At 39.2% G+C, this 72089-nt stretch overlaps 1 protein-coding gene across 2 annotated transcripts; it reads left to right on the top strand.

Moving 5' to 3' along the window:
* Positions 1 to 13373: 13373 nt before the first annotated feature.
* On the top strand, positions 13374 to 69834 carry mlip (muscular LMNA-interacting protein). 2 transcript variants are annotated; one of them, XM_052573128.1, is made up of 12 exons: positions 13382 to 13529; positions 16982 to 17108; positions 22240 to 22356; positions 26438 to 26569; positions 27350 to 29077; positions 29714 to 29785; positions 30273 to 30353; positions 30643 to 30777; positions 31267 to 31317; positions 32287 to 32328; positions 45959 to 46078; positions 69041 to 69834. In XM_052573128.1, exons 4-12 carry the CDS (start codon positions 26471 to 26473, stop codon positions 69236 to 69238), a joined length of 2526 nt encoding a protein of 841 aa, XP_052429088.1. In that variant the 5' UTR covers positions 13382 to 13529; positions 16982 to 17108; positions 22240 to 22356; positions 26438 to 26470; the 3' UTR covers positions 69239 to 69834. The 2 variants fall into 2 exon arrangements, with proteins under 2 accessions (XP_052429087.1, XP_052429088.1); XM_052573127.1 differs by lacking the exon at positions 16982 to 17108 and having other exon boundaries at positions 13374 to 13529.
* Positions 69835 to 72089: the final 2255 nt, after the last annotated feature.

The following is a 72089-nucleotide window of genomic DNA, read 5'->3' as shown; positions in this document are numbered from 1 at the left end:
TGAATTTGCTGCAGCCTGGAATTTAACCGATGGTTTCATCTGTGCAGAGGAGAACTGGCCCCTCGGCTGAGCCTGGTTTCTTCCAAGGTTTTTCCCTACCAACTGAGTTTTGGTTCCTTGCTGCTGTCGCCTCTGGCTTGCTTAATTGGGGACACTTAATATCCAGCAATATCATTAACTTGATTGCACAGATACTATTTAAACTGAACTGATGACATCACTGAATACAATAATGGAATGTCTTTAACTGAAAATTTAGTTTACTATTGTCATTTTGCATTATTGACACACTGTCTTCCTATTTAATACTATAAAGTGGTTTGCCACAATCTGTATGGTTAAAGCAATGTATAAATAAAGGTGAATTGACTACTGTTATTTATATAAAATATAATTAATTGAACAATAATATTTACAGCAATTGCCATCATAAAGATTAAGCATTTCAGTTAAATGTACAAAGACAGCACTTTGATACAGCATTAAAGTTATATAAAAATGTACATTTATGAAACTCTGCCAATACTATTTGCTCTGGAACACATAATATATTAATGAGACCAAACTGACCTATTAGATATCCCCAAAATACATTTGAGCTGATGTTTAACCGAAGACACCAAAGCACGAGTGTGTAAATATAAAAGAAACAACGGAGTATCTTTAAGTTTCCCCGCCATTGACAAGTTATCTCGCCTTTTAGAAGACAACGCTTCCCCTCAAAAGACAAATTTTTACGGCTTTTTGTGTTTACACTCGAGGGCGCTATTATACATCTTCTGAATGAGTACAAAACCTCCCGAAAAAAAAAAGAAAAACATGAACAGGACTGAGAAACAGATGCATATATATATATATATATAAAATAATATATATAATATATATAAAAATATGATCATCAGCAATAGACAGAATATAAATGAAAGAATGACCTTACCGAGTAAAATGTTTATCCAGGAAGTGGTATATGTTTTTATGAAACCTACCTATATTCAAGTGTTGATAAAAAATTTATGCTTTAAGCTTAGAATAGAACACTTTTTTTGTTTAAAAGTAGAGACTTTGATCTTTATTTTGGTGTGTTTCATATTAAAATATTAATACAGCAAAATATACTGGAGGCCATACAATTTTGGTGAAAATCATCAAAATCTCTGGTGGTGGCAACTTAAAAAAAAATAAAATAAAAATGCTGGTGGGGAAACCCTCTTTTGTAAGAACGATTTCCTTCTGCCATGAATTCAAATCTAAGTTTGACAGTTTGAGCCCATGTCTCCATTACACAGTGTCTACACCGTATGCGACAAAGCGACCACTGCAAATCATTTGAACTTTTTGTCAGTACTTAAAATAATACATAAATAGATAAACTGTAGGGAACAATTTGCTGTTGGGGATTTGTTGTGTCAGTGAAGACAACATCACTGATTATATGTAGTTTCATAACAAGGTTCGGGAGGAGCACGTCAGATACTTAGCCTAATTAGCACAGGTGGAGCCACTTAAGATAATCAACATTAGGCTATAAATACAGCTGAATTAGCCTACCTGTCTCCATTGACGGTTTATCAGCATCCCGGTTCGCTCTGTCTGCCATCTTATCACAGACCCAATTTTCCTTCCACCAAGGAGATCCATACCAGGGATTTTTCAGATCTGCTACTTTTGCTGATACCCATGATAATTAAACACGGCCGCTGAGCACCATCAAACGTCATCGCGACAGCTGCTCTTCTTGCCAAGCCACACGTCTTGGCCAATAGACCGTGCAAAGCCTGAGCTTGCCTCGGTCTACACCACAATTGATCCGATCAAGACTGGGCTATCCTCGAGTGCTGGAATCACACCTCAGTTCTTACCCGCCGCGGCTCAGCCGGTCACTGCGACTTTTCCGGCCGAGGCGCAGTTTGAGGCTGCCTCCTCTAGCGGCGCAGACCGCGCGTCTTAATCAATACATCTTCCGGTGAAGACGCTAAATACAGGTTCGCGGCTAGAAAGTAGTGCGTGGAGTTCCAATCACATACGTATACGGAAATTTCAGATCCGATTTGAGCCTCAGATGCGTTCTAATATTTGAACTTCTGCGACTAGACCGTATGCGAACGCCAACCTGATGTGACGTATTCTAATCAAATCTATCGGTGCGAGGTCAGAATTACCAATATTTTGTTAACTTTAACATTATTCTTCAAACACAATTTATGTAAAATGGTGGTTCATAATAATTATGGGAGAAATAATTATTAAACCATTATTTACTTGATTAGCCCCATAAAACCTACTGTTGTGCAGAGTCGTCATCCACAGAGTCGTCATCCACAATGTCCAAAGATATTATCTGCCTTACCGTGCATGTTTAAACCTCACACAGACATACGTTTCATGCAATTATTCTGGCAGGACCAATTTATTTAGGGACATATTTCACCATTTACTGGCGTGTTTTACAAGACTAAATGATATTCATTGTTTTCAGAAGCCTCTGTTTCCACAGTCTATACTACGATGTGAAACCAGTGTTTCAAATGTATCCGTTTTGGAGGCTGTTTAAAAAGGCCAGAAGGCCAAAACAAGAGGAATTATGCTTTTCCAACAGGAACGTACCAATGTGGACAAAGGCTTAAGGAATTGTCAAATTAGGCAACCAATCGCTAATCTGGCAACACCGTAGGCTACGCATTAATTTTTTAGGTTGCCCCATCAAATGTTACTAACCTGTCTACTCTTCCCACAGCCAAGGAGGGGGAAGATGGGCCTAGTGGTTAGAGAGTTTGACCCCTAACCATAGGGTTGTGGGTTCGAATCTCGGGCTGGCAATACCATGACTGTGGTGTCCTTGAGCAAGGCACCGAACCCCCAACTGCTCCCCGGGTGCTGCAGCATAAATGGTTGCCCACTGCTCCGGGGGTGTGTTCATGGTGTGTGTGTGTGTGTGTGTGTGTTCACTGCTTTGTGTGTGCACTTTAGATGGGTTAAATGCAGAGCATGAGTTATGAGTGTGGGTCACCATACTTGGCTGAATGTCATGTCACTTTCACTTTTTTTTTCACTTTCAACAACTACAGCAGTCGAAGCAAGCTCCGCAGGCGGCCAAAGCAGCTATGTCTCCTCTTCTCATGCTCCCCTTTACTTATCTGTTTTCCGTTGAAGTTATGCCTATTCATCCTAGGTGGTGGTGAAAGTATTACATATCGATTATAGTTAAGACGATATTAGATTCATTCTCCTATTATTGTATTTTATTATCATTATTAGGCGGCCTACTATAATTCAGCTACCAAACTGCTCCGTTATTCCATTTCACACTTGCCTGTGCTTGCAAGGATGATTCGAGCCTGTAGGCGGTGAAGAAGTCTCAATCCATAAACAGACGTACATCGTCTGCAGATACAAGCTATTTCATTGTAATTTAACAAATAATCTGGTATGCGCAATATTTTAAACAAGCCTCACTAACTAAGTTTAATGCCACCGTTATGTTAGAATGTATCTCATTCTTTTGTTTCTGTGGTGTTGTGTCGGTCTCATCATGAGGCGCATGGTCCGGAGTGCGTATGACCAATGAATCAGTTTCAACTAAACCTTACTCCAAATATATTTACCTGTTTTGAATACTATATTTAACATGTTCGTTTAGGGTTTAATTGTTGAACTTCAAATGAAATCCTCTATTGTTTCACCATTGACCGATTTCCAGATCATTTAGATAGATAACTTCCATGTGCAGATGCGGCAAATTTTTCACAAGACAAGCGAGATGACCGTAGTACCCGATTACATGAACTAGCTGCTTTAAATATAATAATTTTATATTTAACATCAGTTTATCAGTGCATCTGAAAGTATATATTCTTTTAGACTATCAGTGATTCCATAGGCTTTCTTTCTTTCACCTGCATGGTTTAAAACAGCAAAAAGTCATGCCATGACAAGAACAGAGTCTCTCTCTTCTTCCACCCAAGCACGATTACATCGTCAATGCGTATCGTCGATCTCACGTACCGCCAGATGGTGATTGACAATGGTCATATCGCTGATTCATGGCACTCATCTGGGGTACACTGGCACAGGAAATTCTATTTATTTTTTGTACACTTAATTTTTCAAATACAATGACTGCACCAAGATTTTCTGACTTGATATCGGAAGCATCTCATTGGATTCATTAAACAATTATGCAGTAATCCTCATAGCATCTACCCTTTAGACAACCAAATTGTTCTAAGTATTGAACCCCTGTCAGGCACTGCAAGAGTGCTCCTGGTTGATCCAACCTTTGCCTTTTCCGTAAAAAAAAAAAAAAAAACCTCCTTCACTGTCTGGCCAAATACTGGCCATACAACTTTACCTTTCCGTCTTACATTCGGAGAGGCTTTCCCGTTTGATGTCGTGAGTATTTACCTCCCATCAGACGTCGGTGAGAGTCTCCCGTCTAGACCACATTACTTTTTCCTTTCGACAGTCGGCGAGGCTTACCCATTAGACGGCGTGAGTATTGAGCTCTCGTCAGATGTTGGTAAGAGTCTCACGGCTAGACAACTTTTTTCATCCTTTGGTCAAAAAAGGCTTACCCATACGATGCCGTCAGTATTCAGCTCCCACGGGATGCTGGCGTGAGCCTCCAGGCCACACACCCTTACCTTTTCCTCCTACAGTCAGCGAGGCTTACCCATCTAAATGCCTTGAGTATTGAGCTCCCATCGGACGCCGGTGAGAGCCTCCTGGCAACACAACTTTACCCTTTCTGTCTTACGTCCGGAGAGGCTTACCCGTCCGATGCCTTGAGTATTGAGCTCCCATCGGACATCGGCGAGAACCTCCCGGCTAGACAACCTTACCTTTTCCTTTCTACGTTCGGTGAGGCTTACCCGTCCGATACCTTGAGTATTGAGCTCCCATCGGACGTCGGCGAGAGTATTGAGTATAATACATTGATTCATTTGCTATTTGATTTTATTTGGTTTATAATTTCATTTCATTACAGGTAGACTTGTTGCATCTGCGGGCGATTTTAACTTCTTACTATGGGGGCTTCGTGGGAAGTATCGTCCAGAGGCGCTGTTGCTTTGGCGGTCTTTTAATATTATTGTTGCGTTCCCTTGTGTTTTGTTCTTTTGTTATTTGAGTAATGTTTGTAAAATGGTTGTTTATTTTCTTTGTTTTGTTTAATGTTTTCTTTTGACTGATTTATTGTTTTGGTATTTTCTTCAACACTCTTTATTGTATTTCCAGTTATTTTGTGTATACAAGAGTGTTTTTAGTTTCCTCCTGTTTTTGTTGTTTTATGTGATAGCTAAGAGCAAAAGGTGCCCCAATATGTATTTGCTGTATGCATCGTTTGCGATTTATATCAGTGATTTGTCTACCCTCAAGTGTAACATACCATCTTGTTGTTACAGGAGCTGAGTGCCGAAGGTGGGGTGGATTTTGGTGGTGGTGCTACTTCACGAGTGCATTGTTTAGTGTGTGTGTATGTGTTTCCACACAGGTGTAACGAAAGTGTACGGTGCTTTGGAGGCCTATTAGTGCCCTTATTCCCAGCTGTTACGCCTCGGCTCCTGCATCCCCTTCATAGTTTTGTTGAGGGTACTGGCCACCCATATCACATTCATTGAGCTATTTATTCTTTTCTTCTTTTTTTTGTGATTTGATTTGTTGCATTAAATTTTATTTTTGATTTTATTTATTTTTGTCTTCTGCCAATTTATTGCACACGAACCTGTGTTGCCTACGGGCAAGGTATTATCTCTGGCACCGTGCCAGGTTGGCGTAGTCGCTCCATCTATTCTGACAACCCTCTGTGTCCTTCCACATGTGCATGCACTGAAATCCCTGGCAGGACAGTCTGACAGGTAGGATAAAATGTAAGGCACCTGGTGTAAATGGTTTAACTTATTCAAAATAGTTACTTTAGAACTAGTAATAGGGTTGGGAATCGTTAGAAATTTTCCGGTTCCACCAAACGGTTCTGGTTCCGATTCCGGTTCCTTTAAAATCATTAAACTGCTATTAAAAAAATAGTGGTAAGGAAAAATGCACAATACTCAACTACTCAATGCTCAGTACTGTTTATTACTTACTGTCAACTTGATTTAGAGGTTGCCAATGTCAAAATTCAAAATATATTACAGTATACAAATGTTCAGGTTCTCATTCCAGTTCCATTTTAAATAACTATTATTATGTTTATTTTACCTTCATTTAATATAGTGTTGCTGGAAGGTAGTAAGTAATGTTGAGTAATGCTAGTCCACCAATCAGTTCAATATTTTTTACCATATCAATAATATTTTGCTTTTCAAGCAGAAATAAGCTGGTTGGCCAAATAGTCCCTTGAGGTGTAAAATACTTGTTCATTTCCCTAAATTAATGAACTATAAAATGTTATACTTATTGTGACGAGTCAGCTGCCCCCTCCCTGATTATCATCGGCACCCCATCCTAAATCGCCGCCCTTCACCAGGCTCCCAACAGTGTGTGAGAGAGGAGGGGCGCTAGATGAGCCAGGCAGCGTGCGATGGCAAGTAGGTATAACTGCAGACCGGAGATCTCCAAAATGGGGTGTGAACTCCAAAATAGGGCAGAACCTCCAAAATGGAGGTTTGCCAAGACTTTCACCATTGGCTGTGGCTTCAGCCAATTGTTACTGACTGATTTCAAAATAAATATTTATAAATTATACATTGTTTCTAGTTCATCTAAAATAAAATATGCTATATAAATAAATGTTCTCCATGTGAGCAGAGCCCAAAAGCTTGTGGCCAGTGGTGTCTGGACCCAAATGTGAACCTCTGCCTCATGATGTAAAAGGGAAGATTTTACTCTACCGCTAAATCACCAAGCCACGGGCCATCCCAGGGCATGAAAGGTGCCATTGTGCGGTGAGTCGCATATCGCATAATTTTATTAACTATTTATCTCCTGAACTGCAACTTTTTTTTTACCACACTATTCAGCACCAATCCCGCCATTTTTAAAATTTCACTGGCCATGGATGCCGGGCCATCCATCCCCTGCAAGCACCGCGGCCAATGAAAAGGACTGTGTCTGTTGTTGGCTCCTCCTGCCACACTTATATACCCCGTGTATAATGGGCGAAGTCCTGAAGTGGGGCGATACCTGTTTCAAGAGCTGCATCTCTGGTTGTCCTGTCCCAGCCAAACCTTCCCCTGCACCTCTTCCAGTTTATTCTACCTCAATAGAGAGCCCAGTGGAAAACCAATCCATTTCCATCCCTACCTGCTACTCCCCCTTCAGTGACGTCTTCTGCCCCAAACGGGCTTCCAAGCTGCCTCCACACCGGCCATGAACTGTGCCATCGATCTGCTGCCGGGTGAACCCGTGCCTAAAGGAAGGATCTACCCCCTATCCATTCCGGTGGAGAAGGCCATGGAGGAATACATCAAGGAGGCGCTGGCCCAGGGTTACATTCGTCCATCTACCTCCTCTGCTGCTTCGAGCTTCTTCTTTGTGGAAAAGAATGACAGAGGCTTGAGACCCTGAATCGATTACCGGGCTCTCAACAACATAACAAATTCAGATACCCACTTTCCCTCATCCCAGCTGCCTTGGAACATCTCTGTGGTGCCACTGTCTTCACCAAGTTGGACCTCCGCAGCGCATATAACCTCATCCGGATACGAGAGGGGGACAAGTGGAAAACTGCCTTCTTAACCCCTAGTGGCCACTATGAGTATTGTGTGATGCCGTATGGACTTGTTAACGCCCCCTCTGTCTTCCAGGATTTTATTCATGAGGTCCTCCATAAGTTCGTCCTCGTCTACATTGATGACATCCTCATATACTTCCGGAGCCTAGTGGAACATCGACGCTACGTTGCGGAGGTCTTGCAACGCCTGAGTGCCTTTCAGCTCTGCCTCAAGGCCGATAAATGCTCTTTCCATCGGCCCTCAGTGCAGTTCCTTGGTTACAACATCAGCGGCAGTGGCATCTGGATGGACAAGGGGAAGGTTAATGTCATTAGAAATTGGCCCACTCCTACCACCATCAAAGAAATACAACGATTCCTTGGCTTTGCCAATTTCTATAGACGATTCATCCAAAACTACAGTACCATCATCAGCACTCTCACTTGTCTCCTCCAAAACAAACCAAAATCACTCTCTTGGACTCCTGCCGCCACAGAGGCCTTCAACACCCTCAAAGAGGCCTTTATGACCGCTCCACTCCTGGTCCATCCTGACCCCAACCGACCCATCGTTGTGGAAGTCGATACCTCAACTACCGGAGTAGAAGTGTCCTATCTTAGCAGCAGGGGAATCCCAGTCGCATCCACCCATGCACCTTCTTCTCCCGGAAGCTCAACCCGGCGGAGGTAAACTATGACATCGGCAACCGGGAGCTGTTGGCCATCAAGTTGGCCCTGGAAGAATGGAGGCATTGGCTGGAGGGAGCCAAACACCCCTTTCTGGTTCCCACAGATCACAAAAATCTGGAGTATCTTCGAGTTGCCAAGAGGTTAAACCTGAGACAAGCCCGCTGGGCGCTATTCTTCACCCACTTCCACTTTACCATCTCTTATCGCCCAGGGGTAAAGAACGCGAAGGCTAGTGCCCTGTCCCGGTGTCACGCCCCTGAAGAGAATCTCGTAGAACCCGAAATCATTCTCCATGAAAAGGTCATCATCTGACCCATTACCTGGTCCGCCGAGACCCTTCCTCCAACTGATCCTGCTACAAACAACCCGCCGGGTTGCCCACTGGGACATCAGTACATTCCCAGGACACGGCTCACTCCACTCATTCACTCAGCTCACACATCTCTTGGCACTGGTCACCTGGGGGTCAAAGAAACCCTCTCGTTGCTTAAAGAATGCTTCTGGTGGCCCAACATGACCTCGGATGTCGGAAGGTACGTGAACGGATGTACAGACTGCACCATATCCAAGAGCCCACGCCATCTTCCATCAGGCAAGCTCCATCCTCTGCCCATCCCCAATGGCCTGTGGTCACACGTAGGGGTGGGTAATAATACCTGCATTCTTGTCATAGTGGATAGATTTTCTAAATCATGTCGTCTTCTCCCCCTGAAAGGTCTGCCAACGGCCGAGTTATTATTTAACCATGTCTTAACCATCCCAGAGGCAGATGGAGATGAAGGTCCAGGAGATTGGAGGTTTCCTCCGTACCTTCTGTCACAGACACTCAGAACTCCTGGAACCAGTTCCTAGGGTGGGCCGAGTATGCACAACCTACCACCAGACTCACTCCATTCCAGTGCGTACTCGGCTACCAACCTCCACTATTCCCCTGGTCAGGTAAGCCCCAACTTACCAACCTGGTCAGAAGGTCTGGCTGTCCACCCGGGACATCCGCCTGCGCCTGCCCTGCCACAAGCTAAGTCCCAGATTCATTGCCCCATTCACCATCCTTCAGCAGATCAATCCGGTCACTTACAAACTGCAATTACTTCCTGAATAACGGATTCACCACACTTTCCATGTGTCTCTTCCGAAACCTCCCTCTGTCACTCCTTCCACAGAACCTAGCGAAACCGAAGCCCCCCTCCACTCCTCCTAGAAGACGGTGCGGCCTATGAAGTTAGAGACATCCTGGACTCCCGGCGGCATGGTGGACAACTTGAATATCTAGAGGACTGGGAAGGATATGGTCCAGAGGAACGTTCATGGGTCCCACGCAACGACATCCTGGATTCTTACTTACTTAACACCTTTCACTCCAATCATCCTAACCGACCAGCTCCCAGGGGAAGAGGACGTCCACCACGTTATCGGGGTTCCCGGCCCTCAGGAGCGGGCCGTGGGGAGGGGGGTACTGTTACAAACACGCCAGGTTCCACCTCCACTCACTCACAGCGCATGCCTTCACCGGAATACTTATCACTTCCATCTGACCCTCATCACGACCCAATCACTCCGCACTATAAATACCACACACACGCACTCAGTCAGCGTCCGGTCTCGTTCGAGACAAGGTCTTACCTGTATGTTAACTCTAAGGACTAACTCTACCTATGCTTACCTCTCTCCAGCAATCCCCTGAGGATCCAAGTCTCCATCGTGCGTGTGTGTGGTACACCTCCCTCCTCTGACGTCTGCACCCAGCTATCACGGATCCATTCATCACTACCATTCATCACTCTACTCAGCACTACCCGCTCCTCTGCTTGTGCCTTCAATAAAACTATCTTTCTATTACTCCTCAGCCTCCCGGGTATTCTGTAACAGAAATGACCTGTACACTTAATTATAATCTATCCCTCATACTTGCATAACAATAGCAGTCTATTGATTTAGTGGTCCTAGTTGAAGTCAGAATTTATGTAATTATGTAATTTAGTGGCTGCCAGTACATGTACAGTCAAACAAAACGGCATACAATGTTATCAAAGCCGTAAGTCCTATATTATATACTATATAATGTATAGTAGAGTATTATGAGAGAAAAAAAAACCTTCCTTGTTTACGAAAGCTTTTCTGTCTCTATCAATATAAATATTTTTACTGGTGACTTAAAAACTTATTTTTCTTGTTTCTTGTTTCTTGTTGCCATCTAAATGTGTAAATAAAATCACCATCAAAAACACACACTCTGTTTACCATTATGAAATAATATATTTAAATAATACTCATACTCATATTAATATTAAATATTATTTATTGGATAAAAATATTTAAGAAATAAAAATTCAACCATAAAAGTGTCAACCCTGTGTTTCCGTGTTTTGCGTTTTCCTCCCGTCACGTGCTCTATGACTCAGGTTTCCCTCATGTTAAATTATGATAATTTGTTCCAGGTGTGTCTAGGTAATTATACTCGTTTCCCGTTTCCCTGTGTACTTAAGTTTTAGTCTGTTCAGTCTGTCTCTGTTGAGTCTTAAATGTCATCTCCATGTGATACGTGTGTTCCCTTGTGTTGAAGAAAAAAAGTGGATTATGCTTCTGGATCTCCTGCGTCCCACGTTCCTTCATGACAGAAGACCCGACCATAAGGATGACTGCTGAGGACAAGCTGTGGGGTTTGTGGCAGGCCGGTCAGAGTGGTATGTGGAAGATTTCCTTGAGCTTGCTAACCAGCTGAACTGGGATGATGATGATGAGATGATCCACTGCGAAGCCACCCCCCCCCCCCCCCAGAATCGAACTGTATCTCATTCTTTAGTTGAAACAGTTCCAAATTTGGATTTTGAAGAAATGAAAGAAGTTTCAGTCTATTCAGTCTAGTGGGCCATCCCCCTCTGTAGCATGTCATGTCATGCCACCCCACCCAGGCCAGAAAGCCCCACATAACACATCAACGGCTTGGACTGCCTGCCCTACCCCGAATACCCCCATACCGTTCCACGGTATGCAGTTCCACTGTCAAGCCCACCGGCCATGCCTTTTACCCCTGACCAAATGAGGAATCTGAGCAGGAAAAGTCTGTTGGCTCTATCCCCTAGGTCCGCTCCAGTGTCAGCTCCAGCCCCAGAGCTCGCAAGGGAGTTGGCTCCAGCCCCAGAGCTCACTCCAGTGTTTGCTTCAGCCCCAGAGTTTAGCCCACATAAAGCTCCTGGTCCCGAGTTTAGCCCACAGAGGGGTCCTGTCCCTGAGTTTAGCTCTGAGAGAGCTCCAGTCCCAGAGTTTAGTTCAGCAAGCGCTCCAGTCCTAGAGTTTAGCCCAGATAGAGTTCCTGTACCCAAGTCTAGGCCAGACTCCCACGTTCAGCCCTAGGAGAGCTCCAGTCCCCAAGTCCAGTATAATGAGGTCCCCAGTTCCTGAGTTAGACCCATGGAGCACCTTAGTTGATGCAATTTTTCCCAAGTGTTTTTTTTTGGGTGGCGGGGGGTGGCTTGTGTTATAGGGCAGCCCTAGAGGCCGGACTGAGAGCCACTGCCTCAGGGGCTGCTCTGCCATGGCCTCCTGAACTATCTGCTTTGCCATGGCTCCCCAAGCTGCCTGCTCCACCATGGCATCCTGAACTGTATGCTCTGAAATGGACTCCCGAACTGTCTGATCCACCATGGCCACTTGAAATGTCTGCTCTGCCATGATCTCCTGAACTGTCTGCTCCGCCATGATTTCCTGAACTGTTGGCTCCGCCATGGCCTCCTGAACTGCCTGATCCACCATTGTTCCCCGAGCTGCCTGTTCCGTCATAGCTCTTTAGTCTGCCTGATCTGCCATGTGTCCTGGAACAGGTACCATCCTAGAGGCTGTCTGTCCCTGTAAGCCAGTCCTAAGAGACCTCCAGAGCACCCACCCCCTCTTTCCAGGAGAGGAGAGTAATGTCAGCCCTGTGTTTCTGTGTTTTGTGTTTTCCTCTCCTCATGTGCTCCATGACCCAGTTTTCCCTCATGTTAAATTATGATCATTTGTTCCAGGTGTGTCTAGTTAATTATCTTAATTTCCCTGTGTATTTAAGTTTTAGACGGTTCAGTATGACACTGTCGGGTCTTAAATGTCATCTCAATGTGATACGTGTGTTTGCCCTCATGTTGAAGAAAATAAAGTGTATTATGCTTCTGGATCTCCTGCATCTCTGCGCTCCTTTGTTTCATTACTACACAATAGTTGCTACTAAGTTGCTAAGAAAATCAGTCAAAAGTACAAAGGCAGCTTTCTGATATACAGCATTAAAGTTACATGAAATATAAAAGTTTACCCAAAACAAAATATTTAACATGTTTAACCACTATAGAGACATCAGAACCACTGGCAAATTTCAGAAAATTTTGTAAGGCAGTTCTTGGAGGGCTTTTGAGTGCTGAATGGCCACTGACCTCCTAGAACTCAAATCTCCAAAAAGTAAAAAAAAAAAATTAAATAGATGTTGTCTTTATTAACAAACAGCATATTTGAATTCTAAATAACCAAAATAACCACATTCTCACCTAAAAAAACCCTCTTAAAACTAAATTCTGTTTTACTATTTATAAAATAATAGTGGTTTTGGTCCTCCAAAATGACACACATTGTGAGAAATACAACAAGCAGAGTGATACAAACTCTGTTAGAGTTCTAATATCACTCAAATTATCACACTCTTGGAAAAGGCTGTCAGCCAATCAGATTCAAGGACCAGAAAGAACTGTATATATATATAACAATAAAAAAAATTGCCATGGCCAAATGTTTGTTAAATATTATAATAATTATAATACTAGTTTTAAAAAACCACTTTGACAAAACCTCAGTTACACATACTTACAACTAGCTGCACACATTAACATTTTATTAACTATAGTGAAAAAGCATCAGAGGTAAATGGTCCCATCTATGGTACCTCTAGTAAGACTGTCCAGTCATTATGAACAGCAATGTTTTGGCTGTAATTGTTGTCATGTGCTCCCTCCTGTCTGCAGTCTATTTGAGGCTTTCTTGGCTCTATAAATGGAAGCTTACAGCACTCAAGAGTTATCACGACACTACACACTCTCACTCATGTCAAGCTGAACACGGAGGGCATGTGAATGCCAGTATAGCAGTCTCTATACATCCATTCAAGCTTGAAGCTTTCAGCACAAGCACACACATGGCTTTGGAAAAACCACACAGGACCTTGGGAAAGGTAAGTAACCAAATGGCCGAAAAGCCCCAGGCTATAGAATGGAAACACGGTTGGCTACAGCAAGGGAATTAATGTGTGGGTTTCCTCCTTCAGCCCTGACAGTGACTTCATTTAACCTGAAAAGTTTTTCTTTTGCTGTATAAAGTTTGTAGCCAAGTTGAATTAGACTTTAATTTCAAATTCTGTTTGGGGGAAGAAAAGTGTCATTGTCAATGAAGATGGAAAAAAACAAATGTTGAAATATTTGCCGCTTAAAAGTTCATGGTTAGCAAGACAACAGGTTTATAGGAATGAAACAATATTTCAACACATAGTGTGTAATGGCTATATGTAAATATGTGAAATTAGTCATTACTTATTTCTCAGCACTAACCAAACCATTTATTTGAGTTTTGGGATCTTAATCTTATTTAAGATTATGCTTAATACAATCTAATATATAACACATATACTGTATTTTTTGAATATTTAAATTAATAAGGGCAGTGTCTGTATGTCTTCCCAATGGGACGTATAATATTTATCACAAAATAATTTAACTGTATAAATAATAATTTGCTTGACTGAGTCTTATTAGCAATACTCCCAGGGCCAGGGAGTGTTACGTGAGTGTTGTGTACCTAACGCCTTGTGTTGGCTCTGCCTCGCGTGTGTGGTGTTGCATAAGCTATATTTATCTATAAGGCATTATGCGGGATGCCTTTTACTGTATGTTTAGTGCCAATTTTAATTAGTAACAAATAACAGGACAGGTTGCAGTGAAACAAGTTTACAACCATACACAATCAATTATGTGTTAGTGTAATGGCAGCTGAGTTTTCAGCCAATTTTAATTAGTAACAAATAACAGGACAGGTTGCAGTGAAACAAGTTTACAACCATACACAATCAATTATGTGTTAGTGTAATGGCAGCTGAGTTTTCAGCCAATTTCTCGTTGCAAAGGGATGCATTTGAAAGGGTTACAGCAGTAGAATGCCAGGGACGATGCAGAACCGCCTCTCTGAGCATTGGAAATAGAATCCTGCTAGTGTTTCCCAGCTTTGATGCAGTCTCTTATCATATGGCAAAACCCACAGGCCCTTGACAGCCTTTGGACTCTTTGAGCTGCGGGCAAAGGCGAGCTGGAAGTGACAGGGGTGTACTCGCTAAAGTGGGAGGGATATGGGGTTTCTTCTAAAACCAAATGACACACCCACATGTGGATTTTAAACCCCAGCTGACACACTAGCATTTATGCAAACTTAACTCACTGGCATTCAAAACATGGCTTGAGTCTTCTGCCAAAGGCATTCTGTTTTTGTTTATCCTGCACTGACTGCAAAGCTCCTCTCAAGACAGCAACATCTGAATCAGACATTGGATAAGTACCTACTGCCTATGGTAATTCCAAAGTGAAATTCAGACCGCAGGGAATGAAAATAGATAGTTATTTACAGTGAAAACTGATAACAAGACAAGTTATTAGCTTCAAAAGGTCAGTGTAATCACAATAAATAGTTAAAATAAGACGTTAACTCTCTGCTGCACACATTTTTATATTTAGAACATGTAGTGTCCTGTTAACATATGAATGTGACTAGTAGGGTGACTTGTAAAACCTGCCCTGAGCTCAACAGATTTTAGTCTTTTAAGCATTCACAGGTTTTAGAAAGTGAAAGTGATGTGACATACAGCCAAGTATGTTGTGAATACAACATATTAGGAAATAAGCCAATAATGAACCCAGTGCCAACCTACCTGAGGCTCCTTTATGTTATTTTCTGTAACAAGAAAATAAAATAATTACTGGACTGGATTCTTGCCAGACTTTTCATTGTAAAAACATCCTCTACTTCAAGACTTTGTGCAAAAAACAACAACTAAATTTTGAAGATAATAAGCAGACAGTACACTGCTACTCTTATAACTGCTAGTTGACATGCTGTTGCAAAGTTACGTACTTTTAGTAGAAAGTCTAAAGTGGATTATCAAAATAAAGTGTAACTGAAATAACTTTCTGGGATATTGTGTTTACAGTATATGTAACTCGCCCTACTTGCACCACTCTGAATGATGTTTGAAAAAGACCCCCCTAAACCTCACTAATATCTGGGAGACAGCACCAACTCAAAATGCTCTAAAGTGCATTGTTAGTTACAATACATAGTGAATTAAGTGCAAAATCCATTGCCATACTTCTAATAAGTAACTTCTAACAAGTAGACAAGACAGAATGTTCCTATGCAACAAAAACAGTGAATGGCCATGGGTGCTTTACCATCATACAGTGCACATATGTTTTCCTGTATGGCTGTAACCACTGCCAAACTTCAACAAATCAAGTCAAATTCACAAAAACTAAGTCTGATACCAGGCAATATGCCTGAATTGCTAATATAAACACCAAAAATACACTGATAATGAAGGTTGGCTGTAAAAGAGGGATTAGACAGCACAAGACAACCTCCATTTGTTTGCTGTAAAGTTGAATCTGTGTATAGCTTGTGAAGGAAACCATTGAAAGATAAAGCTTAATATACTGATTCATGTTTCTCAGTGAAGTGAAGCTAAGTCTCGTTTTGCTGTAAACAACTCTGACTGAAGCGTCAGCTGCGTTTTATACTCAGATGTCAAATGTCTTGGAAAAAGAACTGGCCTGCATGTTTAAGTTTACAGGATTACTGTGGAAATACAACTGAAGGTCAATTCAGCATTATTGTTGTGACGGCCAAATTGTTACTTGCTAAACTAAAACTGGGCTGTAAACACAGTGCAAGTTGCATAAACATGACCACTATATTAGGCCTGTGACTTAAGAACTCATTTGACCAACAAACAGCAGTTAAACAAGTGGTAAACACTCTTACTTTTTACGGACATCAAAAAGACCAGTCTTGAAGAACAAATGAAAAGTTAACACTTTAGTTTAGGAACTAGTTCTCACTATTAACTAGTCACTTATTAGCATGCATATTACTAGCATATTGCATGTTCTTTAGTGCTTATAAAGCACATATTACTGTGTTATTCTGCATGACAATATTTTAGATTCCTTCATCCATCCAATACCTAAACTCAACAACTACCTTACAAGCACCAAATTAGAAAAACTAACTTATAAGCAGCAAATTAGGAGTTTATTGAGACAAAGGCGATAGTTAAGAGTGAGTTAATAGTGAAAATTGGATCCCAAACTAAAGTGTGACCAAATACAAAAATAAAAATTGATGACTACATTTTAAAACTAGTCTAAACACCTGATGCAACTGTTCACAGCTGTACAGCTCTAAAGCCACTGAGCTCAGAACAGGTTTTATCCCTTTTGATTATTATTATTATTATTTTTAGAAAACTTTAAGTTTAAGCAGTGAAAGTTGCCCAGTATTCAGTGCAATGGTCTTCATGTTTTGTTGCACTGCTAATCAAGGAGATGCTGGATTTGAGTTCTGTGTTCTGGAACACTATGCTAGGAAACAGCCTGGGACAAACACACCCCTTGCGTGGGTACGGACTGGAAATTTGAGCCGTAAGGAACGGTATGATCCGCATAACACTGTGGACTACTGAGAGCAAAAGAGAGCGAGTGAGATTTTATAGGTGAGTAGGAAATGCTTTCTGAGCCATTTGACTGCTTGTGTTTGTTTGTGGCTCTCACTGTCACTGTGGTTACACTACAGTGTATGTGTGCTAAGGGTGAATGTGTAAAAGGTTATATATAGTGGTTATAACAAATATATATCAATATAAATCTTTATTTAATGATCTCATGAAATGAGGCAAACGCAGTTAAGGTGATATACATGGGAGGCATAAGTTTTTTTTTTGCATTTGTAGGAGGTATAGGAGAAACATGGACTTTTAAGAGAACAGTAAACAGTCAAAACTAGTAAAATGGTAAAAGAATAATAAAATACTTTCATCTTCAAGAATCTGCTAAAAACACATCTCTTCTATCTCTAACTTTAGCACTTTATATTCTTATTCTATTCTTAAAAAAAATACTTGCCCCTTTTAGACTTGCACTTATTCATTTACTAACTTGTTTTCGAAAAAAAAAGTTAAAAATAAAAAACAACTTACTAACTAAACTGACACTAGCTTTCTGTTCCTTTTGTATTCTTACTATTTGTTTTCTTTTCATTTATCATGCAATTAACAAAGAGAAAAAAAAGGACTAACAAGTTTCTCTATTATTTTTCTATTCTATCCGTTTTCTTTTCATTTGCTATATATAGCTTCTTTAGGCTAACTGAGACTTGTTATAGCACTTGTGCATCGTTGCTTTTTTGTTGATTTTGATTGCTTCCATTGTCCTCACTTGTAAGTCGCTTTGGATAAAAGTGTCTGCTAAATTACTAAATGTAACATAAAGGGGTAAATTAAAATCTTCACTATGTATTGCTCACAAAAAAAAAAACAAAAAAAAAAACAGCAACTAACAAACATGGCTACTTTTGTCAGACTATTAATGGAGAAAAGTGTTTTGGCAAAAGAATGGTTTCAGTGCACCTACTGGCGAAACATTGACTCTTTTGGACAAAACCATGACTTTCTATGTGCTATTAATGTGCAGGTGGTATTAAAATACTTTCATTTTAATGATCATTTGATTGGACTACATTTTAATAATTTAGAATTTCTTTCGTGCTTTCAAAGTTATATACATCATATTGTTGTGCTGTATCATATATGTGATACTTACTCATTGTAATGGATTTTTGTTGGAAGTTAGAGATGGAAATAGGCAGCAGATGTGTTGGTCATATCCCCTTTTCGTCATGTATGTATCTGTATGATGTCATGTTATCTGAAATATTAAGCCAGCTGCTAAAAGTCATAAATGAGAATATTTTATTACATTGTGAGCATAGCTGCTGATTTGCATACAAAGAAATATTAAATCAATTCTAAACTCAAATTTCAAAATAACAAGAGAAGCAGCCTGAATCCATTTTTGGTGCCACTTTCTCTCTCTGTTTGAACGCAAAACACTTTGACAAGAAGCCCATGGCTGGTCTTTAAAGTCTATTTTTATCCGGCAGAAGAATGTCAAAGTTAAAATCAAAGCTGCTCACCTGAGGCTTAACACTACATACATTCGGAATAGAGAGTGCTTATTTGTTCTTATCACCAGTGTCATGAGCATATGCTCCTATTTTATCATCATCAGTAAATTAAAAAAATGGCAGTGTGAGAAGGCAGCAATTTATTATCAGTAAGGCACAGGAACTCAGTAAAAATGCCGTCCTGATTTGTAAAATCATTAATTGTTTAAGCATGAGATGACCCACAATGATCAAAAGTTCTATATTGCATCATGTTGATTCCTGTTATTTAGTTGATCCACTCTGACTAATTCCTGACTGGAGGGTTGAAAATCTCCAATTAAGCTTAATTAGCGATCTTCGTTATGAAGATACACAGGCCTATTGCCTTTAAATCGACGAGAGGCACTGCCAGGCAACCCACGGCTGCATCACTTTGCATTCATAGCTCTTTTTAAGCCTTCAGCTTGTATTGCAAATATTATATGCTAATTTAAGAGTTAATTCCATTATCTCGGTATGTTCGCAATATGATGTACCATGCATTTTAAGTGATAATTAATGGCTGTTTTTTAATAGGAGTACCTTTTTGACCTCGTTCTTTTGTTTTGGTTTAAAAAATAAATAAAAAAGATGAGTGCCATTGACTGCGCGACAGAAGATATGAATAAAGCACAAAAAAAAGAAGAAAAAAAAGAAAAATCACTTTTGTTATGATGAACAATAGGGAATCTGGCTTAAAACATGTTGTGTGGAACACTCTGCTGTGGCAACCCCTGATAACAAAGGGAGCAAGGCAAAAGAAGAGAGAGAGTTATCATGAACAATAGTATATATATATATATATATATATATATATATATATATATATATATATATATATTATTTAAATATTTATCCTGTCATACTTTATTCATTATAGCAGCAATAGAGGATGATGTGTTTCTGAAATTGCAGCCAGTAGTTAGTAAAATACTTTGTTTGTTTCCAAGCAGGAGAAGCCTCAGGTTTTATTTTCTACCACTCTCTCTCTATATATATATTTATTATTATATATTATTATTATTATTATTATTATTTTTTGAACAACAGTCATTTTAAATGCAATGATATTACATTTCATATCCAAAGGCTGTATTTGAACATTCCATCTACACAAGCGGGGAAGGTGACAGCTACTTTGATTATAATTGGAGGGTTTGTGGGAGTGCAGATCACTATGCAGAAACTCAGAGGAGAACTACAGGCTCAAAATGCCATGTGAAATTGCTCAAAGGACCCCACTCTGTGTCATTATAGGCAATGATTATAAAGGGAGCATTTTGGAGTCTGTCATGTTGAGTCATTACAAGCAAGCCAACAAATTAGACCTTGCCAGATCAAGAAAATGATTTGCAGTTATCTGCGCAATATGCATACGACAGTCAGTGAATGGATTTTGGGTGGTCTATAGACTGTGAGGTTAAGGCTGTATTCACACCAGGAAAGTCTGCTAGTTCACTTGCTTTGGTCCGGACCAATGTTGACTTTTTTTTTTTTTTTTTTTTTTTTGGTGCAGTTTGATTTCACACTTTTTTGCAAGTGAAACTGTTGGAAATAGTAAACAAAACCGCACGTGTGCCAAAATCATCCCTTCATTGGATAGAAATTCTCAAGCAGGAAAAAACAGGAAGTGCAAAAACAGGCTTTCATAATGCAATTTTTATTCTTTTACTGATTTGGTGTTATTAGATGATAACACAATATGAAGAATTTTATGAGCATCGTATGAGACAATGTCATAAGATGTTGTAATTACGAATTGCCAGAAATAAAATCTATAGATACTTAAAGCTATCACAATGCTAGTTTTAACATTTAATCTAGATAAATGTGTGCTATTAGACACATATTCAATTGTTTGTGTGAAGAGTTGAAGCTGAAGAGTTGATGCTTCAGGACATCAGTGGAATTCAATTCAATTCAATTCAAGCTTATTTGTATAGCGCTTTTTACAATACAAATCGTTACAAAGCAACTTTACAGAAAATTATGTTTGATAGATTTGATAGATAAATTATGAGTATAAATTAAATACAGTACAACGTCATTTTTGCTCATAAAGGTAAGAATAATGCATTGTTTGGAACTGTAAAGGGTCTATTTTTATTTGTGTGCACTTAGAATATCAAGAAAATGTTGTGTCTTTATAAAATAAAGAAAACAGATAGGATGCACTTGCCGTTTTGGTCTTTGAACAGGAGCGCTTCACAAAAATGCACCAAAACGTATTGGGTCCTGCTGACCCAAGACTGCACAACATCACACAACTCCAACCTCTTCATTAAGTTTGAGGATGACACGACTGTGGGTCTCATTAGCAACTGAACATTGAACTGACATCATTAAACTACCTCTTCTGAGAGTTTAAATAAAGAACTTATATTTCTGCACTATTTGTTTATTTCACTGGTTTGCACATGTGTCATGTGCTGGTTTATTTTCATATCTTCATATTTTATATTTAACTGTAATTATCTGTATTTTATGCTCTACTGTTAGTTTTATCTGTATGCACCTAGGGTCTGATAGTAACACAATTTACATTTTCTGTATATATGTGCTGCACATGTGAAAGAATTGACAATAAAGCAGACTGTGACTTTGACTTAGACTTTGATATGTTAGAATGGATGGTGAAGGAATAGCAGACAACAGCTATCCATACTTCCATTTGTGGTTTTACTTAGTTTTGGTGATTTCAATATTATTTGGTTTACAGTGAATTTATAACAGCTAAGGGGGTTTTAGGCACTCTGCTTCGCATCGTACCTAACAATGCCCCTTAGCTGTTATAAATTCAATGTAAACCACGGCTTCTTGGGGCTTATTGGTTTAGCAAGTGTATCTTAATTTGCTCAAATCAGGTAGGTATGACATCTGCTAGTAATCACAAACATAACACTTCTCTATCAAGAGAGCAAGCTAACAATTGTTAATTGTCAGCTTCAAAAATGTGAGCAGGAAAGGGCTGTCCCTAACTCCTACATTTATACACTGAATGGACCCTCTGTTTCTAGCACATTCCAATGAATATACAACAGCTTGAAAGCAATCTGGCAGAGCAGATATTTTCATTCTCAAACCGTTTCATGTCAACAGCAGTGCTAAAGTCAGCAGAAGGTAAAACATTTATTTTAAAGTTATACTCTATTCTGCCATTTTAGAATTTGGATGCACAGAACATGTATGCTACACAAGCATTCTTTAATTCCTCAAATGTTGTAGGAATTGAAGTGTCAAGGTCTCTTATGTCATTATTTTTAAGGTGGGAAACAATTCTAAAATGTTATTACTATTAGCAAGACAGGCACATATTTCATGTTTAGGAGCTCTGTTTACTAAATATATTAAACTGGAATCCAGATAAGGCGTGATTGCAAAATGAAGTGGTGTGAATTGCAGCTGCATGATTTTGTAATCACTGCTCTTGATTCATGACACCGCAGTTTATGTTACACTGAATGCTCCAATCAGACAGTGTGAGGATGAAACATTTCTGCTAATCTGTACACAGCACTCGTTTTGATTCTATCATTTTGTTGGCGCAGACAGAAGCTTGATGGCTCTTTGTTATTTTCGTTTGCTTCATGCTGTTCCTCTGTGTCCACAGAAATCACTTTAATAGTATGTCTATTTTACAGGTCACCACCGTATTTGCAACTAAGCTGAAGTCTTTCACCTTTGTGCCACTTCTAAAAAGACTGCCCGTTGAGAACAGGGCTTGGAAAAAGGTACTTCAGACAAGCAGACCAAACAAGGTAAGAACTATTCTTGAGACATCTCAGTATGGTTCCTTTTATGTGTGCCCTACTGTGTCACTCAAAAGCATGAGAGGAAAAAACATCACACTACTGGAGCCCATTCTTCATACATTGCTAACTCGATTAGCTGGATTTGATTGTTTACGATTTCGCTTGATCTTGGATGATTTGGTTCTTCGAAGCTCGTCCCGGAGTTGCTGTTATAGCAACAGGTCCATAAGGTCAGGAGTAGGCTTATTAACAGGGGCGGGTCGATTGGCCACCCCAGGTGCCCCCCCTATAAGATGTCTTGTGATTGGTGAAGTTCGCGATTCAAAGAAGTGCAGCGTCTTCAGAGAAACAACGCTCGTCGCGATCTTGGACTTAATTAATTAATTCTTGACCTGGGTCTTCAGTCTGTGATTAACTCACCTCATGTCTGACAAGTCTTCGGGTTCAAATCATTCCTTAATCACGTGACAGACCCATGCGCTATTTCTGACATTTCTGTCACTGTGTTTTTGTTACTGTTTCTTGAGGATCTGTGGTGTTATTATTTTATAAATAAATAAAACCTTTTTAGAAATAAAATATTGATTAATTTGTCTTTTTGACTGTCTATCAGTAAATAAACACTAGGCTATATAATAATATAATAATCCAAGTGTTTAAAGCCTAGTTAAATTTTTAATCCATTTTTAATAATATATGTATAAGATGCTTGCTCAAAAAGGACATAATGACATAAATTAAAAGCAAACAACATTTTGAATCCTAAACAAGTAACACTACAGTTCTATAGTCTACTCTGAAGGGTGAACTCAAAAGACATAAATCATACAACACGGTCATTTTTGAAGATTAGAATCCACTGTAAAAAAAAAAAAAAAAAAAAAAACAATCAGTGATGTCGCCGTCATAGAGACGACTCGTTCTTCCCTAGTCACATTAAAGATTCATCATTCAAGAACGACACATCACAAGACACCAAACAAAGAGCTGGTAGGTAACCTTTATGTATGGTTTAAAATGTTTGTATGGTTTTCTCAGATAAATGTTTTTACCCCGTCAGGCTCTGCTTGCGTTGGTCAAGGTTGATTTCAATCGAATGTTCAGTCAACGTTTAATAAAACACAATAAAAGTAAAATACGCTGGGGGCTATCAAACAATAAACAGTCATGTTGATTTGCATATTTTGTATCAGTTTATTTTGTGACAGTGACCACATATAGCAAGATTGCACCAAATGACAATATGCACAGAATGTTCCATAATAATAATTGTCTGGTGACACATTACTTGTTAATGCATGAGAGTAAGTCAGTTAGAGAGTCAGTTAAATTGTCAGGCCTAACTTAGCCATTTACACATGAAATGTTGTGGATGCATTCTGTGCATTTCATTTACAATTTGAATTTTTTTTTTTTTTTTGAGATTGAGAAAAACAGACACACATAAGTGTTTCTTTTGAAGGCAGGGAAGAGAGCAGTGGCAAGCCATGAAAAGAAGTAAAGATATAGGGAGTTGACAAAATGGGATGACAAAAACTAAATTAATCAAAAATGTGCTTTATTACTGCATTTGTTTACAAGTAACTTATTCAAGTTAATAATAATAATAAAATCAATAGGATATACTTAATACACGCTAGAACTTTATTTTTTTTTTGGCCACTGGCGGCCACCCCATTAGGAGGCAGTGCCCCAGCATGGCCCCCCCCCCCCCCACTGAAAATGCTCTAGACACGCCCCTGCTTATTAAATGTAAACAGAATTAGATTGCATCTTTTTAAGCAGAATCGATAATTAAAATCTGTCAATTATTTAATAATTTAAACAATAAACAATGTTTTGAATGATCCACAAATAACATAGAACTTTAGAGCAGCGGACTTTATTCAGACCAGTATAAGTGAAAGTGACATGAAATTCAGCCAAGTATGGTCACCCATACTCAGAAATTTGTGCTCTGCATTTACCCCATCCAAAGTGCACACACACAGAGCAGTGAACACACACACACACTGTGAACACACACCCGTAGCAGTGAGCATCATTTATGCTGCGGTGCCCAGGGAGCAGTTGGGGGATCAATACCTTCCTCAAGGGCACCTAAGTCGTGGTATTGTCAGCCGAGATTCGAACCCACAACTCTAGGGCTAGGAGTCAAACTCTCTAACCACTAGGCCACGGCTTCCCCAAATTACTTGTTTTCCTACCAATAATGGAAGGAAAACAAATGATAATGAGCAACTAGAAGAACTAAGGAGTGGAGCACATAATTGGCAAAAGTGGCATCATATGAAAAAAATCTATTTCAACATCAATGACAGGGTGGAAAGGTATGTGGCGAAATGGGGAAAATATGTACAATATATTGCAACCAGATAAGAGCTTGGTGCTTGTTGAAAATGACCTTTTTGCTTAATCATATTATTTAATTTTGTTCATTCAAAATGTATCATCACTATGGGATACATGTAAAGATGTCAATTTTAAGTTAAATAAAATTTTTGAATACAATGTATCAGTGATGTTCTAAAACTCAATCAAATACTAATTAAAAAAATAATAATATTTAAACAATAATTTGTACAATAATTTAAAATAATGCTAATTTACAAATTAAATTAAAATAATATAATAATGTTGTTTATTGCTGTCACGTAACAAATCCGCTTCAAAGACAACATTAAAATAATTGCTAATTACAACATTAAATACCAATGTAAAACCTGTACAAACACTAGAAATCGTGTATATGAATAATTGGGAATCATGCAAAAGATACAAATAAATTAAAAATACTGCACATTTAATTTATCTATTATAATATTTATGTAGTTTCGTTCACTTGGTTGTTTCCTTATACAGGTCCAGAAATTTGTCAAGTTTTCGTCAGGTGTCTTTTTTAATTATATGATTTTATTACATTGCTGTATTGCCTCCAGCCAATCGCTGCATTGCTGATTGTGGTTTCGAGTATCGATAAATCTGCCCTTTTTGAGGAACATGAGAATAAGCAGTGGTCTTACCCAGGGAACAGGTTAAATATTGACTTTGTGCTTCTCAAATCCCATATGCTGTTTTTCTTTTTTTTTTTTTTTTTTTTTTTTTTTATGGACATGAATGTTTTGAAAACTTGTAAAGAATCTTTATGCAGCTCTTGCCATATAATGACAGTTCATGTGAACAAGCTTACAAATACCACTATAGAAGTGCCATAATTCTCTCACATTCTAATCACATGTAGATTTTACTACTCTTTGATTTGCCTTAACCTGTGATAAATTCAATTGAATGTGTATGATTCGGAAAGGCACACACCCCTTAATAAAAGTTCTAACAGCTAAAAATGCATATTTGAGCAAAAACCCAGTCCTGAGGTCAAAATAACTGCATATAGAGCTCAGGAATGAATTATGCAATGTACTTATTCCACTTTTTCCTTTTTCATTTTTAAATGTGCTTAGTTGTCACATCAATTTTTTTTATTTTTTTTGCATTGTAATTATGGTGTATGTAATGTAGATTGATGTGGGAAAAAAGTTGTTTAAAGCAGTTTAATATAAGGCAGCAACATAACAAAATGTGAGAAAATGAAGGGGTGTAAATACTTTCACATGACACTTTAACAGCATCTGGGTTTAAAAAAAAATGGTGAGTAGGAAATACCAGAATGTTTATATTTTCATATATTTATTAAATATTTTATATTTATTACTTTATGGTGCAAATACTACACAAATATAGAGGGAGTGGTGTTTAGTTATTACAGGTCAAATTCTACCCAGAGTCCCTTAGCAGAGGATGACCTATGTGTGTGTATGAAAGTGAAAATGTGAAAGTTATTTTTTGAAGGGCTTATACACTCAGAGTGGGTCATGTGTACTTGTATGTGAGCAATACACGAGGGACATTGACTTCTGGTAAAAAGATGTTCAAGCTGGAAGGGGAAACACACGCACATATAAAAGCATTCTTATATTGTCAAGATGCTCGGGAGCTAGAAATAGCCATCTGTAGCAGAGGCCTGCTTTGGGACAGCTGCCGTTTCAGATTTGGTAGCACATAGTTTTTTTTCCTGTTCCAATGTCAGACTTCACAGGAGCCAGGGGACACTGAGACAAGCATGGCGGAAGAGGGTGTCTACAAAGCAGAGGCTGTTTATGTCCAAGATCCTGAAGAGGGCCAGCTTGAAGAAATGCTCCAAAACACCACTCAAAAAGAGGTGAGTGTTTTAGTACATTCTGTTCCAGGGCAAACACAACCTCCTGATGAAACTGTTTTACTCCCTGCTGTACCTTCGTAAAAATTGCATATTATAAATATGTAATTACAAAATGACTGACCAGGAAATAAGTTATTGAAGGAAGGACAGTAATTTAGAGATGAATTACTGTTTGTAGAGGACATCTTAATTATTTGAGTTGCTTTGGGATGATTTCTTAATATCTTTTAATGGGATACTATTCAATCATGATATTAAATATGCTGGTCACACACGGCTGTTTCCTGTGCTGATCAGAGGTACTTGCAATCCCCTGTTAATTAAAAACACACATTAGTGCACCTACACAGTAGATCAAGTTCTGTGAGAGCAACTGATGGATACGAATGTTTATTGAGTCTAATTAATCCGTGCCACTAATGTCTAACAGAAGCTTAAAAATAATGACTGTTTTTCTAAACAGGTTTTAAAGACTCCTTCGGCCAACGGCATGAAAAATTGGGTTGCAATTTTTAAACTTGATATTTAAGAATAGATTTCCACTTTGCATTGGTCAACAGGTGCCTACATAACAGTGTATTGCAACAAACGTTACAATTATTGGTTGCATGGCTAAGTGTCACTTTAAGCTGGGAAATGCTTCTGATGCAGGTTCAATAATAAACCCCATGTGGTCTCTGTGTTTTGTACAATTTGTAGTAAACAATAATCATACATCATTGCAATCATTGCTCAAATGAAGTCTGTTTATGGTTCTTTAATTTTTTCTTTCTTTCTCAGATTCTGTCAACTGACAATTTAACCCTTAAATCACTCACCACGCTAGCTGGTCCTCACACAGAATCTGGTAGCATAACCCCCGAGCCTAGCCTAGCCACCATGGAAACCAGTGATAACAAACACCCAGGCATTTCTCGGCTAGGCTTTCACAACACTTCACAGGCTGCTGAGGTCAGCTCAGGTCTGTTTTTAAATAGCTCATCTCAGAGAGAGGAGGCCCTTAGCCCTGCCAGCTCCATGGATTTTTTGACTTCCCCTGCTTCTTCTAAGGAGTCTATTCTCTCTGAGGGCTGGGACAAGGAGAGGAGCTGGTCAGCACTCCACATGTTCTCACGGGATGGTTCTCCTGGCCCCTTTAGTGGCACGGTTTCCCCATGTTCTTCCATAAGATCAGGGACCTTCACACCCTCTGTGGTGAGAATCAAACGACACTCCTTGGCTCCAGGCTCTAGTCTGCTGCAGATGTCATCCGCTTGTGAAACACCCTGCTGTGACAGTCGGGTAAGCTCACCCTTTCCTCTTACGCCCCGTGCCCGGCACAGACTGCCTCCAACCCAGCTCTCCCTGTTAACGGCCATCCTCAGGAAAGGTCGGCTGCCTGTCCTGTCCTCTGCTTTTCAAAGACCTTACACACCCTGCTGGCCCATCAGTCCAATTAATGTGTCCTCCTGTTCAGCATGCTCAGCTGCCTCTTCTGTTGCACCCATGACCGTCTCTAAAGCAAAGTCTTGTACCTCTATAGATAGACCCCATACTGAGCATTGCCAGGTTTCAAAGACACAACTACGGAAACCAGACCATAGTTCTCTTTCAGTATCATCAGTTGTCAAGACACCTTATGAAACCCCACTAATGAAACCACCAGAAAGACTAGACTCATGTCAACATTTCACTAGTACAAGTGGCATCGTCTCGCCTACAAAAAACATCCCTTCACCAAGCTTACCTGGACTCCAGCCAACCAATTCTCACTTGTTGAAATCAAGTCACAAAGGAAATCGTTTGCCGACAGTTCCTAGCTCTCTTTTGTGCAGCTCCCTATCCCGGATGAACTCCTCATCTCCTAAACCCACCTCTCTGTCTTGCTTCAGCCCTGAAAACCAGAAAAATCCATCAGTGTCAGTGGATCGCCCTGCATCTATAGAACCAAACAAACCTTTAGCATCCTTAATGCAGAACGAAGAAACAAAATCCCCTGATAGGTCAGAAAAATATGCACTAGCACTTAAACAGGGTCCGAAATCATCTGAGCTCTCCAGTGCACCATTTCTGAAAGATACAGCAAGTTCATCTGACAATTTAGACTCCTCGGTATCAAAACCCGCACAAAATTCATGTAAATCTTCCTCCTTTCCTACTCTGAAACACACAATTGAATTGCATAATAATTCCATATCTCCTGTTTTGAGTCACAAGGAGAGTAAACAAAATATTCTTTTCCAAAATTGTGGCAAAAGAGATGTCGAAAGAGTGCACCTATCATCTCCCACTCCCAGACAAGTGGGTCTCACCGGCCTGTCCTACACACCACCAGCCTCTCCTGCTTATACCCCAGTCCACCTGAGCTCCCGCTCTTCCACCCCAGACCGCTACACCCTCTCGCCCTCCCCAGCCATCCCAAGCCGTCAACTCTCCCCCTCACCCTCATACTCCTTCTGTTCATCACCCTCTCCGTCCCTATGGGGCAGCACACCAGACTGCACAGATGGGGACTGTAAAAATAGAAAGGTACAGTGCATGCCCTTTCGCCGTTACCTGCATGCAGCTTGCATGCTCTACTGCTGAGCATTGACATTCATTCAATGAGTGACATGCATTCTCAATAGCAGCCTCCCACATTGCTGGGAAACATGATATGCATCAAACCTGTGCAAGAACAGTACATCTTTGGAAAAGGGCATGTTTTGCATTTTGCATGTTTTGTGTTTGCTTGTGATCTTGGGTTATGCAATATTTGCATGATTTAGTGCAGAAGATATATTTGCACATCTCTCTGTTGGCAGAACAGCAGAAATTTCCACATAACATACAGACTGAGATAATGGTGAACTGATGGTGTGTCAGTTAATGGCAGTCACAGGCATGCACTGAAAAAGTGAAACAAATCCATGTCATTTATCATGGTTTTTAAACAGAAATTACTGTGGAATTTATTAATATTGGTTGTAACAAATTACAGTTTTATTTTAAGGTGTTTTTATGTTTTTATATCCATACATTCATTTTTTTTCCAGTAAAAAAAATTGGCCATTTAAAATAAAATTGATTAATCATGGCGCCCATCCTTAGGGCATAGCACAGCTGTGTTGTTTTAATTCTGCTTTTGACTTTCTTCGATTTCTAAATCATTCTTTCCTACTATAGACATACAAGATCAAATCCACCTACAAGGCACTCGCTGCTATTCCCACAAATACTCTGCTCTTGGAACAGCAGGTGAGCTGATTTATCTAACTGCTCTAAATGACAGCTATTCACTGTCGTCTATCATTCACTGTCAGTATAAGCCATTATACTGCTGCTGTTTTTCTGGATTCCATGCAATTATATATTCCTTAAAGGGGGTCATTGGATGCTAATGGAAGAGGGTGAAACTAAATCATTGGTTTTATTTTTTTATTTATTTTTTTCTGTTGATGGACAGCCAAATTAAATTGTTCATAAGTGGTCAAAAGGAATCTTAACAGAGTGAGCAGAATGACTCATCCACATTGCACACCTCATTAAACATTATAGTAGAGGATAAAATGTGCTGGACAGGGTCATATGTATAGTGAGATAATCAGAAAAATGAAGAGAACATGCTCATCTTTGGGATTTAGCAGCTTTAACAACCCCTTTCTACATACCCATCGTTAAGGTCAGGACTGTCATTAGAAGAATCATTTGTAGTCTACAACTCTTAAATTTCTCCTTTCTGAAGGCTATAGATGAAGAGGTCAACAAGAAAGAGGCTTCATTTAACCCTGCGGACAAGTATTCTTGGGAGGACCCACATGCAGAGGTAGAATGAGCCCAATGATTGGGTGATATGACAGAATACAGTGCAGTGACTCCTAGAATCTGTAGAGAATATGCTATATTATATGTTATATTTTGGTTTTCGTTTTAACTCCAATTTAAAAAAAAAAAAATGAAGTAGCTATGCTACCGCTGCTCTACCATGGAGGGCCATGCATGTTTAATTTAACAGATTTAGTAATGAAATTAAATGAAGTACCATTGTGAAGTATTTCATGTCCTGGATTATCCCAAACTAGGCATTACTGTGAACTGTTCTTCTCTCTTTGCAGATGTGCTCTCCTGCGCAGCTGCGTCAGCAGACCGCAGAACTGTACGCAACCATTGATGAAGTCCTTGAGGACTCAATCCAACAATCTCAAGTGAACAAAGCCAATGTGAAGTCTTTGACAGCGGTGGCATCAAGGGTATGTAATTAAAAATGAACACTGGGAATTTTCTCATCTTCATTTTGATTAGTCACAATGGCATCACATTCAGCCAGAACATAAATGAAAGTGCTTTCTAGGAATAAAAACAAATTCTTTATTGTGTATACAGTATAACAGCCTCCACCCAGACTAAAGCATCACAATGACTGAGTTATAAAATGTATTTTCTCACCCAGGAGAAGACATAAAAGATAAATAAATAAATCAATGGAATAGAATGTCAAACATTCTTTGTGCTGCAATTGCTGATGATTTTCAATGAAGACCTATGTTAGCAAAATGAAGATTTTAGTCCTCCACTCTAATCAATCTTCAGCCAGGTCTTTAGCCTTTTAGCCCCTGCTGTTCAAACCCAGCTTGCCATTTTGATTAAGTGCACTGTGCTTGCTTTGAAACATGTGCCACTTTTCAACTGCTGAGAGCTTTCTTAACTCATTCTTTTTCTTTTATTCTCAACTACTGAAGCCACAGACGTCATCACCATCTCCAAAACTATTGGGACGGGAAACGAGATATGTAAGTTTTTCCATTAGTTTTTAATCTCTGTACATAATTTATGCACGGACTTCATACGAAGGCGGCAAATCTGAGAAATCATTCATTATAAAAACTCTCTGAGTATTAGTTCTGGAAATATTCTTATTTTGCCGTAAATGCAAAAAAATATTCAGAAAATAAAGATTGCTAACACTTTGAAAACATTGCCCATTTTCAGAGCCACTTCTATTAGTCAAACTATTTTTGTATGCCAGTGAATCTAAATATGCAAACCAGTCTAGAGCCCAGATTTAATATTTTTTACTCCTAGATTTTAGACAAAAGTATAGAAACTGATCAAATGCACAGTCTGATTTTCCCCTGTTGTTCACAAAAAACATTTTGGGGTTTCAACCCACCAGTTTAAAAATTTCACTATAAGGCTCAAACATTTCTGTAGCCTGGAGAGTATTCATTCAGATGCAATTCCATTATCCAGCCTACAGCAAATGACACCACACTAGAATTATAGAAGTGAACAAATTACAATTCAACTATAAACTTCCAGCCATGTTTAATTCTTCCTTTGTTTTGCAGTAAAGCTAGAAATAAGGTGGCTTGTTTGAGGTTGCAGGTTTCCTAACATTTCTTGTGGTATTCACTTTATAATAATGGCATTTTAGACCCATGTTTACATTCTGAGACAAGAATTTAATTTCGCCTGGACAGTTGTAGCAGATTTTCTTGACAGGCTTTGAAGAGTTAGTTTGTTCCTGTACCACAGGTTTTGGCAACAGGATAATTTCAAGGGAATATTACAAACTCTGAAAAGATTACACACATAGAGGGATCCATAGCTGAATAATATGATATAAAATCTATAATATGAATCACTTCGAAAAAAAATAAAATTAAGCGGACATTGTGGAAAGCACTCGTGTAAAAAATATATCCTGGTAGCATGTGAAATGTCATATATTCACCATTTTCTTAAATCCCCCCCTCTAGGCAAGCTCTTCTCAACCCTCTGTAACTACAGAAAAAGCACTGGTAAGCAGTTGATCTTGTAAATGAATTTGAGCTTCATATTTCTTTTCATTGAAAATAAGCCTCAGTTTTTGCTACATTGCACTCTAAAAATTGCAAATTGAAAAACAACTTATTTTGGCAACCGAGGGCTGGGTTGTTTTGTTTTGGTTGTTTTACACACACAGAATGACTATCAGAAGGTAAATATTTATTAAAATACAAGAAAGAAATAGTCAAAAGTAAAATACATGTAAGAACAAATGCAGAAAAGTATGGCATTAACCGCTACAGAGTTTATAAATACTAATAATAATAATAAAAAAAAACATTTGTTGAATATAATTTTTAAAATCAAATTAGACTTTTTTATTATTATTTTATATATTGTATACAAATATTATACAAAAACACTTATACAATAACTGTACAATGAATTAGTTCAGTTCTTTGCTAACTATTCTGGCATGACAGTAAATAAACCACAAAATAAACAACGATATTATAACATTTATCAGAAACATACAGTATGTGTGAAAGAATGTGAGCATGTGTATGAACGACAGAGTGTAAACTCTGTTTCTACTAAACAACACAGAACATACATTTAACATTTTGTTTTTACGGATTATACACTTACAGTTTGTTTAATAGTCCATGAATACAGATCATGCATCACTGTCAATTTTCATGATCTGTTTAGGGTAATTTATGTAGTCATGAAGAAGCCCCATCAGTACAGCATGTGACATCTTTTACATCATCCAGGGCAGCGTCCTCCTTTAAAACCACCGCTGCATCATTTAAGATTAAAGGACATTCTCTTCTCTGACCAGCATTCATCCCAGTCACCACCTGTTCTTCATCAGTGGATGTAAATAGAGAAAAACCTTTGAAAAAACAAACAAACATTTAATTAAAAAACTATCCATTTTCAGATAGAGGTGCATCCATATCCGTAAGGATAGGTAAATAAATGGTTTTATAATTTCAACACTTTGTGTAGTTGTTTAATGTCTCTGTCTACCACAGCTCTCTAGAATGCTATAATGGCAGCACTATTGTGAGGGCTTGTAACATGGTTTAAATAAATATATTGCTTTAGAAAGCTACTTCTTTACTGAAACTGTAAAGCAGACAAGATATTTACATACCTCACAAATTTGGATGTACATGGAGGGCTGCACTTTAAAGGAATAGTACACTAATAAATAAAAATGCTCATAATTTATTCTTCCCCATATTGTTCCAAACTCTGCAAATTTTTGGACCACACAAATAAATATATTTACTATTCTGTTAAGTCTGGGTGACCAGTATTTGTTCACTATTATATAATTTAAGATTTATTCATATTTAAATATCTATTATGATTGTTTCTACAATAACTGTATTTTTAAGCTTAAAAAATGGATTAACAAAAAATTATGAGCGAAAATAAAAAAATATCTTAATTTGTGTTCTGAAGATTTTATAGATTTGGAATGACATGAAGACAAATACATTTTTATTTGTGTGTGTGTGTGTGTGTGTGTGTGAATTATTTCTTTAAAAAAGGAAGATCAAGAATGATGACTCTCCAAATCATACATCTCCAAAGTTGGTTTGAGTTCTGCAATGAAAAACACATGTAATAATAATATATGAACACATAATCATACTGTTGTTGCATCAAAATTTGAAGTAAACACGCAGGAGACAATGGACACATTTATTTTCTAAAAATAACTCACATCAATCACAAAATAATGATGCTGCCCTATGTCTCTGGCTTTCAACATCTACAAAAGCAAACATTATTTTACTCTTAGCAAACAAAAAAAAAAAACAAAAAAAAAAAAAATGATAACGATGTTGTAATTATGAACTTTACTTGCCTTAACCGTCTTTCCCTTTCTTTTGAAGAAGCTGACAAATTGTCCTTTCTCTTTGGAGTGTTTCAATCTCTTGGTGCTTAAAGAAGATTGTGTATTCAAACACGAGTTTTGAGCAGTGTAGAGTAGAGCTTGTTGTTTGATGTTTCTCCAAACACAAATTCGGACATGGTTTTATGTTTACACAGCACAATACACAATGCAATGCGTAAAAACAGTAGAAGTCATTATAACCAGTAATTATGGCCCCACTAGATGCAACAAATGCCTCGTTTTTAATGGGTTTATTGCTTTTAGTATCGTTGCACCAGGACACACGGCCTCACAGTATGGTAAAGGGCATAACATTTCCGTCACATGCTTGAGACATTCGGCCAATAACAATGCACTGGATAGCTGGCCAATCAGCATACACCTCACTTTTCAGAATGATGAGCTTTGTAAAAATCGATGGGTTCCAGAAAGGCAGGGCATAGAGGAGAAACGATAATGTGCAGTATGTGGAAACATTTTTTTTTTAAATCCTAAACCATATAAACCCACCAAATACACAACATTTATGTTCTTTTTAGCAATGTCATATGACCCATTTAACTCCTGGTATGGTCACAATGAAGAGACAAAACTCAGCAAGTGTGAAATATTACATGCAAAACATTACTTTAAGAATTATCATTTTATCAGCCTCAAAATAATTAAGCTCAACTTTATTACACAGCACTGTTACATATAGGAAACTAACTTTACATTCAGTATAACCACAATAAATATGTAAATAGGGCAATGATCCTCTATTAACACCTCAAAAAATGTAAATATTGTAAAATCTTATGTTAATATGACATGACACGCACTGACATTATATTAAAAGTACCTCTTCCCTTCAGTAAAAGAGACTATTTCTGAGGTGAAAACCACATCTGCCTATTTTTCAATATAAGCTCTTTTCAGACTAATTACACCTTCCACGAAATCTCAAAATACTACCAGACTCCAACAATGAATACTAGATTTTTTATCTTTACTTACCATGAACTGTTTTTCGCTCCCATCTGAAGACGCTCAGAAAATGGCTGCTTCTAGCACTAGTGTCGGCCAATGTTAATGTGACATGCGTGCTCTCTTTCACGTCCTCGTTCCCAACACAGCACAGCTGGGTTATAGGTCAAGACCAGTTTTCAACAACCCAATGTCCTTAGCCAGCAGTCTCAAACCAGCATTTGGGTTAAAAAAAAAAAAAAAAAACAGCATTTTTTAGAGAGACCACTATTAAGTAGATATGAAGTGATGATTTTAAAAGAATTGGGGAAGACCGTTGTTGGCTCTATTCCTAAAGAGCTGCCTGAGTAGGTAACATTTGAAAACATCAGAGTTGCCAGGTTTTCACAACAAAACCCACCCAGTTGCTACTCAAAACTAGCACAATAACATTTCGAGGGGGATTTCCCAGTAGAAATTGCATTATGATGGGGTTCACCTGGTAATATTCCCATTTTAGGGGCCAAATATCACGTTATTGGGGTTGCCAGGGTATGCCAGTTGCCATGAGTAAACTGCGGAATCTGCAACACTGGAAAGCATCATGAAATTCAGAAATAAAGACTGCTCTAGACAGAATATATCCAGCACAATTACGCTGTGCTCTATGATACCTGCATGTATTCTTCATGGAAAAAGTGAAATAAATAAATCAAGATGCAGTATGAACCAGGACATATTTGTTATAAATCAATATAATTAATTCAGTACTCAAAAATATATATAAAATAGTTACATCTAACTACAGTTTTTTTCCCCTCAATTGTTTTTGTACGCATTTGCTTAAACTTATCACATTGCCTCAAAACACTATAAAAAAAAATAATGAATGAGTGACTTATAATAATAATTCCTTACATTTATAAAGTGCTTTTCTAAGCACTCAAAGCGCTTTACAAGGGACTATCTCCTCATCCACCACCAGTGTGCAGCATCCACCTGGATGCTGCAACAGCAGCCATATTGCACCAGAACGCCCAGCACACATCAGCTTACTGGTGGAGAGGAGACCGAGTGATGAAGCCAATCAGCAGATATGGGGATTGTTAGGAGGCCATGACAGTCAAAGGCCAATGCCAAGATCACATCTCTACTCTTTTCAAAAGACATCCTGGCATTTTTAATGACCACAAGAGTCAGAACCTCGGTTTAACATTTCATCTGAAGGACGGTGCTTGTTGACAGTATAGTGTCCCCATCACTACACTGGGGTGCTAGGACCCACACAGACCACAGGGTGAGCACCCCCTGCTGGCCTCTCTAACACCTCTTCCAGCAGCAATGTAGTTTTCCCAGGAGGTCTCTCATCCAGGTACTGACCAGGCTCAGCCCTGCTTAGCTTCAGCGAGCAACTGGTCTTGGGCTGCAGGGCGATGAATGATGCATTTATATAGTGACTTCTGTTTTAAACTGACCAAATTATATTTTCTGTCCCCTAAATAAAACTGAATGACGAGCTCGGTTCAACAGCTAAAACACTGATGTGCTCAACACAAAACACTACTATAAATCTGTACGTCTAACTTTTGCATTATATATTCATTTTCAGAAAGAAATATATTTATATAAATATATATCTCAAACTATGATTACAAGTCTTTTCAGTTGTCAATACTGAAGCCACTTTTTCTATACAGTGTCTCTATACAGTCTGCATTACAAATATAAATCTTTGCCACAGTTAATTTGATTCCAAATCTTGCTCAAACTACCAAAACACTCCATATATAAGTCTGTTCAAACATAACACCAGCAAACATTCCTGTCTCAGAAATCATTATCATTCTTTTTTTTTTTTAAAGCAGTGTGCTAACATTAAAAATGTGCAGCAAATATAGAGTACAGGGTTTTACAAGTGACTTAAAGACAAAGGGGTTCATGGATTTTGTGTAAAACTAATAAAAAATAGAGTTTTAGTCTTGACTGATGAATGATAAAAAAACTAAATAAATACAACTTCAAAAAGTGTTGGGAAATTATGACAAAAATGCAATCTGTAATTTGTTGATTCTGCCTAATCTTTAATCAGCTGACAAAACTGCAAGAAAAGATTTCCAATGCTTTCTCTAACCAACCTAACCTAAAAGTGAATATAGATAGATTTTTCTATTCTTTTTAACTGCAACAACATAAACACACGTTACTGCAATTGCACACTTTTGTGTCCTTAACTTAACTTTAAAAGACTTACAAGTAGCATCAAAAAACAACAGCCAAGCAGTCCCCCTAAAGTAGATTATTTTTATATAACAAGCAAAATATGTTTACTGTGTAAATCAGACGGACTTACTGAAAATGCAAATTCATTCCCTGCCAGCAGGAGGTGCATTAAAGCGGGAGAAACAGGTTTCCCCATTAGCAGCTGTACACAAAGCAGAGCTGAGCTCACAAACCCTGCTTTATCAGGCATATAACATGCAAGATTAAATGAAAATGTATTTTCCAAAGACAGTCTTCTTTCAGAAATACAGTGATATAAAAACACCCCCGTCTCATTTTGATTTTAAAACATGCAGTACGTGCTCATGTTTATTAAACAAAGCCTTTTGGAAAATCAGTCAGTTCTGATATTGTGGCGAGAGCCACAAATACATGTACGGGAAACACATCCCACAGCACAACCACCTGAGCCAAACTTCAATCTACTCATCACCTTTACTTTAACTGCATTTGTAGTCAGCTTCATAGCCAGACTGATAAACACAGACCAAAAGTTAACTTCAGGCCAGGCGCGTGTGTCTGATGAAACCATCTATAGAATATCTAAGTTGAAAAGAAGCATTCCACAATAAGCAGACAAACTAGTAATAGGTGAGGTAAAGATGAGATAAACACACAAAGAAGATGAAGACAAATTCAAATAGTAGTGATGTAACGAATGATACCATGGCTCTGATACTCCGATGCAGTTTTCAAAGTACTATTGTATCATACACTCTGACAATACCACATGCTTGATGATGTTTGAAGCTTTGAACATCATGCAGTGTTGGAAGGTCAGGAGGACAGCTGGTTTGAAAAACACTTCTGTTTGACTTTACATTGACTTGGTTGCGTGTGTGTACACTTATTCAGTACTCAGTAGAATAGTTAAGAATAATTTTTATACCAGACAGAAAGTGAATACCTCACAGCTCTATTGCATTTTATTATGTTCTATAGCTGGTGTCTCAGAGACCCCAAACAGTTCCCCCAAAATATTTTTGCTACTTCTCACGTCAATTTATTAAAAAAATCACACACTTGTATTTTATATTATTGATCAATATTTAATCCATTGACTGGACTATGCATGACATGAGTTGGCACAAATTAAAAACGAATGGCACAAATTTTCAAATCATCTTCTGTTCCATGATGTTTCATTAGATTGTCAGTTGCTATCTGTTTGTGAGTCTAATTTAGAGTTGTTGGTCCACTGATAAGCTCCATTTACATTTACATTACATTTACATGTATTCATTTAGCAGACACTTTTATCCAAAGCGACTAACAGATGAAGACAGTGGAAGCAATCAAAAACAACAAAAAGAGCAATGATATATAAGTGTTATAACAAGTCTCAGTTAGGTTAACACAGTACACGTAGCATGGGATTTTAACTAATATAATAAATAAAAAGAAAACAGATAGAATAAAAAAAAGAATAGAGCAAGCTTGTTAGAGGTCTTTACACATACACACACGCATATAATTGCATAATAAATGAAAAGAATAATAGAATACAAAAAGATTAGAAAGGTAGTTAGATTTTTTAAGGATATAATTAGAATATTGAGAAATAAAGTTAGAGGGTCAAATAAAGATGGAAGAGATGTGTTTTAAGCCGATTCTTGAAGATGGCTAAGGAATCAGCTGCTCGGAATATTTTGGGAAGGTCATTCCACCTGGAGGGAACATTTAATTTAAAAGTCCGTAAAAGAGACTTTGTACTTCTTTGGGATGTTAGTCATTTAGTCAAGCTTCAGTCAAGAGAAGTTTTCAGGCGAGAGCAGACTGTTCAGGCTGTGTGTGTTTTTCCCTGCCCACGGAAGAAAAATAAGAAAAATATTGAGAGTGCAGCAGGCAGAATCTCAAAGGGAGTTGATGGCCCTGAAGAATGGCAGCATCTGAGATTGCAGGGATCGCACATGATCTGACAGATGGGTTGGAGACGGATCTTCCTATCTTCACACGTGTTCCCTAGATCTAGAGATCGTTCTCAAGGCTTGGTTGCCCGCCCTGTGGTTTGTTCCCCCTCTGAGTGAGAGCTCGCTACAGCTTTCTCTGAGGAGATTGATGTTGTTTGTGTTACTGAGCGGATTGCAAAGTGCCGAGGCAATTCTACATTACATGATATCTGTTTTTGATGTGAATCTTTTGTAAGAGAAACAAGTCAATTTAGCTCAAAGGGAATCAGATTTTAAAGGGAATTTGAACAGAATCACAGTTTCACGGCTGATCACTGAGACGCCCTGCGATTCACTGAACGAGCTGTTTAACATCAAATCTGCACTCTATATTAATATCCAAAGTATAGTGAAAACACTATTAATTAGCACAGACACAAGAGCGGCAGTTTAAGACATTAATTTGTAAGCAGAAAACACAAGATACTTCTCTTTTCAATATGAATAAGGCCTTGTTAGATAAATCTAAGACATATGAGCTAATCTAACACATAAGCACACATACTCACACATTCACACTAGTTGCAGGAAGAGAGAAAGTTAGGAAATGAGTTTAAGCGAATGAAAATGTGGAATCCCAATTTTACAGCAATACGTGAAATTGCATAGACATGAACAGCCATCAATCACTTAATTAACCCTCGCATTGATATTAGATACACCAGTACAGATCAGACTCTGGAGGTACTAGCGTTGCCTTTGTAAGGGGGTTCCCTTTGTTGTCGTTGAAAAGGGGGTTTCCTGGGCTGGTTGAAGTTGAAAGGCACTTGGGTCAGACTTGGAGACACGGTGTTACAAAACTTAATTCAGGACACAAAACTCTCAAATGAAAAAGAAAAGAAACTAACGTAAAAGAATAGAAGTAAAGTTTGATGAGACTAGGTGGTGTTTCTTCTCATAGTGTAAAAGTAGCCGCAGGCGTACAGGCCGAGAGCCACTTGAACCGCACTCAAAGAATGCTAAAAGTCATGACTAAAAGCAACAGCTGTAAAGCAAATGCTAAAAGCAGAATTTGATGGTGTCCTGTGTTTTTAAACTGGGCTTTTGGCCACACCTCAAATGTTGTCTTGACCAATTAGATATTGTCTTTGCTCAGGGTATGACAAATCATATGTTATCTTATCAAGCACGTGGTCCGAATTTTCCCGCACTTGCAAGATATCATTTTGGACATGATTCCTATAACAAGAATATGATACATTTGACAAATAACTGATGGTCAGAAACATTTCAAGCAAGCAGAATCAAACACATACATACTAAACATGAATATGAATCCTTAATATCCAATAGTTATTAAAATACATACACAATAAGTGATTATAAACATGATAGTCAAAGGTGTGGGTTACATACAAATGAATATGGAGTTAAGTGATGGGCTGATATTCATTTATAAGTCCTTTTGAGTTCATTTTGGTCCATTTATATCTATAAAAGACAGTTCCTGTGCCATTCTCTGACATAAGGATATTCTGTGGAGACCAGAGGTTAAAAGGCCCCCTTACAAATTTCAGTGTGATTCTGCTCTGTGGGGGGAAGTCAATCTAAGGATGTTGTTTATTACTCTCATGGGTTTACATGTGATGGCTGGCATTGCATCTCAATTACTTGCCCCAAATTTGACAATCTCTTCTCTGAATTGAAATTGTCAATAATTGTTCTAATGGTGTTAATGTCGAAAGCTGTTCTGTGAAAGAGTTGGTTGGTTGGATGTCTTGCTTCTCACTTGTGGCACTATGAATGATTTACAACATCCTGTTGTCTTTCTGAGGAATTTGGCTCGTGTTTCAATGCTCCTGATCTACACTCTAATTTGTCTGGTTCAGGTCTGATATGCCACACTTTCTACACCAGACCGTGTTTAGTGGTCTGGTTGTTTCACTACATTTATTCTGAGGAATAAAAATGAAATATTTATCTGACTATGAGAAGTCAGATATACAAGATATACAGTGTAAAATTTCACGAGTGAGAACGTGCTTACCTCTCTTCCTCTGAGGAGGTTAGCTGTCCCTACCCTAAAGTATTCCAGCCCCTCGTGCTGGGGGTGTCACTTCTCACACTCCACAGAGTCTAGAATCAGAGTGGCGCTCCCAAGCCGAAGGTTTCTAGCGGAAGGTGGATCTGTGGCATGTCATTCTCACTGGATAGTTTTCATCGTAAATGTCCTGATGCCTAAGGCCTAGGACTTCTTGAGGGCCAGCTCGGATAAAAGAGTGGCATACACTGCATTACACAGTGCCTGTCTGTCCTGTCTGCGCCCAGGAGATCAATCTGCCAACCCTCCGGTGATCCAGATCACAGCGGTCTCCAGCGAGCACTTGTTTCAGTTACTGCCCAGACACATAGCAGTACTAAGAAGCTCGCTACTTCTATGGAGTTCTCTAGAGCAGCTAGTACGTTTATCCCCTACCGGTTCACCGCTTCAGGGCTCAGAGCTAGCTGCTCTAGGTGCACCAGAGGCCAGTCTTGCGAGACTGGTTCTCTTAGGAGGTCAAATGGCGGTGTGGGAGCTCCTGTCATGTACTTCATTGGTCCTGCCCCGAGCAGGATCTGGTCTAGTCTTCCTAATAGGACGACATGGGTCTGAGGACTGTCGTTTTTTATAGGAGACTTCAGCCTTGAGAGTGCTGACACTGTGGCTCAGGACCTCGGAGGGCAGGCCTCTCTGGGGAAGAGGGCTGTACACCACATTACATGGTAGCAATCTGTCCCCAGTGCCCTCAGGAGATTGATCTGCCAACCCTGCACTTCTTGCAGTTACTGGCCAGAAACTTAGCGGGGCTAAGAGGCTCACAACCTCCACAGAGGTATCCAGAGTAGATAGTTTTGCCGTCTCCTGCCAGCGCGCCACTTTAGGGCACCAAGCTAACTGCTCTGATTACACCAGAGATCAGTCTTGAGAGGCTGATTCCCTTAGTACACTATTTGGCAGCGTGATAACTACTGCCAAACGTGCCTCAATGGGTCCTGCACACTGTAGTGAGAGGCCACACAATCCAGTTTGGTTCTCCTCTGCCTCAATTCAACAGGTGGGCCCTGAGCAGGCTCTGGTAATGGAACAGAACTAGACACTCTCTGAGGATGGAGGCCATCGAGTTGGTCCCTCCTTGCATTGCAGGGTCCAGGTCCTACAGCCGGTACTTCACCATTCCTCGTCATAGGAAGTTCCTGAGGTTTGCTTTTGAGGGACTGTCCTTGCAGTCACCTCACACTTTCACGGCTCAAACACATCGATGATTGGTTGATATTAGCTCAATCAGAGCGGATGGTGGTTCGGCATCGAGGTGTCATTCTTGCTCACATGAGCTGGAGTTAAAACTTACTGCCCAGAAAAGTGTGCTTTCTCCAGTACAGAGAACCACTTATCTGGGTGTGGTATGGGATTTGACCATGAAGCAGGCACGTATGTCTCTTGTTTGGAACAAGTCAATCCTTACCACAGACACGAGAGTCAGGCAAGGTCACTCACTAACAAACAGTTCCAGACTGCTGGGTCTGATGGCAGCTGTGTCCAGTGTGAAAACTCTTGCCCTGCTGTATGTGAGACCCCTTCAGTGGTGGCTCAAGACCAAGGGCTTCTCTCCGAGGGGAAACCCGCTTCACATGCTAATGGTAATGCGGAGATCATATGTGCGTTCAACATGTGGAAGAGACCTTGGTTCTTGTCTCAGGGTCCGGTGGTGGGAGCTCCTTGTCACCGCATAATGCTAGTGGCAGATGCGTTCCTCATTGTTTGGGGTGCGGTCATGAGTGGCCACCCTGTCTGCGGTCTGTGGAGTGGCTCCATGTGTTGAAGAGGTCACCATGTGTTGGTGCACAATAACAACAGAGCTGTACCAAGGGGGTCTGTGCTCACACCGTTTCTACTAACTAGCATACCAGATCCTTGTGTGGTCACAGAAAAAACTCCTCTATTACGGACAGCAGTTCTCATGGCCGAGGCTTCATCTGTACGCCTTTCCCCTGATTGCTCTGCTCCCTGGAGTTCTGGAGAGAGTGCGCTGGGATGGGGTCCTTCTGCTGTTAGTAGCACTGAGTATGGTTCTCAGACCTGATTTCGAGTATGGTTCTCGAACCTGACCATTGGATGTTCCTGTCAGGAGAGATCTCCTCTCTGAGGTGGAGGGCACGCCCCCACACAGGGCTTATAAGTTTTAGGTGTGGCCTCTGAGGAGGCACAACTCATAGCTTCCAGTCACTCAACTGAGGTTGCTGAGACCATCCTCCAAACCAGAGCTCCCTCCACGAGGAAACTGTACACTTTGAAATAGAAACCTTTCACCTTCTGGTGTGGACACCACCAGCTCAACCCAGTTAACTGCCCGGTTGGCACAGCTCGGGAGTTCCCTTCTCTCCACAGGCTTGACCCACTTCACCCTGAAGGTCTACGTGGTGGCCAATGCAGCCTACTGTGCCCCTCTCGGTGGCCAGTCAGTGGGCAGACACCCTCTGGCTACAGGTTTCCTCTACCTCCGGCCAGAAGAAGATTATGCCAAGTGGTAGATCAGGATGCTATCCTAAAGTCCTCTGATCTCCCCTCTCTTGGGGATCAAGACTCACTCCTTCTGAAGTTTGGCCATTGAGCCGGATGTCCCCGATTACTTGTCAGGCTCATGGCTTCTCTCGCTTTAGCTGTGCTCTTCCACCCTAGGCAGAGATTTGAAAGTCTGCCGGTGTGGGCATTCTCATTCCCAGAGTGTCCTCCGATGCAGCTCGAGTTCCTGAAGAGGAATGTCTCAGGTTACGCATGTAACCATGGTTCCTTGAGTAAACAAGAAGCTGCGTCTCTGGGCCATACTTCCCATGTCCCTGCCGGCGCTTGCATCATTCCTAGAGGCTAAATGCCGGCTTCGCTGCACATGCTTTTATGCTTCCTAGTCTCTGACATCATCCACATATGACGTCTCGCCCATCCATTAGACTTATTCCTCCAATGCAGCGTCTCGTTCCCTCGAGGAATCATGGTTACACGCGTAACCTAAAACATTTTTTAGCACAATTTTTTGAAAAACTCGGTTTCCCATCACTAGCAAATAGTCTACAATAAATCCAAGACAGAACAGGCAGGCAGGGATGTAGCAGACCAGACTGCAAGCAGTTGACTGAAAACAACTTAAATAGGTTGGATAACGAAGATAATTAGCAAGACATACCTGAACCAAATGACAATCAGGTATAGACAGAAAAATGGGTCAAACAGAGCACAAGGGGTATGAAAACACAACAATAAGTCCTAGGTTGTGACAGTTGTGACTTATAACTTTGTGCCTACATTGTTACTAATTAGTGAGTTTGTAAAGGATTTATGATAATATTGTGTAAAGATTCAGGGAATCTGGAGAAATATCAGTCGGTACAGGGAAAGGCAGGAAACCTCTGCTGTAACCTGCGAACCCTCAGATAATTACATGAGGACCATCATGCTACTGTGTTAAATATAGCCATATATGCTCAGGAGTACTTTGGAAAATCATTGTCACTTACCAGTCTGCCACTGCATCAAGAAATTCAACTTGAATCTTTGTTATGCAAGGAGAAATCATTACGTCAATCCTATGGAGAGATGCTGCCGAGTTCTCTGGCTCTGAGCTCCTCTCAGATGATCCGACAAACAGTGGAAATGCGTGCTGTGGTCAGATGAGTCAGCTTGTTGCAGTTTGTTTTAGGGAGGAAAAATACAGACATTATTCATTGATTTGTCCTTGCCAAAGACAAAGGGGGCCATACACACTTTTGTCTGTTCCCACAGGATGGGTGACTTGCATATGTGTGAAAGTACCATTGAGGCTGAAGCATTTATTTGGATTGTACAGTGGCATTTGCTGCCATGAAAATTACATATTTTCCGGGGAAATTTGTGACCATTAGAGGGAGAAACTGCTATGCTTCATTCTGCATGTACATCGACAGCATGGTTCATAGACACAGCGTGAATGTGCTTGACTGACCTGTCTGCATTCCAGATCTATTTCCTTTGTTAGCTTGAACTGTTGAAGCTGCAATCTTGTATAGAGAGAGACTAGGCAAAAATCCACTTGAAAAACTGCAGCAATTAATCTCCTCAGTTCAGAAATGATTAAATGTTTAATTAAATGGAAATGTGATGTAAGATTAGAGCCTTTGAGGAAATCCCAGGGTTCATGCAATTGAAAGATGTTAAAATATCCTTGTATTTAATGCATATTTTGAATTGCTGATAACTGTTGAAGCAGAAACAGAGGGCAGAGCACAAAGTTCTAGACATATGTAACCCCATCTGTGAAATTCAGGCAAAGTCTCAAAATCTACTTATGAGATAACAAGCATCGAAGTTTGATTTCAACCATTAATTTCACTATGATTTCAATCTTTGACATGGCTTTACTCAATCAATATTATAGATATAAAGGTTATATTTTCACAGAATGTTCTACATCTTTATGAGGGATGATTTTATGCAGAAAACAGTAACTTAAAAAAAAGAAAAAAAAAAAGAAAGAAAAGTCTTTAGCTGGGTTTTCACATGCAGGGTTACTATGTGTTTGAGATGGTGAACTGATTTTGTGAAATATTTCTTCTTTGTCTTAGACAAAGCCTGGAGTTATTAGACCAGCTATTGCAACATCCAGATTTACAGATGACGAAGAATTCCACCCAAATCCTTTCAAAAGCCATCAAGTGGACAAATCCAGTCGTTACCAATACAAGGTGCGTTTCTATAAATACTGCAAAGAACAAAAACTCAACATCTGCCTTTTAGCATATGCTCATGTTATCAAATAAAGAATGAATGTGAAAAAAAACCTTAATGTTGCATATAATTATGCTGTAAAATCTATAACTTGAGCAGTTAGACGATGCATGAAAAGGGGTTTATATGGGACATACTGTATGCAATGCATAGGCATGCAACATTAAGGCGGTCATTATAGAAGATTGTAGATTGTAGACAGATAAGTGCAATTTTAAACATTTTAATGGGTTCGTATGCATCTCCTTTTGCTATTAATTTAGCATTAAAGAGAAAGGCAATTCAATCTGTTGCAGCATCCATTCTTTAAAAAAATTAGCAAAACCAAACTGAACTATTTGTTACATTTGTGTTTATTTACATACACTTTCTATGTTGTTTTGGCAACATACTTACTAAAGGACTTATGCAAATTAGGTAACAGCATGCAAATGCTGTGGAACCGGTATGGCCAGCACAGGAAAGTCCCTATAGTTTGACATACATAAACTTTATGGTACTTTTTGTTTGTTAATAATTAAATTACAATCTGTATATATATATATATATATATATATATATATATATATATATATGAATAATGCCAGTCCAGTTCTTCCATTATCTGTTGGGGGCATATAGCAAGGAAAAGGGAAATCAGTGGGGCAACATTCCATATGTACTTCAGAAGAAATTTAAAGAGCAACTGGAAGTGATTTTTCATAGTAGCTGCTGGATTGGATCTATTCCCAGTGGGTTAAGGAAGTGCAGGGCCGTCGCGGGTTGAAAGGCGGTGATGATAATAGGGGCCCATGGCTGAGGGGGGCGGTACAGTTAATAGGCTGCGCATCATCACGAAATCTTATAATTTACACATGTTTTTTAGCCTTGCCCATTTAAACATTTAAAAGAGTTTAAAGCATTCAAACACAAAACGTGGAAAAACGCGTTTGATGTGCATGCAGAGAGCCACGTCTCACAGACCGCAACACCGAACTGAGCTCACCTTCACTTGAATTAACAAATACAATTTGCAGTTTAATCAAGCAAACAGAAAAAGACTTGAAAGAGCAGTTTTGGGAAGGTTACCCTGGAAATGTAATAGGTTACAGATTACAAGTTACCCGATTTAAAAATTAATAGTAGTGTAACATTCTCAATTACTTTAGTAAATAATGTAACTGATTACTTTTCTAAATTTGTAATGAATGTTTATCTTCAACTGTTAATCATTTTCAAACATTCACACAATGCAGGGTTAACCTTACAGTAGTGCTCAACACTTTCACAATCCTTGATCAACTGAATTAAGATGATCACATTTGAACACATCCACCACAAAATCACACTTTAGTACTGCCTTTTACATTAATTAGATTGCTCTGAAGTTCAATGCAGATTTAAAATCATAAGAAAATGTTTAATGATACTGTTTTTGAAACCAAATCTTTGCACAAATACAGGAAACACTGCATCTAATAAAAAAGAAAAAATAAATAGCTGATTAATAAATTCAATTCAATTCAATTGAAGTTTATTTGTATAGCACTTTTTACAATACAAATCTTTAAAAAGCAACTTAATAATAATAAATAAAAGCATATACATCAACTCAAATAATAAGCATGTGTCCTATTCTGTGTGCTAAACTCCTGAAACACTGGTGTCTTTTTAAAACACTGCTGTCTCTTTGTATATGATATGATGATAGTTTTCTCTAAATAAAAAATAAAAATGCTCATGAAATGACTAGAGTTCTAGAGATTATGTTTATGTGTTCATGGACAGAGGCTGAAATCACTGCTAGCTTCAGTAGGCCTATGTGTAATAAATGAAACCGCATGTCTGCACCATTCAATTCTACGAGGTGCGGACTGGGAATAAAATTTCAGACTGGGAAATCTCACACTCATACATCCACAACAAATTCTGAAACATGTACAACCCTATTTTTTGTATGGACCTCACATATTTAATTTTTAATTTTTTTAAATCCTTAGGTTGGGGACATGCAAAATAATTAAAAGTTATCTCCTGAAATGCACCTTCACTTTTCCATTTTTCTTTTCATTCTATATATTTTGCCCTGATATCTATTTCTCTCATGACTTTAATACTCAAGATTTAACAACACTGTACTTTCATCACTACAATATCTTCATAGACAAATACAGTGGCGGTTTTACAGGGAGGCCTAGGCAGGCCCGTGCCTCTGTAGACATGTCCCTGGCCACCCCTGTGGCCACCCCCGTGCTGAAAAAAAAAAAAGTTATATGATTTTACACGCGAGCGCCAAAAGCGGAACTAATGTGACGAAACGTTCTACACGGGTAAATTAGTGCAGCGCACCAACGCTTTTCGGCACCTCCCGTTTTTTTTCACATCAGTTTGGGTGACTTGGGTCTGATTATAATTTCTCAAAGTAATCTGAAGCGATTCCATAACTTAATGTTATGGACAAAAGACTATTTACATCATTAAATTAAAGTTTACGGAAACCTTGTTTTCCCTCCTCTGCAGCTGTCAATCATTCTCCATTCAGTATTCAAATAGCGCGCACCTCGTCCATTTACAGCAGGATGCATGGTAACACTCTCTCCAATATTATATACTCGCATTATAATGCTTGATCTGTAGATAAAAAGGCTGTGGATTTTGCATAAACTGACTTGATTTTGTGTTTTTGTATTTTATGTTTGTTGCTGTTTTTAAAAGACTCGCTTGTGCCTGTTAGATCACACACGTTTTAAAAGCTGTAAACTTTTAAAATCACTGAGCTCATTTTTGAAGCGTTTCATATTATCATGATTTTGCGCACTGAAAGATGTTTATGTATTATGTTTTTAGCCTGCAAAATACATTTAAATAAGCATAATTTATATATTATTTCTGTGTATTGTAGTGTAGTGTAGTGTAGTGTAAGCATTATAAATATATACACTTCTGAATTCTTGGCATTCATATATAAATTTTAAATTGTGAAATGTATGATTGCTTGATTGAATTTTATAAGAGTACTTATAGTAGTTTGTTTTTATTAACATGTTTAGATTGTGTAAAATTACTGTGTAGATTTTTTCAAGAATTACTTTTTGTATTTATTTGCATTACATTTAAATAAAATATGTTGCCATTTTTAATGTGCCCCCCTGGTTAAACACTGGCCCCTCCTTGGCCCCCCTAGTAAAATTTGTCTAGAGCCCCACTGGACAAATCCTAATAATGAACATGATGTCATGCTTTTACCTTACAAAAACGTTTTTATTTTTTATTTGGCAAATTAATTAACATTTGTATTTATTTTTACTACAAATTCCATGGTTAAACTACGGTTAGTGTATCAAAACCATGGTTAATTCTTGGTAACCATGGCATAGCATACATTCATTTTTGCGAGGGTTATGTTGTTGTCTGCCCTAGCTCACCCTAAACCTATTATAAAATACTATTATTTTTCAGCTAAATTATTACTGTAACATAACAGTAGATGATAATGATGTCCTTTATACACTATTTTGAGTGATGGTGAGCAATGTGCTGCTGCTTGACAAAGTAAACAAAGACAAAACTACAATAGCATCTTTACAGATGAAACTGACCTTGAAACTCCAAACAGTATAGTTTTGCTTCTCTGCTCCACCTGTGCGCTTCCACAGTCCCCTCCAGTCTCTCTCTTTTATCAAACTCTGATCCAAACCGTTTTGCGAAGACCCGAAGAGCACGCAAGCAGAATCATTGCTAGTTACTATTAACCAATCCATGATTTATTAGAGATTTAATTATCGAACTCTGCATTAAATTATACAATAAATAATATTGACATAGCGGGCCAAATCGGCAACCAGGCCACCGGGAATTGTCCCAGTTATCCCCGATGTCCAGTCCATCTCTGATTTCCACAGACACGCAGAATATGCAGGACTCATGTATTGTCTTAAGTTTTTGCGCTTAAAATTCACAGACACCATATCATGTTTTGATTCAAGTGTACTGACCTACTTTTGATTTATTCATCCAAAATGTGGCATATTCCGTCCACGTTAGGCTAGGAATTCTGTTTTTATGTCTGGATTCTACGAACCAGACTTTGTTTTCCGCATCGCAGAAATTATAGGGCTGTATGTCTCAGTGCAATTTGGAAAAGAAATCAGTTAAATCTGTATGTGGATGTGTGTAAATATTCAAATGTAATTCCCTTTGTAATTGTTAACATTTTCATAAGTAACTGTAATTTATTTAAAAAAAATCTTAGTAACTGTAACTGATTACAGTTACATTTATTTTGTAATTAAATTATTTAACGCCGTTACATGTAACTAGTTACTCCACTAGTGCAAGTATTTGCCTCTTCTTCCTCTTGTAATGATAAATACATACATAATTATGTCAAAATACCCATCTTGGAGAGTATCCTCAAAAAAACTGTCGGTTATGTCTAAAGTGAACAGTGGAGAAAGAAATCGGATGTCTATCATGCATGTGTTGTCTCTGAAAGTGCCTGTGCTTAATTTGCTAGCTGCTGTCGGTTTCCTTAATGTTAATCCAAATGAAAGAAAGGAAACCACTCACTGCTCTTGACTGAGTTACTTTGCAGTTTTAACAAGAATTAATCCACAGTCAATCGAAAAATTATTCAGAAACCAGATATTTTTTATATAAATATATATATATATATATATATATATATATATATATATATATATATATATATATATATATATATATATATATATATATATATATATTTTACTAGTGGGTGCAGGGCACTATTGTTCAATTATGTAAGGGAGTACAGCAAAATAAAATAAACTGACATACTATACCCAAAAATTTCTTTATTGCATATGCTACCTTTTCCCACCACAGACTGAACAAAATTAAGCATTGCTTGGTAATTGGTCGACAAAGTATTGATAGTTGTGTAAATATTGTCATACTAACAGTTATCTGAATTTTTGGTTGATTGTAATTCATTACACACCTTTCTATCAAAGTTATAATCTTGATAAAATCAGCCCTGAGGAAGTGCATGTATCACTAGAATCCAATGTCATGTGAAATTCCCCACATCAGTACATATATAAAACCCATAAGAAAAAATAAGATGCTGATAGACCCAACATATGCCTCTAGAAATCTCAAAGAGATCAAGTGTGTTATTTATGGAGGAAACAGACACCAGTGCAATGCTTATTTTAATTCATATGGACATGGTTCTAATTCGGTGTCACAAATTGATATAGCACCCTGTACCAAACTGTTTAGAAACGCTGATTAATCCAAACCACAAAAATAGGCATCCAGGTGTTTTATATATATATATATATATATATATATATATATATATATATATATGAATCTGCATTGTTAATCCTTTTGATCCTTTTTGATCCTTTTGATCCTTTATTTAAAAAATTCACAAAAATCTAACCTTTCATTGGATAATAAGATTTTAAATGGGGAGAAATATCATTATGAAATAAACTGTGTGATTTTTGCGAATTTTTTAGATAAAAGATCAAAAGGATTAACAATGCAGATTCATTTTCACAGCCTTCTTTGATCATATTTACCAAGGGTGTCTATATTTTTGGCCATGACTGTAGCAAGATTGTGTTCAGTTTTAACTATTTCTTCCATTTTGTATTTTTGGGTAAGAATAATAAGCACTTAAACTGAACTTTCAATTCAACATAAGAAAAAGTTTTGGAATATGCATTTGAAATAGTATGTATTTACAAAGTTTTTATATCGCATAGGGGACATGGATGTGTTACGCCCGTCTAGGGGTAAAGGCATAACATAAAAAGAGAAGGGAGGAAACGGGGATTCTTTAGAGGGTTTTTAATTGAGCCAAACAAAAATACAACCAACAAAATAAGTAAATGGAGAATATTCTTCAGGAGTTGACCAGGCCAAAATAATAAAACACAACTTCTGTAGTTTAAGACCTCTTTCTTATACCCTAAACAAAATAAAACAAAATAAGAGTACAATATTTTAACCTAACTCCCTAACCAGAAACAGAGATCAAAAGGTTACAATAAACAAAATGGCATCAAACTCCTTACTTCCTCCCAACGCTCTATATTTACAATAATATACAATTATTTACAAGATCAGGTAAACAGAGTTACAAGGAGAATCCAAATCCACATCATAACAAGCAATAGAGTCAAAATACCAATCAGTTCCTACTTACAAAAATAGTATCAAAGTTCAACAGAGACCCAAACAACCAAACAGCCAAAAACCAACAATTCTGTCTCTCTCTACTCTGCACTGGTGAAAGGAAGTGACATGAGGGCTTTTAAGGTGTGCCTAAATTTGAATGCACCAATCCAGATAGGCCAGTCATTAACCTGTAGGAGCCAATCAGCATCCTACCTGGACACACACACTTTCAAATACAAAAAAAAGGAGACAAATGACAAGATGCAAAACAATGGGTTGTAACACCCCCACACATAAGAATAAACATGGCAGCAGGTTTATACAGAACACCGTGACAAAGAATCAGCAATGACATTATTTACACCTTTCTTGTATCTGATTTGGAAATTAAAACTTTGACAAATAAGAGCCCATCGCATGAGTCTTTGATTCTTATTGCACATGCGATAAAGAAAAACAAGTGGATTGTGGTCTGTAAATACCTCAACAGGCTGTGAACTTGAACCGATGTACACTTCGAATTGCTGTAATGCTAATAAAAGAGCTGAAGCTTCTTTTTCTATAGTGCTGTAATTTAACTGGTGTCGATTGAACTTCTTGGAGTAAAAGCATACAGGGTGGTCGATCCCATGATCATCCTCTTGTAGGAGGACAGCACCGGCACCGGTTCCACTGGCATCCACTTAAAGTTTGTACGGTTTGGCGAAATCTGGAGCAGCAAGGACAGGAGAACTACACAACAATGTTTTTAGTGAATCAAAAGCAATTTGACAATTAGGACTCCAAACAAAAGAAACATCTTTTCGAAGACTATCAGAGAGAGGCTTTGCTACATCTGAGAAATTTTTACAGAAGTTTCTGTAATAACCGACCATGCCAAGAAAATGCCGGAGTTCTCTTTTATTTTTAGGAGAGGGGAAATCCATGATGGCACGAAATTTAGATTTCACTGGTCGAACCATACCATAACCGACCTCCTTACCTAGATAGGTGACCTTGGCATGACAGAAATCACATTTAGCTAAATTGAGGGTGAGATTAGCTTCTTGGAACCTAGAGAAGACTTCCTTTAGAGTCTTTAAATGACTTTCCCATGTATCAGAGTAACAAACAACGTCATCAAGGTGGGCTTCACAATTTTTTACATTTGACAGCACCTTGCTCATTAATCGCTGGAAAGTGGCAGGAGCATTTTTCATGCCGAAGGGAAGAACCTTGTATTGCAGGAAGACATCTGGAGTAGCGAAAGCGGAGATTTCTGAAGCACGATCAGTGAGTGGCACCTGCCAATATCCTTTTAGTAAATCAAGCTTTGTCACAAATTTGGCCTGACCAATGCGGTCAACACAATCATCTATTCTAGGAAGAGGGAATGAGTCTGATTTAGTCAACTGATTAACTTTTCGGTAATCTGTGCAGAAGCGTGACGTTCCATCTGGTTTAGGAACTAAAAGACATGGGGAACACCAGGGACTTGAACTTGGCACAGCTAAACCATGCTCAATCAAGTACTGCGTTTCCTTCTGCATGATCTCATGCTTTACTGGGTTGATGCGATAAGCATTTTGCTTAACAGGACGATGATCACCCACAACAATGTCGTGCTCCAACACATTTGTAACACATGCAACACATAAGCTTCCTCCCACACTAGATGAAAACCACCAGGCAAACACAAGAAAAACACAACTCTGCAAAAACAGTGAGTACCCAAATACTCAACTTCATTCAGATGGAGTAAAAAAAACCTTCTAATTTCATCCGAATGGACAGACGAGCCCCCAATTCATGTTACGCCCGTCTAGGGGTAAAGGCATAACACAAAAAGAGAAGGGAGGAAACGGGGATTCTTTAGAGGGTTTTTAATTGAGCCAAACAAAAATACAACCAACAAAATAAGTAAATGGAGAATATTCTTCAGGAGTTGACCAGGCCAAAATAATAAACAAAACTTCTGTAGTTTAAGACCTCTTTCTTATACCCTTGCGGTAAACCTAGACAGGAGACTTTATGTTGTGGCTAGAGGAATCTACTCTACAGACCAAGCAACACCACAGGGGTAGAAACAGTAATGTTTATTTTATATAATTCATGCAGTTACCAAACATGTCAGACGGGGTCAGGTTCTGAAAGTCCCAAGCACTAATGTTAAACAAATCTGGGTGAACAACACCACCATGGAAGCTGCTAAACAGAGAACCGCAATAAATAGGCCATAAAAAACCTAGCGCACATGCAATAAATAGGCAAAAGGTATGAAACACATATCACCCCCACACACAAAAGATGCCATCAGACTGCCACATAAGAATTTAGTTCATCATAACCCTCCCACCCAATCATTAAATGGCTATACTGCTAGATTTAAAATTACACACACAAAGAGTTAAAAACGTAACTCTCCCGGGATGCGAGACCCTCCCCCGGGGTCTAGGCTTTGCGCTGGTTGGTAGAGGGGAAAAAGCAGACACCAGTCCAGTGCTCGCGAGGCCTCTGACTGTAGCGAAAACGGAGCCCCCCCTTTTCTGAGAAGCCGCGTCGCCTAACGCACTCCTGTACCCGGCCTTATCTACAGGTTAGCCCACTAACTATCTTCACCACCGGCAGCCCTAAACAGCATGCGAACGGCACCCACCCCCCAACCTTGAGTCCACCCCCGTGTTTAGCAAAAACACTGCTTCCCAGAACCACTCACGCTTCGCTATGCCTCTCTATTTATTGTTCTCTCTCGTTCACGCTAATCAATGGTCAGGTGCAACAATTATTTACTCAACCCCATCTTCCCTCAAATCCCTCCCACTCACACGCAATCATAACAATGCATCTTTACCACGTCACTTCATTACACTCCCCCCACCCATAAAGCAGACTCGTCCTCGAGTCAAATTCAAAACATCTCATAGTCCTGTGACCACACCAGTGCCCTTCTTGCTCGTCCTAGATGCAAGTCCTTGGATACCGTTGCACCTTGTTGGACCTCCTCAGTCACTGGAACTGCATATGCCCCATGTGTGAAGATCCTTGACCACCCTGGTCCTGTGTGGTCAAAACCAGCCGGTCCCTTTGCCCTTGTGATCCCACTGAGGCAGCACTGCTTCCTGTCACACCACTTGCTCCACTCGTAGGTGTGACTGAAGGCACCTCAGACCTGGCCCCTGGCACTGCCACCTCGCTCTCTCGACCCGCTGTAGAATCTGAAGTCTGCAGCCAGGTCTCCTTAGGTGGGACACCAGCCATCCGTGGGCTCTCGACACCCTCTTGGCTGGTAACCTCTGTTACAGAAGCAAGACATGGTTTAAGTCGGTTGAAGTGCACCACTATTTCTGTTCCCCCCTCAACTGGTACAAGTCTGTACAGAACTTCAGTTATCCTCTCCTTGACTTTATAAGGCCCCTTAAACCTTCGTTGTAATTTTGGACAGAGCCCCCTTTTCCTTGCTTTCCCCTGAACCCAGACCAATTCCCCTTCAGAATAATATTGGAAATGTGCTCTGAAGTCATAGGGCCCTATCTTGCACCCAGCGCAATTGACTTTGTACACCGATGCATGTGTCATTCCTATTTTGCACCCGTGCAAAGCATGCTTTTCCCTCCACAGAAGCACGTCGCTAAACTAGTGAATGAACTTGCGCACCCTGGGCGGTTCAGCGCAAAAAAGGAGGCGTGTTCCGGCGCAAACAATCCCTGCTGCTATTTTGCTGTTCCATTAAACAATTGCGCCACTGACCAGAAAAAACCTAGTCTAAAGTCAGTGGCGCGTTGCGCGTTGTTCATTATGCTATTTTAAGGGTGCAAGCTTGACCATAATGTATAGCGTGCACAACGCGCATACACTTTGCTCATGTAATCTACACAGATGCAACAGTTATTTTTGCAAATCATAAATTGTTACACTAAAAAAATATTAACACATGAGATGACGGAAGTCATTGTGAAATCTTGCTTACAAATTATTCAGGCTAATTGTAGTAATTAAGGATCAGACCTGTTTGCCCGATAGTGGCAAGACATATATGTATATAAGGACATCTGACAAATTTGTTTGTCCGTCAAGAACCAGGAAAAAAAAAAAAAAATCGATGAAACAATTGTGGCTATTTCCTCCCACGCCTGTTTAACCGACGCTATTTTGGGTGGGTTTCTCCCATCCCCATACAACACAACTTTCTTTCACTGCTCTTACAAGAACATCAGTCTCCTCGGCTGTGAACCGCTCCTGGCGTGCGCCTGGTAAATACGCCATAATAATAGCAATCCATAATGGAACTTGCGCACCTGCTTTTAAAGGGAATGTTGGATGACGCTCCGATTGGTTTATTTCACGTTACGCCCAAACCACACCTATGAATAATGAAGCTATTTCAGACCAACACATTTTAGATTTGCGCCGGGCGCAAGAGCCATTTATCCCGCCGGGAAAATAGCAACAGCGCCGAGACCCGCCCACAAAGTTACTTGCGCTTCGCGCTTTGACACTTGCGTTTCAGATCGTTAAAATAGGGCCCATAGTCTCTCTTCTGCTTCACCGCCACTCTTAACTGATGGCCCTTTACCGCCTCTACCACTGTAGACAATGTCTCCAACAGTCTAGCCACATACTCTGACGTGGAAGAGAATATTTCCCCCCCACCCACATTAAGCATAACATCGACAGGAAGGATGATCTCTCTCCCAAAAACCACTTTGTAGGGTGTATACCCCGTACTAGAGTGAACAGTGCTTCTATAGGCCATCATTACATATGGCAACAGGATGTCCCAGTTAGCTTGGTTATCATCTACAAACAGAGACAACATAGAGGCCAGTGTTCTGTTAAACCTTTCAACCATTCCATCTGATTGAGGATGATACGGTGACGTCCTGGTCTTATAAATGTTCAGCAATGGCACACTTCATTAAATAACCTGGATCGGCCCTGATCAGTATGGATTATCCTGGGGGCTCCAAAGCGGCACACCCACTGCTCAACCAGCAATTTAGCCACAGTCTCTGCTTCCTGATTAGGAAGAGGGAACGCCTCTGTTTATTTAGAAAAGTAATCGCCAATAACTACAATATATTTGTTTTCTTTGGGGGTTTCGGGAAGAGGTCCCAAAATATCTACCGCCACCCACTCATAGGGCCTCGAGGTTACCACCGATTGGAGTGGGGCTCGCCATTGTTTCCCTACAGCTTTCCTGGACCCACAATCCACACACTCCCTACACCATCGCTTCACATCCCCAAACCAGCCCAGCCAATAAAACCGATCTTTCACCTTTGCTTGTAATTTCTGTATTCCCAAGTGTCCACCCGTGACATCATTATGCAACTGTCTTAAGATGTCTGACACCATTACAGTGGGAATAACCACCTGGACCTGGTTTGCGGCATCAGAATTCAATGGAGGAAACCTCACCAAACGGGAGCCCTGCATTTGTAACTGGGACCATACTGGTGCATACCTTTGTAGATCATCCGGTGGTTGCAACCCAGTCCCTCCCTCTTTTTTTTTTTTTTTTGAACAATGAACTTTTTTAACTCTGCATCTTCCCATTGCGCCCGAGCCAGCTCATCCCCTTCTCCCTCTGGGGTTACATTAGGAGACACAGTTTGTACTGCAGCTATTACAGGCACCCCTCCTGTCAGTGGTGGTGGCTCCAAGGGCACTGGAGTTGACAGGTAAGCAGGCAGCCTAGAAAGGGCATCAGCATTAGCATGCCCTCGTCCAGGGCGATGAACAATTTTATACTGGAAACTTGCTAACTGCTCCACCCATCTGGCTAACTGTCCCTCTAAGCCCTGGAAATTATGCAGCCACCTCAAGTGATTATGGTCAGTTCGCAGAACAAATTCCTTACCTAAAAGATAATGTTTAAAATGCTTGATGAACGTGACCATGCTTAACAGCTCTTTCTTAGTTGTGGCATATTTTCTTTCCTGCTTAGTAAGGGCTCTGCTGGCATATGCTATAACATGTTCAAACCCCCCTTCTTCTTGTGACAATACAGCTCCAATACCAGCATCGCTAGTATCCGTATCCGTATCCAAAATTAATGTTTTAGAGGGATCAGGGTCAGTGATGGGAATAACGGCGTTATAAATAACGGCGTTACTAACGGCATTACTTTTTCCAGTAACGAGTAATCTAATTGATTACTCTTCTCATCTTAATAACGCCGTTACCGTTACTGCCAAAAAATGCGGCGCGTTACTATAACTGATGATGAAGCTGTTTTTTTTTTTTCATCAGACCAACTAGATCTCTGAGCGAGAGGCAAATACTTTTTTTTACTGTTCTTCCTTGGTTAGTGGGCAGAGCACGAGACAAGCGCATAAATGCTGACGATTGGCTGAGGTAGAGTAAAATTTCATTGTAAGCCAATCAGAGGTAGAGTTGGGCGGGTTTTCGAAAGCACGCATAGTAGTGATGGGAATTCGGCTCTTTTGACTCAGCTCACTGAAAAGAGCCGGCTCTTTGGCTCACAAACGGCTCTTTAAATGACTTTGACTATAATATTTCAATTTTTATTACATAATTATTTAATTTCTATAGGCTAAATTTAGAAAAATAGAGTTGGCTCTTCAGATATGCGAGCCAGCTCCCGAAGTTCAACTAAAAAAGCCGGCTCTTAGAGTCGGCTCATTCGCGAATCGCGAACGACTCATCAAAAGCTCATTCGCGAACGAGTCGATCCATCATCACTAACGCTCATTCGCGAACGACCCATCATCGGACAGGACAGGACACAAAACGAACAACACAAGCCAGTCAGTCAACGAGAGACAGGTATGGCGACGAGCCCAAATAATCCAAAAGTAGCCTTCTCTAAATGGAAGTATATACATTACTTTTTCCTTCAAGAAATTAAAGAAACAATAAAAGGAAATATCAAAAGTTCCCAAAAATCTATCGTGTTATTTGCATTGATCCACTATATAAACATAATATCTACATACATGCCATTTGATTGGAGGCTAGTCTCACTTTGTCCCACAGCAACTTTTTTTTTTAGATGTGTGTACAATGTTTCATGTTTCTGTTAATAATGTATTGTATTAAGTGTCCATTTCATTATAATATTCAGATTTATCATAAATAATTGAACATGCACATGTATTTTAAGTTCCTTTAAAGAGGGGTAGAGGTGGGGTCACGTTTGAGCATTTAAAATGTAATTTTACTTGAAAGTAACGCAATAGTTACTTTCTTAAGTAACTAGTTACTTTAAAAATTTGTAACTGAGTTACTAATTTAGTTACTTTTTGGAAGAAGTAACTAGTAACTGTAACTAATTACTTTTTAAAAGTAACTTGCCCAACACTGATCAGGGTATACAAGAACAGGAGCTGACATTAAACTCACTTTGAGCTGTTCAAAAGCTGTTTGACATGCCTCCGTCCATTTAAAACGCCAGCCTTTCTCAGTTAGCTGGTGCAGCGGGCGGGCGATCTCAGCAAACCCCTTCACAAACCTCCGATAGTACGAGGCTAAACCCACAAAACTCCTGACCTCTGTTTGATTTTTGGGCACCGGCCACTGACGCACAGCCTCCAATTTGGCAGGATCTGCTTTCACCCCCTTTGAGGAGATGATGTGTCCTAAATACTGCACCTGAGTGACAAACAAGTTACACTTCGTGGGCTTGACTTTGAGGTTAGCCTGTCCATCCAGATGGCCCAAATGTTCCTGAAAGGTCCATCCAAATATAATAATATCATCCAAGTACACCAGACAGGTCGTCCACTGAAGATCTGCCAGCACCAGATCCATCAGTCGCTGAAATGTACTTGGACTATTACAAAGACCAAAACTAAGGACATTGTATTCAAACAGACCCTGGCGAGTGATAAACGCAGTCTTGTATTTATCCACAGGATCCACCTCCACCTGCCAGTAACCACTGGCTAAATCAAGAGTTGAGAACCAGCAAGCTTTATTCAGACTGTCAAGGGCATCATCAATCCGTGGCAACGGATACGCATCCTTCCTGGTTACATCGTTTAACTTCCGATAATCCACACAAAAACGGAGGCCACCATCACGCTTGTGTACCAAAACTACCGGAGCTGCCCAGGGACTATGAGAAGGCTGAATTATGTTATTGGCCAACATTTGCTTTACAAAGTTCCCCCCATACCCCCCTTTAATGTAAGGGTATCTTTAGTTACATTAATCACTCGTACCAGTAGTCTACCCCTCTCCACCCTACAGACCAGCCGAGCTATCATTACATCACATTGATTTGATAAGGTGTCTGATGGTTCCAACATATCCTCACAACAGGCCACGAAGGAACTGTCCACCTTTCCAGCAATGATTGCCTCACTACGTGGGGGAATTACAGTATCTTCCAACACAATCACGGTCCGAGGCGTATCAATATCTGCCGGAACAATCAGCGGAAGCATTTTACCCATAATTTGACATTAAAAACAGTAATCTTTATTTTATATAATTCATGCAGTTACCAAACATGTCAGACGGGGTCAGGTTCTGAAAGTCCCAAGCACTAATGTTAAACAAATCTGGGCGAACAACACCACCATGGAAGCTGCTAAACAGAGAACCGCAATAAATAGGCCATAAAAAACCTAGCGCACATGCAATAAATAGGCAAAAGCTATGAAACACATATCATCCCCCGCAGGACACGGCACACGTTCACAAAACACGTCACCGTCACACAAAAGACGCCATCAGACTGCCACAGAAGAATTTAGTTCATCATAACCCTCCCACCCAATCATTAAATTGCTATACTGCTAGATTTAAAATTACACGCACATAAAAAGTTAAAAACGTAACTCTCCCGGGATGCGAGATCCTCCCCCGGGGTCTAGGCTTTGCGCTGGTTGGTAGAGGGGAAAAAGCAGACACCAGTCCAGCGTTCGCGAGGCCTCCGACTGTAGCGAAAACGGAGCCCCCCCTTTTCTGAGAAGCCGCGTCGCCCAACGCACTCCTATACCCGGCCTTATCTACAGGTTAGCCCGCTAACTATCTGCACCGCCGGCAGCCCTAAACAGCATGCGAATGGCACCCACCCCCAACCTTGAGTGCAGCTCGGCGTTTAGCAAAAACACTGCTTCCCAGAACCACTCACGCTTCGCTATGCCTCTCTATTTATTGTTCTCTCTCCTTCACGATAAATCAATGGTCAGGTGCAACAATTATTTACTCAACCCCATCTTCCCTCAAATCCCTCCCGCCCACACGCAATCATAACAATGCATCTTTCCCACGTCACTTCATTACACCCTAAACAAAATAAAAGTACAATATTTTAACCTAACTCCCTAACCAAAAACAGAGATCAAAAGGTTACAATAAACAAAATGGCATCAAACTCCTTACTTCCTCCCAACCCTCTATATTTACAATAATATACAATTATTTACAAGATCAGGCAAACAGAGTTACAAGGAGAATCCAAATCCACATCATAACAAGCAATAGAGTCAAAATACCAATCAGTTCCTACTTACATCAATAGTATCAAAGTTCAACAGAGACCCAAACAACCAAACAGCCAAAAACCAACAATTCTCTTTCTCTCTACTCTGCAATGCACTGGAGAAAGGAAGTGACATCAGGGCTTTTAAGGTGTGCCTAAATTTGAATGCACCACTCCAGATAGGCCAGTCATTAACCTGTAGGAGCCAATCAGCATCCTACCTGGACACAAACACTTTCAAATACAAAAAAAAAGGAGACAAATGACAAGATGCAAAACAATGGGTTGTAACAGATGCATTTAAACTGCAGATACAGATGTATAAATGGGCCTAATGTTTTGTTTTTAACATAAAATGTTAAACTTTGAACATATACTGTTATGGCGTGTCCCGGCCAGAACACCGGCATGACAGGACCAAAAAAAACAAAAAAAAACACACACATTATAAACGAGGAAGTTGTTCCACTGGGAACATAATTACTGATTATACTGAATTATACTGTCTTTATGCATGATGCGTTGCATATCGCGCCATGTAAACATAAAACCATGTCTGCATTTGTGATCTGAGAAATGACAAACAACAAGTGCTACTCTAAACTGCTCTAAATTCGTGTTTGAATCATCAGTGACAAATCCTTTACATATGTAAAACAACTTACATACCATGAGTCAGAAGCACCAGACTGTCCTTGCAAAGAGTGAGGAATGGCCCGCGGCTTGAGTGAGCAGCAGCCAGCGGCTATAATGAGGGACGGCCGGCGTATTCAATGAAGAAACGGCAGGGGGTGGCGGCATTCACATGTGATGACCCCAGGATTGGCTCCTCTTTGTCCACAGTGAAAGCCGATCCTGTGATCCACAGCACGAAGTTGATGTATTTCCTCAGCGGCCAGCATGGTCAGCTCTAGGCATGACAAAATGGATATCGTGCTCTTTTGGAAGGCCATACAAAGTAATTTCTCTTTCACAGTGAAACACACAGCTTCTCCACAAAATTGCACTAGCGGCAACAGAGAGAATAAAAGGTACGCCTTCTGTATTTGTGTGAACCTTTGGGCAGCGTTTTGCAAATCTTACCACATAGTGACATTGAGATGTGAGGGCATGTTTAAACGAGCCATTTTAGGGGCGTGGACAAGTCTTAACTTTTATAAAGAATATATCTTTGGATTTGAGATTTTAGTCCTTGCAACTTTACAGATCTTCTTTATGCACCAAGAGCTTGTAACACTCCAAAGAGAAAGGAAAACTTTAAATCGCATCATATTTACTCTTTAATGTGTTCATGCATCTGCAGAAAAACGGTACTCTTTGTGTAATATAGATGTATCAGAGTAAAAGTATACATTTTAATTAGGAAATGCATTGGAGTAAAAGTTGGCTGAAATATAAAAACTCAAATAGAGTACAGATATTCCCAAAAAATACTTAAGTACTGTAACAAAGTATTTTTTACTTTGTTACATTACACCACTGGCCACATATAAGCCAAGAGCAAAGAAATATACCACACTGGACATTTTCTGAGCCGCAAATCTTCATATATCATTTATAGAGTCCTCTTGGCTTGTCTAAGCTTGTTAACAAGCAAAATCACTGAAGGAAAGAAGAGAACAGAATAAGAGACAAACAGGAACTCAAGAACTACTACTGACTGCAGCAGCTGAAGATAAAATACATGAAAGATCAGAGCTAATGAAGACCAACCAGCTAATGGAAACACCCGTCACAATAATGGGGACTTCAAATGAAACATTAAATTTAAACCCCTGTTAATTATAAATAAGATAATAATCAATAATAACTTCTGTAGACCTCTAACAGAAAAAGAGTCAGTCTGGTTAGTAATAAGTGATGCTGTTTGTAGAGTTGTTTAATCCTCCTCTGCTGAGATCTTCAGAGATTTAAAGTCTTTTTCATTCAGTTGATTTAATCTAAAGCTGTAGCCACAGTCAGTTATAGTTATTGAGTTTCTGTTTGTCTCTTTATTCTGTTCTCTAATTTCCTTCACTGATTTTGCTTGTTAGCCTAGACAAACTCTTATAAACAATATATGAAGATTTTGTGTCTCAGATGAGGTCCAGTGTGGTATATTTCTTTGCTCTTGGCTGACATGTGGCACTGCTATGGTCTGCTTTTGGCCCAGATCTGACAAACAGTATATGTGGGCCAGATCATCATTCCACATGTGCCAGATATATATGTATATGTTTACAGATGTATATGTTTATAAAAATACACATTTTAAAATTTTACCTCCATAATAAAGACCCATTTCGAAATGTTTATGTGCTTTTCTTCTCTTTCTGCTCCCAGTCGCTGTGGTGGAGTATTGTTCTTTTAAATACTTTCCAACATTTCAGAAATAAATATGTATGAAAATTATACCGAAGTACAACATTACCTTATGATGTTCGGGAGTGCACAAAAATGGGTTAAACACAGTATTTTAAATAGATTTCTTCTCATAGACACAGAGATAATGGATTCAGATGGCAATTAAATCACCACACAACCTTGATAGGTAATTTGGCCAGGGAATTGTTATGGGGGTGGTGTAAGAAAAACACAGACATCCTGGATTCGGATGGCATTAAAATCCCCAACTACCCCCTGTAAATGGTGAAAATCATTTACGTCCCAGTGAAAAACAATTACCGTCCGAATAGGGCTTTAGATAGAGCTTGCACTCAGACGACTGTGTGGCAGTATCACACATTGTATATATATATGCAATGCAGTACAAAGTCTAAATGCGAATACACATTTAAATTTATACCAAAAATGAAAGGCTCATTCATTCAGAAGGGCTGTGTGCACTTTGACATTTGCTGATCTCTGTAAACACTATCCCATTATGAACTGTGCCTTAATTTTCTATCATTGTTCACCTTTCATTTTCCAACAGTGATGATAAAACAACAATCAGAGCTCTCTAGTAACAAATGTGTGTGTCACTTTTCCCGAACGCAAGCTTTTAAAATCCGTCTGTGGTCGAGGATGCGGGTGTTTTGACACCTTAAACACTGTGTTTATTTCTTAACAGGCTTTTTATACAATCGCAAGCAGTAAAAGTCATCAAGATTTGTCACAAAATTATTGTCTTTGGAGGAGACTACAGAAAAACATTAGATGCATCTATTTCACTCTCTGACATGCAAACTTCTCTAGGCTCTCCTTGACCTTGACATTTAAAAACAACGTGAGGCATATTTGACATTCATGGCTCATTTCATTTCCTCTGAAAAGGCATAGGTATGCCTTTTGACAAATTTGCTCAATGATGCTTCTATTGTGAAATCCAGAAGGCCCCAGTGAATGTTTCATTCAGTGGAATTCTTATTGTTGCCCACATATTTCACATGTAGTTTTGCCTGAGGAGAGAGAGAGAGAAGGTTGGAAAAACACAACAGATGTGCTTCTGTCAGCTAGGATGATTTATATTTAGAATTATTATAAAAAAAAAATTTTTTAGATCATTGTAAAGATAAAAGGTACATTTTTACTGTGTCCCTCCACCCTTAATAACTTTAACCTAATCTTATGAAGGTGCTGACACCTAGACACCCCCATCCTAGACTCTCTAGGCCAGATTTACTAACAGCTTGCGTCATTGCAAACTGTCTTTTGGCTTTAAAATAGTACGATAATTTGTGTTCTACTTGGAATATTGCATTGACCGATATGTAAATGAGATGTGTCTTTGTTCTTTAATTTGCGTGTTGTCAGTAAATCACCCACAGAAATTCCCACACGCATTCAATTCAATTCAATTCAATTCAATTCAAGTTTATTTATTTTTTTGTATAGCGCTTTTTACAAAACAAATCGTTACAAAGCAACTTTACAGAAAATTATGTTTCTACAATATTTAGTAGTAGCTAGTAGTTTGTGCACATTTGACAGGATTTTAGAAAAAATAAAAATAATAATAATAATAATACAAGACGTAGTCAGCTAGACGATGAACTATCAATATTATTAATTAAGTTATTATATGATGCAGTCACACATTTAGCAATAATTGTTAGTTCTGTTTGTTGATTCAGGGTTAGCATCATCTGAGGTCCTCTGAGGGTCAGCATCATCTCTTCTCAGGTGTTCTGGATCCAGACTGGAGCTTGTGTAAATCCTAGTTACCACGGGATGTAAATCCCGTGGCGAAACATAGAAACAAAATACAGACATCATTAGCATAGCTGCTGATCCAAAAAAGTTAAATTAGTTTAACCCAAGCTAATGAATAAAAATGCACCTTTGATCAGATGCAACTACACACACAATTAAAAAGATACATTATTCGAATGCTTGGCGAAAGAAGTGTTTTTAATCTAGATTTAAACAGAGAGAGTGTGTCTGAACCCCGAACATTATCAGGAAGGCTATTCCAGAGTTTGGGAGCCAAATGTGAGAAAGCTCTACCTCCTTTAGTGGACTTTGCTATCCTAGGAACTACCAAAAGTCCAGAGTTTTGTGACCTTAGGGTGCGTGATGGGTTGTAACGTGGTAGAAGGCTAGTTAGGTACGCAGGAGCTAAACCATTTAGGGCCTTATAGGTAAGTAATGATAATTTGTAACTGATAAGGAACTTAGTAGGTAGCCAGTGCATAGACTGTAAAATTGGGGTAATATGATCATATTTTCTTGACCTGGTAAGGACTCTAGCTGCTGCATTTTGGACTACCTGTAGCTTCTTTATTGACGAAGCAGGACAACCACCTAGAAATGCATTACAAAAAAATTGAAATCACTGAAAAATTATTTTATTTTTGTGAAAAGTGTTGATTGTAGCATCATATTCAGAGTTACTCTTGTTGCATCAAAGGCTGCATCACTGAAGCCGGACACAGTCACGTCTATTCAGCACATAAAGTTATGATCTCCTTTTTTTTCATCTTGACAAATACACTGGAAACAATGTAAATAAAAGACTTGATGAACAGTATTAACAAAGTCATTGTATAACGGAAGTTTTGTTGAAAATACAAAAATCAAATCAATGACAAGATTAATTGCTTTCTGTATATAAAATAATTACAATATATAGAACATTTAGATTTTCAATTGAATGACCGCATTAACTAAGTATGTCATTAATGCAATGAACTTTAACATTATACCTTTTAAATGACACATTTTGGGGCCACTGTACATTGGTTCCAAAAAGTGTTTGTGGATGGAAATTTGTTAACTAACTTATTAACTAATCTTACAAGAGCGCATTGTGTGAAAATTCTGCCCACTTTGTTGTGTTGTTTGGGCTGCAAAGATAAATAACATTAACATTCTCTAATTATCATACAGTACTTTATTGAGCAAAGCAAAATGGTTGATTTGTTCAAGGCTTTCATCCAAGGCTCTTTTTTCGGAAGGGTAATTTTTTTGTGTACAGCTTATCAACACTCATTTTATGACTTTGTATGTGTGGATGTGGTCTGCTTTATTCTCTAGGAAATAAATCACCTCAACAAATAACGGGGCTCATGAAATTTGTAAATTAGTTTATGAAAGCTATTTGCTCACATTAAAACTGTTAATGTGACAACTTAACTAGACAAGCTATGTGCGCATTAATGTTTGTGTTGTTGACCGCTGTTAATCTAAGCATGTGCCTGCACTTTATTTACATAGACTGACATTAGTAACATAAGTCATGAGTATGCTTTACATTAAGCTATTTTTCCTGTCTGATCTGACCCATAAACATTGCATTCATTGACATCGTCAGATTTAGTCAGGTTGATTCAGACATATAGGCCCGGTTTCACAGATGGGGCTTATCCTAAACCAGGGCTAGGCCTCAGTTAAATTAAGATATTTAAGCAGCTTTTACAAAAATGCCTTAGAAGAAAACGTTACAGGTGTGAATCTTGACAAAGAACAATGACACTGACAGTGCAAGATATTTTCAGTTGAGACAGCTCAAACCTGCATTTTATTCAAAACATTCTAGCACTTGTACTCTATTCATTTTTTAACTGCTTGTTTTCTTTTAAAAAGACATCTAACACTAGCTTTGTTCTATTCTTTTTCTTTTTTTTTTTCTACTTTTCTTCTTTTTGATAAATCAATATGTACTTGTAATTGTGTCATAAAAAGATGTCACTATCAGAGCCCCATTCGACCTGGAGGAGCTCAACTCTCTGAATGATTCTGTAGTTAAGATGTGATTTCATTATACCTTTGATGGCTTGGATGATATGTGACAAGAGGGGGTCTAATAGACAGCAGGTAAATTGGTAGCTGTAATGAATGATAAGATGGATAGGCAGGGATAAGGGTGATTTATAGCCTATGAGACAGCTCAATAGCACTGTTTTCATTTAGATACAGTAATATCTAACTATTTGAAGTAGCTGAACAACATTCAATGAATAACATGTGAATGTCATATAAGAGAAATTAATTTGACAGAGAAACCTAATCATGTCTAATTGCAAATACATCGTCTTTCAGCTCTGTTCATAATAAGTTTCTAATAAGGTTTTATGTCTGCTTTGCTGTAATCATTCCCTAGGCTGGACCCATGAGATTTTTTTTTATTTTTTATGGTTAAATCATCATAAAAAAATAAATAAAAAATCACATAATGTTAAAAATGTGTTCATTAATAGTATGTCCAGTTATTAATTATCCATTACTGAAAAGTGTTTAATATTGGGTTCTGATGAATATGGTGGTCCTTCGCTGCTGCTGATATTCTAAGGCCACTAGAGAGTGAGATATTGAGTGGTTAGCTTCTCTCTCAGATTGTCTGAAGCTGATTAAGTGTTTGTGGTTAGACCCAGTATGAGTGATGAAGAGAGTTTCTCTCCACCCTGGCTGAAGTTTCTTTCTTTTTAAAGGTTAGGAGGCAAATCTATTTTCTTTTGTGTGTGTGTGTGTGTTTGTGTGTATTTGCAGGCTTCTGGTTTTATCCTTGAATCTGTCAGAATTATCCCACTTCTGTTTTATTTATTTATATATTTTTTGTAGAGAGTGCAATGCACTTTACCAAGGTACCACCATAGTAACACATTCTGTCGTTATAGCTGATCAACTCATCCTGTATCCAACTCACACACATTATCTCGTCAGTAAAATCACTTAAGATCAATATGTGTTCATCATCCTCATGACATTGTATTATTACTGTACATGCTTAATTTGGGAGTTGGGGGTCTGTGTTATTAAAAACTCTAAAATAGGCCTCCTTTTCTTTTTGCGAAATATATATTTTTTCCACTACTTCTGATTCTGAGAGATATAAGGATTTGTGAGACCATTATGGTTTAAAGGATTGACATTTGGCTCGCATTTCATTAGTAACCAGTGCATGTGTTTTCAGTTTGTTAGCAGTGCACACTGTGATGAAACCCAAGCAGATGGTAGAGGAACTTCAGACGGGCAGCCAGCGTGTGGAGAGGGGCTTCCTTCAGAACCACATGGAGACTACAAGACAAGGCTTGCATCTCTGATCACGCAGACCAGGATCTCCAGACAAGATGTTCCCACCTCCCTCAAACCCCAGGAGACACACATGTGATGCTGACAAGAGAGCCTGATCTGATCATAATTGTGACGGCACATTAAAAAGCCTATTAAAGGCAGCTCACGTCAAGCATTTTAAAAGCTATTCCTTTCTCAATTGAAGATGCACAAAGTAATTTTAATCTAAATGAATGAATAGTAAAATTATGTTTGCTTACAAACTCAAGGTCAGGTTCATCCCAAAATCAAAAGTAAGAAGTATTAATAGTTCTATACAACAGACTGTTATTCATTTTTCCTTCCTTCTTTCTTTCTTTCTTTCTTTCTTTCTTTCTTTCTTTCTTTCTTTCTTTCTTTCTTTCTTTCTTTCTTTCCTACCTTACTTCCTTTGCTGTGAAATGTGACCAGCTGATAACTGGTTTTATACCATTCACCCAATAAGAGCATTAAAATTGATGTAATTTTTAGTGCACTTTTATGTACAATCATGCAGTCATATAGTGATGTGCACATCACATTTACACAATCACAGTGCCTTTGACGTAATGTGGCCTTTTCAGTTCATTCAATAATAAATATATGGCATGTCTGAGACACTTCTCTGTAATGACAAAAATGCTAATTCATAATAAAACAGTGTCTATGATAATATTCATGTCTAGGTTCTGTGGGTTTTAACATCTGTCTGACATGGCTTCTTTCTCAAAGCACTCAACTCTAAAATAATCTTCCTTGCAAAACCTTCAAAGATATTTCATGTGTCTGTTTTTTTTTCACAATCAGTTTTCATTTAGAGCATAAATAGGTCTGAAATTTGATTACTTATGCCATTTACTGCAGATACACAGATTTGTCAAAAGCTGCCTGAACAAAATCAATACTGGCCCAGTCAATACTTGTCTGTCCTGTTTTAATACTCTGTGTCAGGGTTTAGGCATTCACAATTTCACAATTTCAGAGAATCATTTAATGATGTTCTCCTTAACAAGGTTCGGGAGGAGCATGTCAGATACTTAGCCTAATCAACACAGGTGGACCATAATCTAGTAATCAATCCCACAGTATAAATATCACTGATTTACCTCTATCCATCGACGGTTAATCAGCATCCCTCCTCCACCCCATCTCATTACTTTGAGTTCACTTTATAATTAGATGAGTACTCTAGGTTCGGGCCATTCCCGAGCTCGGAGCCCTTCCCCGGACAGCACGCCAAATACGCATACCATACCTCAGGTAAATATATGTAAGCGTGAACTCGTGAAATGACAGACTTCAAGCATGGCTGTCTGACCTGCAGGCTGATGGTGGCAAATAGCCTGTTTAAAAGCCCAAACTCAGACAACGAGTACCCATTTGAGACTGCTTCAGTATTTTGGGGGAAGTCATGTCCTAGAGGTTAGAGCGTTTGACTCCTAACCCTAAGGTTGTGGGTTCGAGTCTCAGGCCAGCAATACCACGACTGAAGTGCCCTTGAGCAAGGCACCAAACCCCCAACTCCTCCCTGGGCGCCGTAGCATAAATGGCTGCCCACTGCTCCATGTGTGTGTTCACTGCTGTGTGTGTGCACTTTGGATGGGCTAAATGCAGAGCACGAGTATGGGTCACCATACGTGGCTGTACATCATGTCGCTTTATAAATGGTTGAGTATACAATATATCATTCCAGTTAAGTTACATAATTTCAACCCAAATCTTCCAGATATATGCTACAAATTTAAACAAGAGAAGGGAACTTTATTCCATTGTATGTGTGAATGTACTAAAATTTACTGTTTTTGGTTTAAAATATTAAATATTATAAGTCAAATCATTGGTAAAGTAATTCCTCTTGATCCCAAGTTGTGTATATTACTGTCATGGTTGGTAGAACCGTCGTCTCTGTTGATCACTGTGTGGGTGGAGTTATGTGTGTCTCTCATCTGCACTGATCATTTCATGCGGGCGTCTTCGTTAATTGTTCATCAGCTACAGCTGCCACTCATTACCTGCTCCCTATTTATTGCCCTGTCTTTCGTCTTGTGTTTGTCAGATCATTGTTGGAAGCTCCCTGTGTACATGCCTGGTTTCTCGTCCTTGTTTCTGCCTGTTTCTTCACAACACTGGATCGCTTCACTCCTGGAACCCCATCCACTCACTTCTTCACTGGATCATCCATCTCAGTTCCTGCATCATGCTCTCCTGCTGTCCAGTTCCACCTCTACTCCATGGCTGCCCGTGACTTTATCTCTATCCAACCAGTTGTCCTGTTGGTTATCTTCTTATCATCTGTATCACTATCCATTAAATTATACTTACACTTGCATTTGCTTCCTTGCCCATTCCTTTCATTACAGAACGATCTGAGCAATCATAGAAGCAGCAAGTTCAACTTCTTTATCAGAGTTCATTCACCACAGTGTTTCCAGAATGTTTAAACAACAGGAGAGCATTGTCAACATCGGACACCCAGTTCAAGCACATGTGAGGAGGTGTCCGAGCTCATCCAACAGATCCAACAGCTAAGCATTCCCGATAAGCTGCCCGCAGGTCTGTTCCCCAAGCTGTCCTTGAGAGAAGCCATCGACCGGAGCCCTTAATACATGTTTCCGAGAGTTATGCCAGTGAGCACAACTTCTGTAGAGCATTCCTTACCAGATGTTCCATGCATTTCTCATTGCAGCCTCGCACCTTTGAGACAGAGGAGTCTAAGGTGGCCTTCATGCTCACGCTGCTTACCGGAAGGGCAGCTCTGTGGGGAACGGCGGTGTGGGAGAACCGAGACCCATGTTGTACCTGACTCCTTACTTTTGTTGCTGAGATGATGAGGATGTTTGATCGAACGGTAGCCGGCAAAGAGGCTGCCAGAAGACTTGCGGATCTTAAGCAGGGGGTCTGTTCCATTGCTGACTACTCCATCGAATTTT

The sequence above is a fragment of the Carassius gibelio genome, chromosome B13 (assembly GCF_023724105.1).
Source record: "Carassius gibelio isolate Cgi1373 ecotype wild population from Czech Republic chromosome B13, carGib1.2-hapl.c, whole genome shotgun sequence".
Lineage (NCBI taxonomy): Eukaryota > Metazoa > Chordata > Actinopteri > Cypriniformes > Cyprinidae > Carassius > Carassius gibelio.
This window is presented reverse-complemented; position numbering and strand designations above follow the sequence as displayed.

Coding starts and splice junctions, on each gene's coding strand:
- mlip (XM_052573127.1), top strand. CDS start 13,494: ATGGCTTTGGAAAAACCACACAGGACCTTGGGAAAG. Junction 13,530..22,239: donor CACACAGGACCTTGGGAAAG/GTAAGTAACCAA, acceptor TCTATTTTACAG/GTCACCACCGTATTTGCAAC. Junction 31,318..32,286: donor TGGGACGGGAAACGAGATAT/GTAAGTTTTTCC, acceptor CCCCCCCTCTAG/GCAAGCTCTTCTCAACCCTC.